The sequence below is a fragment of the Colossoma macropomum genome, unplaced genomic scaffold (genome assembly GCF_904425465.1).
Source record: "Colossoma macropomum unplaced genomic scaffold, Colossoma_macropomum, whole genome shotgun sequence".
Lineage (NCBI taxonomy): Eukaryota > Metazoa > Chordata > Actinopteri > Characiformes > Serrasalmidae > Colossoma > Colossoma macropomum.
This window is the reverse complement of record NW_023494808.1, coordinates 2384891-2456979: the sequence shown is the minus strand read 5'-3', so window position 1 is coordinate 2456979 and position 72089 is coordinate 2384891. Positions and strand designations below refer to the sequence as shown.

General features: G+C 37.9%; 3 protein-coding genes, 1 long non-coding RNA gene and 1 pseudogene across 8 annotated transcripts; 3 read left to right on the top strand and 2 right to left on the bottom strand.

The window, feature by feature from the left end:
- Positions 1-13392: 13392 nt before the first annotated feature.
- On the top strand, positions 13393-21771 carry LOC118798354 (annotated as a pseudogene).
- Positions 21772-23859: 2088 nt separating this feature from the next.
- Positions 23860-28231, top strand: LOC118798047 (microfibril-associated glycoprotein 4-like). 2 transcript variants are annotated; one of them, XM_036557363.1, is made up of 6 exons: positions 23860-23944; positions 24768-24789; positions 25083-25289; positions 25571-25667; positions 26304-26471; positions 27134-28230. In XM_036557363.1, exons 2-6 carry the CDS (start codon positions 24784-24786, stop codon positions 27397-27399), a joined length of 744 nt encoding a protein of 247 aa, XP_036413256.1. In that variant the 5' UTR covers positions 23860-23944; positions 24768-24783; the 3' UTR covers positions 27400-28230. The 2 variants fall into 2 exon arrangements, with proteins under 2 accessions (XP_036413256.1, XP_036413255.1); XM_036557362.1 differs by having other exon boundaries at positions 23883-23900; positions 27134-28231.
- Positions 28232-33032: 4801 nt separating this feature from the next.
- On the top strand, positions 33033-51180 carry LOC118798285 (microfibril-associated glycoprotein 4-like). 2 transcript variants are annotated; one of them, XM_036557699.1, is made up of 6 exons: positions 33033-33220; positions 44303-44435; positions 46955-47143; positions 47898-47994; positions 48239-48406; positions 49246-51180. In XM_036557699.1, exons 2-6 carry the CDS (start codon positions 44352-44354, stop codon positions 49506-49508), a joined length of 801 nt encoding a protein of 266 aa, XP_036413592.1. In that variant the 5' UTR covers positions 33033-33220; positions 44303-44351; the 3' UTR covers positions 49509-51180. The 2 variants fall into 2 exon arrangements, with proteins under 2 accessions (XP_036413592.1, XP_036413590.1); XM_036557697.1 differs by having other exon boundaries at positions 44276-44435.
- Positions 37857-39120, bottom strand: LOC118798286. Its single transcript, XR_005005990.1, has 3 exons — positions 38951-39120; positions 38456-38637; positions 37857-38258 (listed from the first exon to the last, which is right to left on the bottom strand). It is a non-coding gene; the product is annotated as an uncharacterized LOC118798286 (long non-coding RNA).
- Positions 51181-54045: 2865 nt separating the features above from the next.
- LOC118798289 (protein GPR108-like) lies at positions 54046-70546 on the bottom strand. 3 transcript variants are annotated; one of them, XM_036557706.1, is made up of 18 exons: positions 70343-70546; positions 68688-68810; positions 67687-67737; positions 66239-66324; positions 66017-66084; positions 65024-65172; positions 64874-64936; positions 64188-64289; positions 63609-63742; positions 62434-62509; positions 61845-61918; positions 60792-60909; positions 59506-59636; positions 58546-58583; positions 58260-58300; positions 56899-56982; positions 56378-56493; positions 54046-54311 (listed from the first exon to the last, which is right to left on the bottom strand). In XM_036557706.1, exons 2-18 carry the CDS (start codon positions 68736-68738, stop codon positions 54218-54220), a joined length of 1476 nt encoding a protein of 491 aa, XP_036413599.1. In that variant the 5' UTR covers positions 68739-68810; positions 70343-70546; the 3' UTR covers positions 54046-54217. The 3 variants fall into 3 exon arrangements, with proteins under 3 accessions (XP_036413599.1, XP_036413598.1, XP_036413597.1); XM_036557705.1 differs by having other exon boundaries at positions 54046-54319; positions 70181-70358; XM_036557704.1 differs by having other exon boundaries at positions 70181-70358.
- Between the last annotated feature and the right edge of the window lie 1543 nt (positions 70547-72089).

The window sequence follows — 72089 nt, the reverse complement described above, 5'->3', positions numbered from 1 at the left end:
TTGGAGCAGTTTGTTGTGTAGCTGTCCTGGGATGATTGTATTAAAGGCTGAGCTGAAGTCCAAGAACAGAATTCTTGTATACACTATATTGCCAAAAGTATTCGCTCATCTGTGTTCAAACGCATATGAACTTGAGTGACATCCCATTCTATTTAATGTGATGTCGGCTCACAGTCTCTTCTCTAATTCATCCCAAACGTGTTCTATCGGGTTGAGTTCAGGACTCTGTGCAGGCCAGTCAAGTTCTTCCACACCAAACTCACTCATCCATGTCTTTATGGACCTTGCTTTGTACACTGGAGTGCAGTCATGTTGGAACAGGAAGGGGCCATCCCCAAACTGTTCCCACAAAGTTGGGAGCATGAAATTGTCCAAAATCTCTTGGTCTGCTGAAGCATTAAGAGTTCCTTTCGCTGGAATTAAGGGGCCGAGCCCAATTCCTGAAACACCGTAATCCCCCCTCCACCAAACTTTACACTTGGCTGGAAGGTAAGACACACAGCTCCAGTGATTTATTAAAAAGTGTTGTAAAGACTGGTGCAAGCTAAAATGTCCAAAAAAACAGAGTGAAAAGTCAGGAACAATGCCTTGTGGCATGGACTGCCTGATGTTCAGCAGATTTTCTGCGCTGTATGTGAGTGAAACTGGTTCACATATAACAGTACAAACGAACAAAAACAAACAAAATACGACAGAGCTCCCAACCAGTGTTGCCATGTTGGAATGACTAATCAAGTGTCCAAGTGTGTCTCATTTCTTCAACACACAAAGCACAGCGTACAAGACCACACTAAACACACAAACTCACACTTTCCTGAAGACTTCACTGAAGCATGATTGACTTAAGTACGTAGGCCATAGTTTGAAGCATTGGTGACATTCTAACACACAACTTCAGAAATATAACTTTTGACAAATTTGAAATGTGTAAAGTGCATACCACAAAACCAAAACCACAAGTTTGGGCTTGGTGGCAGACAATGAGGTGGATTTATTCATTCTTTCACTTTCTTTGGTTACAGAGTTCCTCCTGCTGGTTTGGAGTATTTCTCACTGGACTGTTTCCTCTGCCATTTTCCTCAGCCAGTCACCTCACTCTTAGCTGGCTGAATCCATTAGGTAAGGGGTGGGCGTGGCACTCAGTGCACCTTCCTCTTCCTAAGTGTTCTTTGTCATCTACCTTTGAGTTCATTATTACACCGGTTGACTTCTTCCAGCTCTGTGGCCATATCCCACTTCTGATGACAGTATAGTGTCAGTGAAGAAGAATTTGTTTGTGGAAAGCATTGTGCATACATGTAAAAGCTCTTGACTGAACAGACACTTCAACAGCAAGTCTTTACAAAGACCAGAAACACCCAGCATAGCGCTGCCCCTATACAAAACACAAGGAGGGGGTAACATGACATGATATGACATATGAGGACGGTAGATGCTTTCAACATACTGTACAACCACCCTCCTCGTCACAATTAAACTAATTAACACAAGTTCTCCAATATCAGCAACAGATCAGCAATAGCAGGAACATTGTGTACTTTTTAAAGTGTCGCATCTCCTGAGAGCCACTTTACATGGCCACAGCCCCTCACAGCACTGTGATCCATGGTGGATGCCACAATGTCTTTAATTTCCTATTATGTTTCCATTTTGATTTTTTTTGTATTTTGTACTTTCTTTTGGTTGTGTTTTATAATTTTTTCTGACATTTAAGCTTTTCATAGTTTATTTTTCCTTTTGATGATTTTTCTCCTGGTCTACTTGCAGAGGTTCCAAATGAATGTCTGGAGGGGAAACCTGATCTCTTGGCTCATTTACAATAGCACTGGGTCTCACATACAGCAATGTTCCCTCAAGAAAACTATTCTTATTAGAGCCCCCCTGCCCCTTCTCCTGATGTAGGGCTATAGCAGGTCTTGAAGTACTCTCCTCTACTGGTGCCTGTAAGTTCGCTGTACCTAGCACAAGTTTCATTTCTGACCTGTGCAATGTTTTACAGGGTCCTTCATTTCCAGTAGGCCTAATCTTATACAATGTTCCTACCTTATCTAAGCACTCCACAATCTCAAAGACAGTGGAGCTCCACATGTCCTGAAACTTGCATATACTATGAAAATAGTTTCCACAGCAGACCAATGTGCCTGGAGGAAGCATAGGTGTGGGGTCATTGTGGTCTCGCCTACGATAAGCTGCTGCTACTTCCAAATGCCTTTTGCACTGACATACACATGTGAAATGTTTCCGATTTAGAGTCACCCAGTCTACGAGGTCAATACTTGCAGCGCCCTTCTCATCAGCTGCCCCAACAAACAATCCACGGGTATATATAGCGAGAGCAAGAAAGGGAGAAAGAGAGAGACCATATGTAATGCTAGTGTTAATGTAAGTATAGATACATAGCTCTAGTGTCGAGGTATATGTATATGGCAATTAATGAGTCCTTATTCTAGCTGCAGGTATATTATGTATTGAAGGGGTGGTCACAGTCTGGGCAGGACCAACTATGATTTCCAGAGGGGTTGATATTGTGACATTGGGTTATTACTTATGTAATCCATTCAAGTTACTAAATACGTCTTTACTATTATGAGTGCATAAGTATTACTTTCTGGACAAATTAATTTCATTACTTCTATGATACTCTATCAAATACTATATTATTTTGGCTGATAGTTTTGCTTGTTTCAAGCATTATTTCCTAAAACAGGCAAACTTTTCTACCAATACAGTGAGATAATTTCACTTAAACTTACTCAGGTAAAAAGGTGTGGGAGTAGGATTCTTACAATAGGTTTGAATGAAAACTACTAGATATATTGTCCAGATTTAAGACAATTTCACTTGAAAAGATAACATGTTTTGCCGTAGACAGTTGTGCCACTTGGAAGCGTAGAGTCTAAATTTCAAAATGTGCATTCAGGGGGTGCCATGCTTGCCTTTAGTTGTGTTAAACACATCATGAAGTATGTGATACAAATTTAATAATGAGATATTGAAAAAATCTGAGTTGGATATGGAATTAGTAAGATTCCAGTGTATTGGATTTGAATTAATTTCTCTGTGGACTCTGAAGTCTTAAAACCAAAATGTTTTATTTTATTAAAAGCATTAACCAATAATCATTTATTTAACTAAAACAAATATAATAAATGGAATGACACACACACACACACACACACACACACACATACATTACCTATACCGCTTATCCTCCTTGGTCGCGGGGAGTGCTGGAGCCTATCCCAGTGGTCATTGGGCACAAGACAGCAAACACCCTGGACAAGTGGAATTACAAATAATGAATAGTTAACTAGCAAATATGTGTAGCTACACTTGCTTCAGCTTTTACAGAATAATGCAGCTCAATGACAATATAAACTGATACAGTTTACAGAAACAAATTCTAATTTTTTGGAAATCCATTGTTTCAATCTTTACATATCCCATAGTTTGATGTACTGGTGATGTTAACATACTATTTCATAAATATTGGGAAAGCATGTAAATATCACAAGAACATCAGCAACTGTCCCACAAAGATACATGTCTGCATACTTACATTCTTAACAAGCACTTACACACCTCCAAACCCCACTGGATTGGGCCACAATGTGTGAGTCTGGCATAATGGTTGCTGATTGTGGTGATTCCTGGGAGGGAGGCTACCACAGGTGAGAGAGAGCATTAGGCTTAATATTCCTGGAGCCCGGTCAATATGACAGGATGAAATCTAACTGGGCAAAGAATAGTGCCCACTTAGCCTAGTGGGGGTTGAGCCGCTTGGCTTGTTGGATATATGCCAATTTTTTATGGTCATCCCCAGGCAGGGATGATTGGCTCCCTCCAGCCAGTGTCCCCACTCCTGTACAGCCAATTTAATGATCACCCACACTACAGCTACACTCCACTGGGGTGAGGCGGTGCGAGAAGAAGGAGTAGGGGTGGTGCTTCTAGTTGGGAACAGACTACTGAGATAAAACCATCCCCACACCTTCCTCTGAAGTGTCTACTTCAACCATAAAGGAGAGCTCAGGGTCTGGAAGCTGGAGAACTGGGGTCGAGGTCAAGCATCATTTAAAGTTCTTCAAACATCTCCTGGGTTTCTATGTTTCACTGAAACCTCTCTGCCCTTTTTTGGTGAGGGTGGTCAGGGGAGCAACCACAGTGCTAAAATTTCTTACAAATTGTTGAAAGAAATTGGCGAAGCCCAGGAAGCACTAGACCAAACAGAGTGATGTAGGGTGTGGCCAATGCTGCTATGGCCCAGATCTAAGCAGGATCCATGCTCAGACAATTCTGAGAAACCACAAAGCCCAGGAAGGTGACCGACCAAGCATGGAACATGTCTTCTGCAGCTTAACAAATGAATTGCTCTTCAAAAGCAATAGAAGAATCCTGCAGACATGTAGCTCATGTTCGTCCAGTCTGGCTGCAAATTAAAACATCATACAGGTAGATGGACACATAGCAAACAAGTGCCTCTTTTAGGACCTCAGTGATGTACTGCTAGGAGACTGCCAGAGTGATCATAAATCTGAAGGGCCTAAAAAGGTATTCATAATGACCCAAGAGTATTGAAGGTAGTCTTCCACTCATCACCTTCTCTAATCTAGGTAAGGTTGAAGGTGCTATGCAGGTCCAGTTTGGTAAAAACAGAAGCCTGCTGCAGTGCCAAAGGGCAGAGGTCATGAGGGTCAAGGGGTAGCTGTCCTTAAACGTAATCTTATTTAGTCACCGGCAGAGACTCGTATCTTTTTTTTCTATAAAGAAAAAATCGTGCTCCTGCCAGGGAAGTAGAGGATCAGATGAATCAAAGGGCTAGGACCTCTTGGATGTATTCATTTATGGCCTTATGCTTGGGACCAGACAGGGAGAACAGCTGGCCCCAGGGGGACTAGTACCAGGGAGGAGGTTTGTGGCAATGTCGTAAGGCCAGTGGAGGGAGGATGGGGGATCTATTGCACAAAGGTTGGGAACCAGGAGATCTGGCAGTGGGAGCTCCATGAAAGGTCTGAATGGGTACACCAATCCAGAGGGATCCAGTCCAGATTGTCACCTTTGGAGCCAGGGAAAGCAGTAATGGGAATCAAGAGGGTTGCTGTTCAAAAGCAAGCAAGCATTATAGAAGGAAGCCTTGGGACCCATGAGTAATGCTCAGGAGCAGGCAGTAATGGCTAAACTTTTCTCTTTCCTCTGAGGTTAGTGCACTGCAGCACTGGGATTTGAGGAAGATGAAGTCTCAGATACTGCAAGTGGAACAGGATGGCTTGTGTTTATTTGTGTTTATCGGAGTGAGCTGCCACTGAGAGCTCAAAGAAGTCCAATCCAAGTGCAGAGCAACTTGAGAAATAGAAAACTTAATGAGAGAAACAATGATGCCACCAGCAAGGATCAAACCCGAGACCCCAATATGCAATACTGCACCAAACCTGCAGTGATACAACTATAGCATTGAAGAAATTTTAAACAAAGAGAGAGAAGAGGGTGGGAAATAAACCAAAGGGGGGGAAGCAAAGGCCAAAGTAAGGAAATGCTAAAAGAGCATCTTTAAACAATGGAGAGATTTTCAGAAAGCGAACAACAGGAAAATGCTCAGGAACTTCCTTTTCCTTTTCTTAGGTTCAGCTTTTCCTTCTTTTTTAAGGAAGAAAGACAACTCAAGACAAAGGATATGCTCAAGAAGTGACAGAGAAAAAGAAGCTTGAGAAAAACACTCTAGAGCTTCTACCCAAAATTATTGGCCGGTCTGTTTGCCAGAACTCTGAAGCAAAAACTCAGCAACATGAGTCTCTGTCTCAGGCCTTAAGTAGCCTTATGTCCAGGTGTAGGGCGTTGAACTTGATTGCGTCCGGGAGTGGTTGGAGGTGGCCTTGCTCTGAAACTATCTTCTTCAGGAACAAAGATCTTCAGGATCAGAGTTGGTGACCACTGGGCTAGGTGGAGCCCAAATATATCACTGATCAGTGTATCACAGCCAAGTTCTAACTGGCAATATAACATTTATACATTTCCATGATACTTTTTTAACTTTAGTTTAGATCAAGCATAAGGGACAGAATGAAGTTTTCTGTGAAAATTGCTAATTTGTTGATTTTTAAAGTGAAGAGAAATTTACTTTACACTCTACACTTTAGTTAAATTCACTGCTTTGGAGGCATTGATTAGCTTCATTTCTCATCCAGATGCTTAAAAGATACCATGATTGGTGAGTGCTTGCTGCAGGGTTCGAAGGAAGATTTCTGAAACTGTTAGATAAACACACTGACATATGTAAATTCACTACTCATTGTATTAATGGTTTTCTTAACAAATAAACACTTAGTATCCAATTAAATATCTTTTTCAATGTAATGTTTCCAGAAGCCTAAAACTTTTACACAGTATTGAACATAATTTAAGCCATGTGAACCTAGTTTAGCAGTGGATGTTCTCCAGGTTTACCCAATAAGGCAAGCTAGCATTTTGTATTGTAAGTATTAGTATTAAAAGTTTCTAAAATAACTGGACCTCAGTAACAATGACCTGCAGGATTCAGGAGTGGAGCTGCTCTCTGCTGGACTGAAGAGTTCACATTTGTACTTCAGATTTACCAACATTGCATCTTAAGAAGAGATGTTTATTTTAATAGTACAGTTTGTAATGAATGTGGAAGGTCTGTACTCTGTGCATTTCTGCAAATCCAGGAATCTGAGTCAAAAAGTAAAGACAAGCAGACAGGTGTAGGCTCAAAGACAGAACAGGCAAGAAAATACTAGAAAACAAGAAACACAATCTAACTAGGAATATGAAGCTTAGAATAACATTTAAAAGCACTTGTAAGACTTTGAGAGGATAAAGAAACACATGACCAGAACTATATAAAGAGTAAATTCAGCAAAAGTGAAACATTAGGTAAAGTAGCACAAATAAGCTTAATGCTTATGTATTCCTTCTCTTAAAGACTGGCGCCCAATCAATTGTAACTGTCACAATTACCATAAGGGGGCTTATCATCCAGCATTTGATTTCCATGGTCTGGCATCATCATGACTGAAATCAGTCAGATCTGACTGAAATCAGTCCACCAAGCACATAATAGACCACTAAATTAGTTAATTCTTTATAAGTAACAATGAAACAGTATAGGTATTGTTAGAAATTGCACTTAGTTTAATTTTACTCTCTGTTTAAGAGGTTTTACATACTGTTCCAAGTGTAATGAACATGTTCACCACTTAAAGCCATTGTAGTATATTATGATCATATCATGACTACAGTGTGTTACCAAAAAAACACACTGATATATGTAAATTCACTACTCATTGTATTAATAGTATTTGTAATTATTCAGTTATGAGTGTTTTTCTAAACAAATAGACACTTAGTATCCAATTAAATGATTTAAATATCACGTCAGGGCACACGCTAGAATAAAACTTATGGATAAAGACCCCTGTACTGAAGGAGAGAGTGTCCAGACTTACTTTGCTCTGCTTTAAGCTTTAGCTCAGCTACAGCCGCGTTTCTCACATCTCCAGCAGGAAAAGAAGAATAATTTCTTGTAAAATGTTTCTTAACGATCAACTTTTTACGTGGCTGAAGTCAACTTTTTATTCACCAGGTTCTTGTTCAATTTTTCCAATCGATCTTAAATGGTGCCTGAGGTGGCAGAATGTAACTGCTACACCATTTAAGGTGGAAATTCGAACACAAATCTGACTTCAGCTTTGCGACTTTTTAGTGTCTGACAGTTTCTTGGCTGCAGATTAAACATATGAGAAAATCAGTTGGAGTGATTATAAATGCAAAAAAAGTCCATTCGTCACTAAAGTATCGATGTTCGTCTTAAATCTTTTTCTCTGCCTTTTCTTAGCTACTGGCTAGGTGAGACTTGTCTGTGTTGCTGTGTGACCAGCAGTCTGTGCGCCAATCTTCAGGGTTAGAGGGTAAATTAGTGGTTAAAGGCTACATTCATTACAGTGTTGAAGAAAATTTATTGTTAAACTGTGTTAGAACAATCAACAGAGCTTTATTTTACTGCAAAGGATGATTATTTTATTTTTAACTAAAAATCTAATTCTTCTGTGGAGCCACAACAGGGCTTATACTTGCCTGTCCGCATGCTTGAAATATAGGTTTTATTTTGTTGGACCACTGAAGAAGCTTTTCCCCTGCTTTGAAGGCATCAGTTAGCTTCATTTTCAGATTCTCATCCAGCTGCTTAGAAGAAACCATGATTGGTGAGTGCTAGCAAAAGGTTAGAAGGAAGATAGCTTTGGAAATGGTTAAATGAACACACTGATATATGTAAATTCACTACTCATTGTATAGTGGTATTTGTAATTATTCAGTTATGAGTGTTTTTCTTAACAAATAGACACTTAGTATCCAATTTTATTTTTTAAATATAATTTTCTAAAAGCCCAAAATTTTGCACAATACAGAACACAGTTGAATTTAAGCCATATGAACCTGATTAGCAGTGGATGTTCTCCAGCATTGTAGGTATATTTTAAGAAATATCTGAACGAGTAAATCCAGTGACCCAAGAAGGCAAGGTGCCATTTTGTATTGTGAGTATTAGTATTAAAAGTTTCTGAAAGAACTGGACCTCAGTAACAATGACCTGCAGGATTCAGGAGTGGAGCTGCTCTCTGCTGGACTGAAGAGTTCACACTGTAAACTGGCACACAGGTCAGCTTAATGTCAATTCATTGTGGAATAAAACTAAAAATACTGCAGGAAGATTTCATAATATATTGTATTGATCATGTATATGCAGTTTGCAGTTTGTAATGTCTGAGGGAGGTCTGTACTCTGTGCATTTCTGCAAATCCAGGAATCTGAGTCAAAATGTAAAGAAAGGACAGGCAGACAGGTGTAGTGTAAACATACTTATACTAAAAACTAACAAAAGCAGACCAGGCAAAGGGGGATTATTTTATTTTTACCTAAAAATCTAATTCTGCTGTGGAGCCACAACAGGAATTACACTTGCCTGTCCACATGTTTGAAATATAGGTTTTGTTTTGTTGGACCACTGAAGAAGCTCTTATTGGACTATATTTTTCTATTGCTTTAATATATATGGACTTTTTTCACAGAAAATAGTAACACCATGTATAGTGAAATTCATTTTATTCATGTTTAATATTGCTATTACTGGTACATTTTATTCCTAAATAAACAATGGAAAGAACTATTGTCTATCATTTTTGTACTTTCCAGATATGTTGTAAATTTAATTCCAGTACGTTTTGTATGGGTTTTAAAATGTAACTTAAAAGTAATGAAGTTTGAGATTATATTTTCCAGAAAGTAATAAGTAAAGTAATCCCATTACTATTCTATTTAAGTAATGAGTAATCGGTAATGGATTGCTTTTTTTGAGTAACTGCCCCAACACTGAATATATATTTTTATGTAATTACTTGTATTTACAGTAGTTTAGCCAGCAAGTTTGGCTCAGGTTAGCAGCCAACCTCTTTGTAGTAGCTAATAGTGGACTGTTTGGCTAGCTCAACCAAACCTTCTCCTGTCCAAACAAGCTCTAGACTTTGATCAACACTCAGCCATAATCAGTCAGCGGTTTAGCGACTGGTCAGTCCAAACTTCCATTGGAACCATGAGAGTGTGCACCGTTAGCCTCCTCAGCTAGCTAGTCAGGCCACTTTATGCTCCTCTAAGTCACCCCACCCATGTGACACAGCTGCCAGAGAATGTTGTTTTGCATGCTCATAAGAGTAAAGGGTCTATTGTTGTGTTTGGCCGCAACGCACACTAACAACGACACAGGCCTGCAACAAGGGGTTAATTGTCAGCTTAGAGTGTGTGAGTGAGACTGTGTGTGTGTGTGTGTGTGTGTGTGTGTGTGTGAGCCCACTGCACAGTTTGAGTGTAACAGAATTTGAATTTATGCAGTTTGAGTTCACTATATTTTGAGGATTGTTTATTACCAACATTTGAAAAGAATAGTTCCATCTAGGCATTGCCTTACTTTTAAAGCTATGTATCTGAGTCTAAATCCTTTAAGAGCAGGGCTGTCAATTAGTGAGAAATTACTGAAATATACACATTTTATGTAAATTCACTCTTTCATTTTCATGAAAGTCTCTATATCTTCTATTTTGGGATGTATTAAATCCAAAACCTATACATCCTACATTTGAGTATTCTAAGTTTATTGTATTTTATCCAAAGTGGGTACTAGCATAGTTACTGTCCACCTAATTTGATTGGAGGCACTGCCAGTGCATACGTCTTGCAATCATTAAGGTAGGAGTTCTCAATTTATAAGCAATAAAATTATTCAGAGCTACTAAACTTAATCTGTGGAACCCAGGGCAACCTAACGGGACTCTTAGCCAAGTTCATACATTTATCATATACTACACACATACTGTTAAAATCATGCATAATGTTGTTACTTTAATCTATGTTAACTCCTTAAACTTTGCAAGTGAGAAAGTGCTGTAAATGCAAAATATTAACACAATTTTTTTCTTACTTAATTATCATGACCTTACTTCTATGTTTGTCCTGTATGTATGCTGCTGGCACACTCTAATTTCCCTTTGGGGATTAATAATGTCTTATCTGATCTGATCTTGTTGTAAGCAAATACAAGTCAGGGCACACTTACAAAAGACATTCTATTGTAAGTCAGGAAAACACGTGACCAGACATGTGTAACCCAGTTTAATAAAATATAGGAAACTAGCTGCTAGAGAATTATTCTACAGGGCCCGGGATCACTACCAGTTAATTAGGTGATGTCCTGTGTTTAGATTCATAGAAAGAAACTAAATTAATGACAAAAAGTACCTTCTTTAGCTCTTATCTTTCTTTTCACTGCTAAGGGACTAATCTTAATTTGCACAACCTCGGTAAAGTTCAAATTGAACCTGACAAACCTCCCTACTGTATTACAGTAACTCTTCTGTAACATAATGCTTATTTGCACAACTATGTAAATGTTAACTTTACAATTGTTTGTATCATTCTTTAATACTCTGTATATAATAGTTATTATATTATATGCCTCCTCAGACCTGTATACACATAGATATTCATATCTGCTTATGTACAGATATTCACACATCTTTTTAAGCTCCCCTCACATTGGTTCCTTAATATTCGTTCTCAGGAAGGCTGCCAGTCCAAGTGTAATGTTCCTGAGGTCCATGCAACATTGCAGAGACATGTCAGCCATGACAGCCTCACAACATCCCCAGCCTTAAGCATTTCTCGGTGAATCTCATCCAACCCCAGTGCTTTGCCACTGAGGAGCTTGCCAAATACCTCAGTGACCACCACCAGGGAAATGGTGTCTGACACATCAGAAGCCTCTTGCCCTGACTCCTGTGAAGAAAGCATGTCTCTCAGGTTTAGGAGTCCTCCTTCCACCAACCAAAAATATCTTCATTTGAAGTCAGAGTTCCTTCAACCCTGCTGAGTACAGCTTGAGTGAAGCCACCTGACCGCTCCTGAGTCGTCGGACAGTTGTCCAGAACCTCCTTGAAGCCAACAGAAAGTCTTTTACCATGGGCTCATCGAACTCCTCCCACACTTTGGATTTTACTTTAGCCATTGCCGCCACTGCTGTCTTTTTTTCCTGTTGGTACCTATTGGCTGACATGGGAGTCTTCATGGACATCCAGTCACCACTGGTGTCCACCAGGGATTTCTTGGGTTGCCACCCTGACAGGCACCAACAAGCTTCTGGCCACAACTATGCCTGGCGGCTTCCACAACGGAGATTTTCAACAGGTCAATGACCTCATTCTGAATCTGAGAAAAGTTTTAACAGAGGTGAGAGTTAATATCATTCCAAACAGGATCCTCTGCCAGTCATTCCCAGCACACCCTCACTATTGGCTTGGGTCTAGCAGGTTTGACCAGTCTTTCCTGCCATCTGATCCAACTCACCACCAGACGGTGATCAGTTGACAGCTCAGCACCTCTCTTCACCCAAGTGTCCAGAACACATGGTCCCAAATCAGACAAACTGACAACAAAGTTGATCATTGACCTTTGATCCAAGGAGCTCTGGTACCAAGGACACTTATTAACATCCTTGTGTTCCAACTTGTTGTTCATTATGGACAATCGTTGACTAGAGCAAAAGTCCAACAACAATTCACCACTCAAGTTTAGATCAGGCAGGCCGTTCTTCTCAATCACCTCCCTCCAGTTTTCCTACTCATTGCCAAAATGATTATTGAAATCTCCCAGCAAGGTCTGTAGGCAGGGCCCTTTCCAGAACCCCACTCACTCACTCCAAGAAGGCTGAATACTCCGAACTATTTTTTGGTGCATAAGCCCACACAACAGTCAGAGTTTTCCTCTTTGTGATTTTGATTTGTGTTGAGCCTCTTGTCCACGAGGACAAACCCCAAATGCACGGCAGCCAGCTGGGGACTTGTGAGTATCCCCACACCTGTCCAGCGCCTCTCACCCTGTGCAACTTCTAAATAGGAGAGTGGTTCAAGGAGTTTGGTTCCAGAGCTGACTCTGTGGGTGGAGGTCAGCCCAATTATATGGAGTTGGTACCTCTCAACCTCCTGCACAAGCTCCAGGTCCTCCTCCCCAGTGAGGTTACATTCCATGTGCCAAAGGCCAGTTTCCCACCATATCCCACTGTCTATACGGCTCCCATGCTGGACCTAGCGGGATACATTTTCTTTATCTAATTAAATCTGGAGAAATATCTGTGCTTGCTGTGAATTCACAAATGATGTTGTAATGAGAAATCGAAAGCATGTTCTACTTGAACCAGTTCAATCACATAAAATATCTGTGTTATATTTTACCCTGTGTTTAGCTGAACCCCAAGCTCCCCTAGTTTCATTTATAAGGGCTTCGGGAATTTCCAGTTCATTTTAACTGTTTGAACATAAATATTGCATTGCACTGCATAATTATTAATATTACTGTTTGTGGCCAGCATAAACATCTGATAACCAAAATTAAATAATACATTCTTATAACTGGCACTGCCCAATGTAATGTCTTAATACTGTGGTTTTCAGTGGTCAGTTTATCAGATAAGTCATTCACTCCTGATTCTGTCATTGCGCTTCATTATCCAGACTTTTGCAATGTTGCAATCACAGAGCATATATTCAGCAAGAGCAAAAGTATAAAAAAATTGCTTTCAGTTTCTGTTGCAAGAGCTGACCAAATGTCAAGGTCAATCCACACAGGAAATTTAATGTTTTGGCCTGAATTAATATCCCAGTACATACTATAATAATGAGCTGACAATACTGAATATTTCTGTGTCAGCAGCCGAACATCATTGACGCGTTCATATCTAACCATAAATCAAATGAACCACCATCCCCAGGGGATCATTTGAATTTCCTTTGAATGTCCAGGAATTTTCAGGCTGACTCACATGAGCTCTAGTTACGAGGGGTTTGATGGTCCAGCAGAGTTTGAAAGCATGCAAGTATGAACACTTGGGACTGTTTAAGACAAACCTTACAGGTAAGTCACCTATGATGTCTTTAATTGACTCATCTCTGCTGTTCTGTGTGGTTCTGAAGATGGCTATTGACCCAAATGCCTTTCTTTTAGAGAAAGAGGACACACAGGCAGCCTCATTTACTTTAGAATAGTGTTTCCAGTGGTTTTATAGCCACCTTGGTAACCCTTCACTTTGTCATAAACATGTTATGGCAGATGTCATATGCTGTCATAAGTTGTCATGTTCAGTAATCTAACAGTATTGACAGACTATGTTCTTTAATATAACAATATTGACAAACTACGATCAGTAATATAACAGTAGCGACAGACTATGTTGAGTAATATAACAGTAGCGACAGACTATGTTGAGTAATATAACAGTACTGACAGACTATGTTGAGTAATATAACAGTACTGACAGACTATGCTCAGTGATGTAACAGTATTGACAGAAAATGCTCAGTAATATAACAATATTGACTGATTGTGTTCAGAAATATAACAGTATTGACAAATTAGCTGTTAACTCATCCAACGTAATGACATCTGTCACAATAATTATTAGTAATGGTAACATGACACTCATATTACTGAACAAAATCTCTCTTTATAACTCATGACAGGATTAGACTACATCTACTATGACATGTTGATGGCATTACTATGTTGATGTGACTGTGGTGGACAAAATGAAAACAAAATGTAACAAGTCCACATGTTAACTTCACGGTGAATTGACACTGAAGTTTGCATAAAATTATAATTTAATTTGACTTCTGTCCAGGTCCAGACCTAATCTCTGCTTCAGAATTAAGCTGTAAGTTTTTAGTTGTTGGAAGAGCTTCTAGAAACAACAATGACAGTAAGTCATAGTCTTCTCTCATATTGCTTAGTCATCCTGTTATTGTAATGTGACTATTTGAAATGAGGATTTATCTCACATGGCCACTTCATTACAACAACCTCATTGTTTCTACACTTGTTGTCCATTTTTCTGCTCCACATATTATAGTTTCACTTTGTAGTTCTACAGTTACAGACTGTAGTCCATCTGTTTCTCTGCATATTTTGTTACCCTGTTCTTCAAAGGTCAGGACCCCCACAGAGCAGGTACTATTTGGGTGGTGGGTCATTCTCAGCACTGCAGTAACACTGATGTGGTGGTGGTGTGTTAGGGTGTGTTGAACTGGTCTGAGTGGATCAGACACAGCAGTGCTGCTGGAGTTTTTAAACACCGTGTCCACTCACTGTCCACTCTATTAGACACTCCTACCTTGTCAGTCCACCTTGTAGATGTGAAGTCAGAGACGATAGCTCATCTGCTGCTGCACAGTTTGTGTCGGTCATCCTCTAGTCCTTCATCACAGGACGCTGCCCACAGGACGCTATTGGCTGGATATTTTTGGTTCTCAGTCCAGCAGCGACACTGAGGGGTTTAAAAACTCCACCCAAACAGTACCTGCTCTGTGAGCAGGAAAAGAACACTCCTATGTGGTCAGTGGAGCTATAAAATGGACAATGAGTGTAGATACAAGGAGGTGGTTTTAATTAATTGGCCGGTCGGTGTATATCAGTGTTCATTTCGTAACTGCAATTTTTTTCAGCCAGATGTGAAAAAATGTAACAATATTTTACTGTTTATTGTACTTATGCAGTTTTATTGTGTATCTCAGTCACTCTGTCTTCCCTCCAGGTCAGAGTATTTCTAGCTCTATTGCTCCCCCTGCTGATTGGGAGCACTTCAGTTTCTCAGGAACTATTCCCGACAGACTGCTCTGACGTCTACACTAACGGACAAACACTGAGTGGAGTTTACACCATCTACCCTGCAGGTGTGACACCTGTACAGGTGTACTGTGACATGGGCAATAATGGACAAACAAAAGATGGAAACTGGACGGTATGTTAAATTGTAAATCTCTAATAGACTAACTAAAGTATTGAGGTCAATTCACATCTGTTGGAAATATTCATTATTACTGACAATCAGCAACAGCATCAGTATAAATAAACTAGTGAGTGATCAGTAGTAGTGGACTAGTGAACTGCATGCAGTCATACGTATGAAAAAGTCCCAAATGTGTAATCTGTAGAATTTAAATGTCACCCATAAAGAGATGCTTATTAAACATCAGTGGTGAAAAAGTACAAATAATCAATTATTGCTTAAATTTAATAAATAACCATTTTTTTGCAGCTGTAGTTTAAGCAAATATTTCATTTTTTTGATACTTTTAATTTGTATTGTATTACTCTCTGTATTACTCTCTGCAATACTGTGAAATAAAAGCTACATTTTCCATAATGTATGATAGAACATAATGCATTTTAACAAACAAATCAAACCAATCATAGCGCACCTTTCACTAAACCTGCCCCTGGATATCAAATGTCCAAACATTTCTTATTTTTTAACAAGATAGCTGAAATCCCAGGGAGTCATTTTTTAAAAAGGCACAAAAGGAGAGATGTTGGAATAGCTCACAATACTTTTAATACTGAAATACATTTAAAAGCAAGTGTTTCAGTACTTTAACTTATTTTTTTATTTACTCATTTTTTACTTGAAAAAAATATAATAATAATTATAATAATTTGCTTTTGTAGTATAACTACTTTTAATCAAGTACTGTATTTGTATACCCAACACTGTTAAATGTAAATAAAAAGAAAATTAAGGAAATAATAAAGATATAAAATCCATCTGCTGCAAAATTTTAGGATTTTAATTTAATTCAGTGTGAAGTTCTATAAGAAGTCTTTATACTACTTTAAAGCATGTACGACTGTCTTAATTCCACTACAGTAATGAATGTTCTCTTTCCACCAGGTGATTCAGAGGAGAATGGATGGCAGTGTGAACTTCTACAGACCATGGGAGCAGTACAAGAAAGGATTTGGGAACAAAACTGGAGAATACTGGCTGGGTGAGAATTAATTATCTATCAGAAACACAGTGAAGAGACCAATTTTATCACAAATGAAAAACATGGAGGCAAATGTTGTAAGCAATCATATTTTTTAAAGTGTACATTAACTCCATTAAAATAATTTGATTAAAATAACAATAATCAGAAATAGTTTTCTTTTGTACATAAATATTAGTCAGGCATGGTCTTTGCACCAGGCAACAACTTATTCTGAACTGCATACATGCACACACACACACACAAATATACCGCTGTCGTTGGAAGAAAATCTCGTATCTCCAAAATGATAACTTTACAGGAGAAGGAAAAAAACCTACGTTACCTTTAATGCAAGTCAACAGAACCAGACTTTTTTCCAGGGGGTTTTGGGTCATTTATTTTGGTCTATTCTTCAGACTTACTTACAAGCAATGTAAAGGACAACAGACAAAAATGAAAATACAAGTTTTTCTTCCTACAGCAGCAATGTGTGTATATATGTTAGCAGTGTACGTTATTCCAAAACAGCAGTTCATTCAATTTATTAATTACTTATCTTCAACTGTTATGATTATGTAATTATTATTTTCTGGAAAAAGTCATCTCATCACGTCTACATTAGTCTGTACCAAATTATTCCACTATACTGGCAGAGAGCCTTGCGTCTTTCAGGCATTATTTCTAAAACAAGCTAAAATACAGTGAGATAATTTCACTTAATAAATGTGCTGAAGTAAGAAATCGTAACAACCGTATAATGTTCTTACAACAGTCTCAGACTGAGGATTATTAGACATATTAACTAGATTTAAGATGAAAGATAAAAGGTTTTGCTGCGTAGATGGTTGTATCACTCTGTAGTGCAGAGCCGAATCAAACGATCCATCCCTGGTATTAGTCACCTGTTTGGTGTCATCTCATGGAGTGTTACCAAAACAAGTTTCATGATCAACAGTTTTTTCCTTTTTTTTTTGGCAAATTAGAATTCTGGTAAACACATCATGAAGTATCATATTTGCTAATTTGAGATATTAAAATATCTATGAGTTACATAGTCAGATTTCAGTGTGAAATTTGTTTTGGACCTGAATTAATTTAGGTCATAACAGCATTTAATAATATACTAAAACAAACACAGAACCAAGTGGATTTAAATCACATAAGCATGTGCTATTGTGCTATCAGTTGGCCACAGTGAGTTATAGGATTTATTTCAGTTTTCCTCACAAGGGTATTTAAAAAATGCTCCGAAACTTAGAACCAAGACTGAATATTCAGTTTTAGGACAGCAAAATAAAAAAAAAAACTTTGGAAAATGAAGACTTCTTCATATCATAAATAAGCCATGAATGCTGTCTCTTATGAAATGTAGTAAGATTTTGGAACTGAATCTTCATGAATAACCTTTATGGCTGATTTTGCCTTTGTATCAACAGGATTAGAGAACCTCTACCAGCTCACCAGCAAGAGAAAGTATGAGCTGAGAGTGGACCTGGAGGACTTTGAGGGAGGGAAGGTTTATGCTCAGTACTCTAATTTCTCTGTGGACTCTGAAGTCGACGGCTACAGACTCCATGTTGGTGGATTCATTGATGGAGGAGCAGGTGATAAAGAATTAATGATATAGAAATAATTAAAGAAAACAATAGTGATGGATACAGACAAGACCATTGTCATGATCTTCCCTCGCAAATTTTATATTTATGCTGAATAACCCATTTAGAGCCATAACTTTAGGTTACATATAGTGAATTATGTAGAAAGTAAAAAGACCTTATAGCCTGTAGAAATGTAGTAGGTGGTAAATCAGTAGAATGAATAATAATCCTGTGCCTTTATGCAACTATATCAGTATATGGGCTTTCAATTGGCCTTTCAATGTGCCTGTACCATTTTCTTGGACCAAAAGCAAACAGGTGAGGCAAATAAGACAAGCATGTATGACCTCTGAAGACTGGCTAAAGCACTACTGGCTGGAGCACTACTACTTGTTGTTCTTTGATTATGTTACTGATGCTATAGTTCCACCAAAAAAGATGGTTTTGTTTTTTGGTGGTAGGTTTTTTTGCTCAACACTGGCGAGAACTGCCTACTTCAGTTCAATACACAGTCCCCTCAAAGGTTTTGGAACTGCACTGCCAGTTATTTTCTTTTTGTTATACACTGAAGACATTTGGGTTTGAGATCAAAAGATGAATATGAGATGATACCATAGAAATTCAGCATTGATTTGCTGATATTAACATCTAGAACAACCCAGAACATGACACCATTGTTGGCAGACCACCCTGTTTTTTCAGGTGGGCAAATATATACAAACATATAGTGTTAAAGTAACTGAAACAATATTCAATATTTGGTTGCATCCCTCGCTTGCAACAATTGTATCAAGCCGCCGACCCACTCATATCACCAAACTGTTGCATTCTTCATTTTTGATGCTTTTAGTTGTTGTTTGTTTTGGGAGTTTTCTATCTTCAGTCTCCTCTTTAGGAGGTGAAATGCTGCTCCATGAGTTAAGGTCTGGTGATTGCCTTGGCCAGTCTAAAACCTTTCACTGTTTTCTTCTGATAAAGCCCTTTATTGTGGTACCAGTGTGTTTTGGATCATTGTCTTGCTGCATGATGATGTTCCTCTTGATTAGATTGGATCCATTTCTCTGTAAATTGGCAGACAGAATGTTTCTGTAGATTGAATTCATTCTGCTACTGCCATCATTAGCTACATCATCAATATAGAGGAGTAAGCCTGTTCCAGAGGCAGCCATGCAAGCCCAAGTCATGACACTACCTCCACCGTGCTTGACCGATGAGCTCATATGTTTTGGCTCATGAGCAGATCCTTTCTTTCTCCACACTTTGGACTTTACATCACTTTGGCAGGAGTTAGTCTTGGTCTCATTAGTCCAAAAATTTCTATTCCCGAACTTCTGTGGTTCATCTCTGTATTTCTTCATGAGTTTCAACCTGGTCGTCCAATTCTTACTGCTGATGACTGGTTTGCATCTTGTGGTATAGCCTCTATTTTTCTGAAGTGAACTGTGATCGCTTGACCCCTGCCCTGTGGAGGCTTTTGGTGTTGTCGCTGACGGCTCTCTGGTCTTCATGTTGTTTTATCCTTTTTAACAGCAAATGTAGTCATCAGACATTCAGAGCTAATTGTTCAAAAAAATTAATCTAACAGGGCACATCTGGGCAACAAGAAACACTGGTCAACCATAGGTTTTAATATTTTTGCTTACTTGAAAAATGAGTTCAAACCAAAGATGTCACATTGTAAGTTAACACCTCAAGCTGTAAATATCAGGCAATAAAAGCTAAAGCTATAATCTATTGTTTTATATTCATCACTTGGATGATTGTGATGTAATTTGTTGATTCCTAAACTCTCAGTTGTTAAAGCCCACGAAAATCAACATTGTTAGAATTTTAAAATGCATTCATTTCATGCAAAAACTAAGTGTGAATTGATTGTTTTAGTTACTAATAATGATCATTTACATATATAAACATTTTGCTCCTATTGTTAAAAAATAAAAGTCATATCATATATGATTTGAAAAAGTGAAACCCACTTTACTGCTCATGAGAGTCTTTTCATGCTTCATTGCTCTTCTGTTCCATGTTAGTTAGAATATTAGTTAACACTAATTTGAGCTAATTTCTGCCAGTAAAAAAGCAAAATGAATTCTACAGATTTGACTTAATTAAAAAATGTGAGCTGTTGCATCAATCATGTGATATACACTATATTGCCAAAAGTATTTGCTTATTTGCCTTCAAGTGACATCCCATTCTTAATCCATAGGGTTTAATATGATGTCGGCCCACCCTTTGCAGCTATAACAATTTCAAATCTTCTGGGAAGGCTTTCCACAAGGTTAAGGAAGTGTGTTTATGGGAATTTTTGACCATCCCAAACTGTTCCCACAAAGTTGGGAGCATGAAATTGTCCAAAATCTCTTTGTCTGCTGAAGCATTAAGAGTTCCTTTCACTAGAACTAAGGGGCCGAGCCCAACTCCTGAAAAACAACCCCACACCATAATCCCCCCTCCACCAAACTTTACACTTGGCACAATGCAGTCAGATAAGTACCGTCTCCTGGCATCCGCCAAACCCAGACTCGTCCATCGGATTGCCAGACGGGGGAGCGTGATTCGTCACTCCAGAGAACACGTCTCCACTGCTCTAGAGTCCAGTGGCGGCGCTAACCCATTCCATGAAGCTCTCTACGCACTGTTCTTGAGCCAATCTGAAGGCCACATGAAGTTTGGAGGTCTGTAGCGATTGACTCTGCAGAAAGTTGGCAACCTCTGCGCACTATGCGCCTCAGCATCCGCTGAGCCCGCTCTGTCATTTTACGTAGCCGACCACTTCGTGGCTGAGTTGCTGTCGTTCCCAATCACTTCCACTTTGTTATAATACCACTGACAGTTGACTGTGGAATAATTAGTAGTGAGGAAATTTCATGACTGGACTTGTTGCACAGGTGGTATCCTATCACAGTACCCCACTGGAATTCACTGAGCTCCTGAGAGCGACCCATTCTTTCACTAATGTTTGTAGAAGCAGTCTGCATGCCTGGGTGCTTGGTTTTATACACCTGTGGCCATGGAAATGATTGGAACACCTGAATTCAATGATTTGGGTGGGTGACTGAATACTTTTGGAAAATTATGTATTCAACATTCAGAAAAGCCAATTTTGACAAAGTGTGACAAGTTTGTCTGTTTTTTAAATGTAATCCTTATCCTTTTTTGCTTTTTTCTGATTATGCAACGCTGTTACGTGTTGCATAACTACATCACCCAGCATGGCCGTCTGAATAGTCAGTGAGAACAGTGTTTATATAAAATAGAAAGTCATTTAAAAAAAAATCTACATTAAATATGTAATAAAGTTGTAGTTTATTATGTTTTGTGATATGACAGCATGTCTGTAGTGACAAATCCTTCTGTCTGCAGGTGACTCATTGGGATACAACAACGGACAAAAGTTCTCCACCTTTGATAATGACCAGGATTCTCAACAGGATCGAAACTGTGCTAAAACCTTCCTTGGAGCGTTTTGGTACAATACTTGCCACGCTACTAACCCCAACGGTATTTATCTGTGGGGAAAGGGATGGCACAATTTATGCTGTTGGAAATGTGTGGTACAACTGGAAAGGCTTTGATTATGGTCTGAAGTCCATCAGTATGAAGATCAGGCCTGTGTCTTAGACCCATATGACGGGTTTCTCTTGCTTAAAATGAGAGATGCAGAATCTGAGAAGATAGATTTTTATTTGTTTTTTTTCTTTTTAGCATGTAATCATTACAGACAGACACAAAGTTGAAATATTTTATTAGAAGAAAGCTGTCTATTATTCAAATCTGTGCATGCATTATTCAACACGTCAATTGTAATAAAAGTTGCTGTAGTACAGGAAATAAATTTTGCCTTATTTCTTAAAACCAAAGTGGTTTTTATCAAAAGCATTAATCAATAAGCATTTACTAAACTAAGATGTGATGATGATGATAAATGGAGTTACAAATAGTAAACAGTTAACTAGCCAGTTTGCTAGTATCTCAGAACCTGTGTTTCACAGCCTATATCTCAAAGATTTTGAGTAAGGGACCATTGCTGAATCCAAATTGATGTAGTCCTCACTAAAGGAGGCAGTAGGGGTGCATAGAAGGCACTTGTGAGCACCCGCTTGAATCCCAAAGTTAGAAATGAGAAAGCTGAGGGCTTTTTGATCCTCACAAGCAAACACAAATGAGGACAATGTTACAAATGTGACAGTTTAGCTTACTCATTTGTCCCTAAGTTCACTCTTTTGGTTTTCTATACCAGTGTGCAGGTTCATGCGCTTTCTGGCAAGTGTCCAAGTGTGTCACATTTCCCAAACATGCTAAACACAGTGTGCAAAACCACTTTAAACTCACACTTTCCCAAAGACCTCATCAAAGTGCTATCGAGTTAACTTATGCTCCAGGGTATATTTTGGTTTGTCTATCTGAATTTACCTGACCAAATCTTAAGGCAAACTATTCTGTAACTGCATGAAATAAATGCAAATTTTCATTTTATTTATTTATTTTTTGTAAAAGCTCCCCTCAAATGAACAGAACATGTGTTTTATGATCACACATATTGCTATATGCTTATAATTTACTGCTGAAAGCCAAAAATCTTTGACGCTCTTTGTATTATTTTATAAAAATAATTTTTATAGAGCAGATCACTGAAAAGACGCCATCTGTTTATAGTTTCTAGCCCAGATTTGTGGAAAAATGGTTCGACTTTCAGTAGACAAAAAAACTGTGAGTTCAGCTTCTTTTATTATATGGGTTTAAAATTACATCACCCATCTATTTGACTGGAAAGAAGACAGTTACAGCTCTCAAACGACACCCACCAAGACGAAGAGCGTTTTGGAACAACCGGTGGTAACAAGGAGTTTAAGAGGCTATGTTTGTATCTCATAGTTTGATGTATTGATGGTGTTCTAACATACTATTTCATAAATATCAGGTAAGAATACAAACATCACAAGAACATCAGTGACTGTCTGACAAAGATACTATGCATATCTTAACAAGAGTGTTACATAAGATCTGATTTTCAATATTTCAATATCTCAGGCAAAGAACTACAACGTGCTTAGCTATATTCTTAATTTTAGACCCCTGTTAGCAATGGGTGTGGCTGAAACACCCAATCTCAATAATTAGTATTTTTGGCCATGTTGCAGAAATAGTTTATCTTTTTTAACATTTTCTTGTCAGAAAGTGGACAGTGAACACATTCATGTGTGACAACAAGAGCAGCCTTGGACACACCCACAGGAGAAAAACTTAAGGCAAAATTGTCTCTCATATTGTGAACTTATAGTAAATCTGCTAAATATTAAATGCCAGATGCCACTACATTAAATCATTTGAGTTTAAATTTACATAAATCCAAACTAAAACAGTTACTCTAAGTACAAACTATAGTATATTTATAATGTTTGTACAAGTTTAGAGGTGAATTTGCACTTGGCACTCTTTGACACCAATGAATAATTTGTATCTTTTGTCCAGAGAATTGCATTTAAATGTAAAAGACTAGCAGGGATGTTAAAGAAATTCCATACAAAATAACTGAATTAGTTTTTTGTGTGCACATTACATGATTGTAACATCTGTTGTGTGTGTGTAGATGTTAAATCCAACGCCGGGCAATGTAATGACTTAATTCTGGTCAGTTTATCTGCAGATAAGTCCTTCCCTCCTGATTCTGTCACTGTGCTTCATTGTCCAGACCTGCTGCGATGTTGCAATCACTGAGCAGATATTTAGCAAGAGTGGAGAAGTTCCAAGTTTCTGGTAAATGAGCAAGTGTGTTTAGTTAAGGCTGTAAAGATCCTGAAGATCACACAATTCTAAGCATAAATCAAATAAACCCCAACCTTGCAGCATTTCGGAAATTCCTTTAAGGAATTTTCATGCTGAGTCATGAGTGTTCTGGTTAGGAGGGATTTGAGGGTCCAGCAGGGTTTAAAAGCATGTGAGTATGAGCACTTGTTTACTGAGAAAAGAGTAACCTTACAAGTAAGTCCCATTTTATGTCTTGTACTGACCCTTTTCTGCTGTTCTGTCATTCTAAAGGTGGTTCTAGACCTAAATGTGCCTCTCACAGAGTAACAGGACTTACAGACAGCCTCATTTACCTTTGAAAAGTATTTCTTGTGAGAGATATGTACTCTTTCGTACCACAAATGCATTTAAGAGCATGGTGGACAAAATGAAAATAACAGGTCTAAGTGTTATCTTTAGTGATGCAACGAAAATTCGCAGAAAAACAAAAAAGGAAGACCAAAAATAAAAGCAGTTTTCATAAAAATAATGTTGAAATGATTACAGTATGTAGCTTTAATATGTGCCATGACATCCAGCAACCTTGACAGCAGAGAACGGTTAGTTTAAAAAATGAATTCATTCAGTTTTTAGTTATTCTTTGCACTTTAAATCACAGGTCTGATATTCCTCATAAAAACAGTTAGAATAGAAACAGCTACATTCTGCTGATGTTTTTACTGTTAATCTGAATGGCACAAGAGAGCAAAGAAAGAAACAGCATTTTTATCAATATTTCTCATTTTCATTACCATTAATATTAATTTGTGAAGTCTTAGATTTTTACACCTCACTGTAGTCTTATTTAATATTTGCTTTTTTCTTTTTCTTTTTGTAAATATTTGTCCTTTTTTCACTTTTAGCCAAAAATACAATTTGTTACCATTTTCAGCTGGTGTATTTCTAGCAATGTTGAAGTTGAATGGACAATCACATTTGTATAAAATGACTGTTTGACTGCTGTCTAATATCTAATCTCTGCTTCAGAATCAAGCTGTGTTTTTTTTTTTTTTGAAAGGCTGGTGGACACAAAAATGACAGTAAGTGTTATTGTGGTATCATCTTGAATGTTGTGTATTCTAATCTATACATTCTAAACTTGAAGTGAGTTTAAGTTTTCTGTGTTTGTAAACTGTCATTTGTTTATTGTAGGTGCTCTTGTGTACTGAAACATGCTTAAAACTAATATCTCTAAAATCTACAACTGTCTACTTTAGTCTTTAATCAAAAAACGCTTGTTTCAGTTTTTTGCTCGTTAACTGTACCATATTTTCTTTTATGTATACATTAGTTTTTCATAGTTTTTACTTTATTTTGTCTGTCTGCTCTCCAGGTCGGAGTGTTTCTGGCTCTAGTGCTCCCCCTGCTGGTTGGGAGCACCTCAGTTTCTCAGGAACTGTTCCCGACAGACTGCTCTGATGTCTACACTAACGGACAAACACTGAGTGGAGTTTACACCATCTACCCTGCAGGTGACACACCTGTACAGGTGTACTGTGACATGGGCTGTGAGGGACAAACAGAGGATGGAAAGTGGACGGTATGTTAGACTGTATTTCTCTATTAAACAGTATTGAGGTCAATTTACATCTGTAGGAAATATTGATTATTAGCAACATTAGTATTAGTGAACTAGTGAACGGCATGTGGTTATGTCCATGAAAAAGATAGCTGAATATAAAAAATACATCCACTATGTACATAATTCTTTACATTTAAAATAAAAATCTTAATAAGTTCTGTAAGAAGTCTTCAGTCTACTTTACAGTGCGTATGACTGCCTTTATTCCAAAAAATAAATGGATGTTGTATTTACACCAGGTGATTCAGAGGAGAATGGATGGCAGTGTGAACTTCTACAGACCATGGGAGCAGTACAAGAAAGGATTTGGGAACAAAAATGGAGAATACTGGCTGGGTGAGAATTCATTACCTATCACAAACACAGTGTAGTAAAACTGTAGTGAAAAAAGTAAAATGTGGCAGTGTAATTACAAGTAAGAAAAAGTGTGAAGCATGAATAAATTGTTGTAGTTTAACTCATTAATACTCATATTTGAATGCTCTTGAATTAATGAATTAGATAAAAAAGTAGTTTTTTTCATAACTTAAGAAAGGTGTAGGCAATCCAAATTATTATCCTTAATTATGAGTAAAAGTATGAAAATTACATTATATCAAAACAGTCAATTAAAATTCTGTAAGATTTTTAAAGTATAACAATTCACCAGACCACTCAGATTCAGAGGACATTCTGTGGCTTTTCTCCTGATTATACTAAGCTTTGTTTGCGTAAGCTAAGCTGTCTTTTAGTTTCTTACTGATTAAAATAATAGAACTGAATAAGGTTTTTATGGAAATAAATATTAGAGTGCAAGTTTACAATCTCATAGGTTGCAGGGAAAAAAAAGTTTTTTATAGCATCAAATTAGAGGTTTGTTAAATGTTGCATGTTTCATTTGGCACTTTAGACACAGGAAACACTGTATCAGTTAAAAGTCATCTGTTTTTTATTTATACTGAAAACAACTGTATGAACACATTGCGCCTCCAGGATTGGAGAACCTCTACCAGCTCACCCGCAAGAGGAAGTATGAGCTGAAAGTTGACCTGCAGGACTTTGAAGGAGTGAAGGTTTACGCCCAGTACTCTACTTTCTCTGTGGAATCTGAAGTTGACGGCTACAAACTCCATGTTGGTGGATTCATTAATGGAGGAGCAGGTGAGAAAAAACAAAAAATAAAAAATAAAAACTAAATGTATTATTTATATTGCTGGTGGCAAATAAAGTAATTATGAACAGTAAAATACAATAAAATAAGTTAATCTCTAAGTTGTTGATGTTTAAGTAGTTGGAAAGGAGGGTCAAATGAAATTATAGACTAACATATGTTCTAGAACTCTTTTGAGATGATTTAGCCATAATTAACAAAACTGATCCACAAATATCAATGATGTAAACGATTGGCAAACATAAAACAAGGGTTAACAAAATCTTTCAAATTTTGGCTCAACTGATACGTAAAACTGAGTATCATCAGCATAAAAATAAAAGGTAGCATTGTATTTATGGATTATGTATCTTAAAGGCTATGAATAAAATGAAGCAGAGTAAAGGCCCTAAAACAGAGCCTTGTGGGTCACCATATTGCAATCTTCTATGTTCAGAAACTGCCTATTTGATACCTATAAAAGCAGGTATGTTTTTACTTTAAGTCAAGTAAAAATACAGATAGAACATATTTACTTCTACTCAGTATTTCAGTAAGAGTATCTCTACTTTCACGCAAGTACAGAAGTTGTGTACCTTGTCCATCACTGGTCAAAAATATGTCGTAAAGTCGTTGTTCGCAATGTAGTACTGATATATTCTCCTGTCTCTAGGTGACTCTTTGGAGACAAACAATGGACAGAAGTTCTCCACCTTTGACAAAGACCAGGATGCTAATAAGGATGGTAACTGTGCTAAATCCTACCTCGGAGGGTTTTGGTACAGTGCTTGCCACCACGCTAACCCCAACGGTATCTATCTGTGGGGAAAGGATGGTACCTTTTATGCTATTGGAAATGTGTGGTATCACTGGAAAGGCTATGATTATGGTCTCAAGTTCATCAGTATGAAGATCAGGCCTGTGCCTGAGACTCAGTGACAGGTTATTCTTGCTTCAAGTAGAAGAGATCTGTCAGTCTGAAAGTAGGAATGATGATACATTGAGCCATCCTTTGTTGTTTTGTTTTGCTTTTTAAAAATTTTATATTTGTACATACACACAAAATGTTTAATTACTGTGCATTTCATATTAGGTATATAAAGTTGTTGTACAATAAATAAATAGTTGACATTATTAAAAGGTTAGATGAAAATATATGTATATGCTTTACATGACGACTTCAATTCTAAAACCCTCATAGTGAAAGATGACTAAGATCTGAAAGTATTTTTTGATGCAGAATTCTCAAGAAACTGGTTTGTCAAGTAAACTCAAATTTATTTATATAGTGCTTTTCACAACAGGTGTTGTCACAAAGTATCTTTACAGAAAATCTGGGTTTGAGCCCCCATGAGCGCCGCCAATGGCAACAGCGACAGGAAAAAGTCCCTAAGAGCAAGAGGAAGAAACTTTGAGAAGAGCCAAGACTCAAAAGGGGAACCCATTCTCCTCTGGATACCAAATAGCATAACAATAACACAAGAACAAAATGAACAGAAGATATGTTTTTTACAATTAATATATTAAATATATTAATTATATTAATATAATTAATTTTGACAAATAATTATATTAATATAAATCTAAATGTTGAATATAAAGAAAAGAAAAGAAAAAAGAAACCAGCATTGGACAGAACTATTTAGATTAACAAATTATAGCCAAAGACTGCAGTTCATGCTTGTAACTCACACGCTCACTTATGTTTACTCACTCATACCAGTTGAAGGTTCTCCAGAAGGGGGCACTAACACTTGAATTGTTTTAGGTACTTCAAGGGAGTATTGCTCCACATCAGTGACCCTGTGTCCTTTTTAAATGCTTTTTAAATGGCACACAAAAAATGAAAATTATTATTTAGTACAGCAGTAAAAGTCATAATAATGTTGGATCAGGAATAGAAAAATATCTTGATTTATTTTGTTAAAAGATTTAAACAAACATGTTGAACATTATAATAAATCAAATTATTAGATCTTATAAATAATGTTTTAAAACCCAAGAGGCCAACTTGCATGCCTGCCTTTTGATGGAAGACCCAAGCCTCCTGTTTTTTTCCCCTGGATTGCATTTTTTTGTTTTATGTAATTGACAAAAAAAGGATGACTAATGTTGTCACTACTTGAACAATGACTCACATTCAACATAGCATTCTTTACCACTGAGATAAATGGCTATTCATCAGTTTGACATACTTTTAATGACAAAATCACATCTTGTTCTAAGCAATTTATCAGTTCTGAATTAATGACTCACTAGCCTGACACACTAGCATGTGTATACAAGCCAAGTTTTAACTGACAATGAAATATTTATACATTTCCACAATACTTTCCTAACTTTAGTTTGGATCAAGCAGAATGACAGAATGCATCTTTTTGTGAAAATTAATAATCTGTTGATTTTTAAATTGAAAAGAAGTAATCCTCTGCAGCAAACTATTAAAAAAATTATTATGGCATGTGCATGGGCTTGTTTGGACACCTTTTCAGGAACTTCAGAAATTAGGTTGTTAGGCCTTATTTGATTCTGTCTCATCCACAATCACTACTAAGTCACTAAGGGCAAAGTTTCTTTGTATCCGTTGCCACTTTCACCTGCATTAGTAGAAGGGATTTCTTTACCTAATGCTTCCAGAAAAGATCAACAATATAATGAACTTTTGAAATTTTTTGCATGAGTGTGAAACTTTTTCATGGAATAAACCAGGAGCCATGTCTGGCTGGCCTTTCATCAAGAGTAGATAGTTCGGTGTAAGTAGTTGAAATGGCTGGGAGTCATTAGATACTGTTGAAAGTAGTCAGTCATTCATGACTGATTCCACTTCGCACATGAAGGTTTGGAGTCCTTTCTTTAGTTACTTAGTGCAGTAGCAGTTGTACAGTAGCCCCAGTACCAAGTTTATTGTTTGTGTAAACCTCATGTGCGTCAATTCAATGTAAGTTACTTTCCTTAATGAGAGGCTTTCTGTAATCTACATCATCAGTTGTCACGCATTCCTCCAGCAAGTATTTCAATTCCCAGAACCCCTCAGATGATCACATGACCCTGTCTCCTCACCGCACAACTTATCCAAGATCAGCCTCACCTGATTACTGAGTATTTTCACCTGTTCTGTGTATCATGTGGTTTGTTTAGTTAGCCTTTTAAGTCCGGGCTTTAGCTTAGACATTTTGCAAGGTATTGCTTCTGTCCTTGGACATGCTGAGTGTTTCCTTCTGATCACCGTGGGTTTAACTTTTGGCTTGTTTATTCTGAATCAGTCTTCTTGCCTGATCCTGTGGACTTATGACTGTGATCTTCTGGTTTTGCATTGCTTTGGATGTGACCTTGGACTGTTGTGACAACAATTTCAGAGCTCCCTCAAACTAGTAAAGCCTCATCAGTTTTTTTTAAAACCGCACGCGTCTGTCTCATTCTGTCATGTTACATAATTGTCTGTTTACTAGTGACCAGCATTGCATACGTCTAAGTTAACAAACAGTGCTTGTATAAAGCAGCATTTTTACTTATTGTTCAACTGTTTGTGCAAATTTATTCACCTGTATAATTTGGTTGCCCTTACCTTTCTTAGTATCTTCTGCAGAATGTGCAGACCTTGATAATATATTTCTTGCCATAGAATTTGTGCAAGCTAGCCAGTAACATTCTCTCAGCTTAGAAAGCATGTAGTTTCTTCCAGAAGATCTAATACTGTGCATAGCTAATTCAGTATTTAGCTCTTTCAAAATCTTTAACAGCCAAAGTCTTTGTTGAGCTCCTTTGCTTCATGGATGTTATGATAGCAGGATCTTTCCTATTGCGTTTGGTCAATGGAATATCATTGAATGTTAACATCCAAGCTGCAGCTCTTTTCAGTTTGTTCCAATCAGTGTAGTGCTCCATTAGTCTGTGTAAAGGGTCTTGTTCTTTGGTTTTGACTGTGTAGGCATGGACAACTTTCAACCAAGTGTGAAGAAATGCAGAATATAGGCCAAAACTTTTCTTCTTTCCACAGATTCATTGAGATCCACTGTTCATTGAGAGAACCATTGTTTATTGGAATTCCACTGGAGTTCTTTAGGTTCTTAATATTTAGACCTCCTGTATATAACGTTTGCTGAGTTCTTTTTTGAACTGACATCTCCGTTGTGAGGATACTGTTGTGTTGTAGATGACCGAATCTCTGTTGGCCACATAGATTTTTAATCTGCTTGTGCCATTGTTGATGCATCTTAGTACTGTGACCCTGTCTGTCCACAGTGCTGATTCATCCAATTTCATTTGTAGTTCATCTTTAAGCATTCTATCTATGTGTGATGCGAGTGTGGTAGCTGCATATGAAAACCTAGAAAGAAGCAGTGTTAGAGATGGATTCACAGTCCTACTGTCATTCCTGGAAAAACAAGCAAAAATTTATTCCAGACATTTTGTGGTTAGGCAGGTGATGAATACAGCGGTGAACTGGATTAACTAACTATCCAAAATCAACACAGTCATAAAGTTGATTAAATGACTATCCAGGGATGAACACAGTCATAAACTAAATTAATTGACTATCCAGTACCAATACAGACCTGACATGAACTAGATTAACTAAGCATTCAGGGATCAATACAGTCATGAACTGGATTAATTCACTATCCAGGGATAAACAAAATCATGAACTAGATTCATTGACTATCCAGGGTTAATACAGTAATAAACGTAATTAACTGACTATCCAGGGTCAATATAATCATGGACTGGATTAACTATTGAGGATTAACACAGTCATGAACTTCATTAAAAGTGACAATCCAGGGATAAACACAGTCATGAACTGGATTAACTGCCTATCCAGGATCAATACAGTCATTAACTGGATTAAGTGATTATCCAGGGATCAATACAGTCAATAAGAGGATTAACAGGCTATCCAAGATCAAAACAGTTAGTTCAGTTATGAACTAGATTTATTGACTATATTATTATTGATTTATTGACAGGATCAGTACAGTAAGAAACTGGATCTACTGACTATCCAGGATCAATGCAGTCATGAACTGTATTAAATGACTATACACGATCAATACAGTCATTAACTGGATTACCTAACTCTCCAGGATCAATTCTGTCAGTAGTAGGATTAACTGGCTATCAAGGATTAATACAGTGGATAATATGATTAATTAATCTAAATATTGGATTAGCATAGTCATTAAAAGTATTACATTCAGGTTCCAGAAGAAATACAGCCATAAACAATGTAAAGTTGACTATCCAGGATCAGCAGGTACTGGCTATGATTGTGTTGTACAGAGTACTACTAAGTTTGCCAACATGCTATCTACATAAGCTTTAGTTAGCTCATAAGTCGATCAGTTAGGTATTTGTTAATGTTTTTAAACATACAACACTTTTCTTAGTTTTATCGTTTGATAAACATAACCTGACTAGCCAGATAGCCAGTAAGCAATGCTACTTGGTAAGATAACTGACTAGCCCATATGAGAGACTCAACATCATCTACCCACACACATCTGTCGAAGGATGAAATGTCCTTAGTAAAATTTTGTACCCATTTGTTTTATCCTAATTCATCTCAGTATGAAAGAAGCTCATAGACAGATTTCAAATAAAATTTAAGTTACTGAAGAAAAAACCTGCATTGGGTCCTCCAAAACAGGCGGGAACTCAATTTGTGGAAAGGATTTAAATGACTTACATCTTCAGACATTTGTTAAGTGCACTTTTTTCACTAAGGATTTCTGTAATGTGACTCTTGTTCCTTGCGATCAGTAGAAGTATTCAAACAGGTCATGTAGGCATTTTCAGTCCACTGAAAGAGAAATTTCCTCCCACTGGGAAATACCCGAGTTCAATTTCATCTCATTGGTGGGACGTATTTGCACATCCGACCAATCATTTTGGTCTGCACAGCGTACCGAGTTTCCCCATACAAATGTATTCTGGTGTCAATCAACTCGGGCCGAATTCTAAACATGACATCACTTCACTAGCCTTTAAAAAAGGCCAGTTACTACAAGGCACAACCAGATCACAGAGCAGTCGCACCCACATCACCAGAATCCGCTAGGAATAAACTGAACAGGAAGGTTTTATATATACACACACAGATACATAAATACATGTATAAATACATGTATTTCTTAAAATATTTATATACTTAATTATTAATGTTGAAAACACATTAATGCTGTGTTACTGATTTTATTTAATAAATCATTTCGACTATTTATTGTATTCTACTGAACAGAACAAGAAATCATTGTTCTCTTTACGATGGTGAGCAGCTCTATATTCTTTATATTGTGTACTGTATTACATACTGTTATTAGTTTTAACGCTACAGACCTGTTCTTGTTCTTTAGCAATAAGAACAAGCAAATAAGGTCAGCTTAGAGCTGCACTATGTACTTTTTTGGGTTAAAACTAAAGAATGTTCCCTCCTCTTGCAATTGTTATGGGTTTCCCTGTACTCTCCTGTGTGTGTGTATTTCTCTGTCCTCCCTTTCTCTAGGTGGAGCTCTATCCAGGCTGGAGGCTTCAGTGCTGTGGGAGAAGTACTTCCTGGGGAAAACCATAAAAGAAGTGGGAAAATGAAGAGAAGGGGAACCCACCTGGCTGTTGTTATTTTGTGCCCTGTGTGTGTTCTGAGTCTGTGGACTCCTTGGCTAACGTGCTGTGAATAATGTAAAGTGATTATAGAAAGACAACTACACAATGCTTGAAGGTGCTAGTGGGTTTGTTTCTTTTGTGTCACCACTGCTGGAAAGGGGTAAGCGCCATTTTGTTTTTAGACTTCTTTTTTTCTCCTGGTTTTAGGCTAGTTAGAGAGTCAGGGAAGTTAACTGTGTTTTCTTTGTTTTGGTTGAGGTTTAGGTAAGCCTTGCCCCCAGATTCATTATACCCTAGACCAACACGTAACAACTGGGGGCTCATCCTAACTTTTTTGCTCTTCTTGCCTTTTTCTGTGGGGAGTAGTGTGGTAATCATGGAGTTTAATTTAGAGAAGTTTGTCTTGTCTTTTCCATCAGTGGAGGCGTTGGGTAAATGTAGGAAGGCTGATTTGTTGATGGTAGCAGAGTTTTACAATGTGTCAGTGTCTCGCTCTACTGGGAAGGCTGAGATGAGAGATATTTTAATTAACAGATTACGTGAAGACCGGCGGTTGCCAGTGTCCCCTGATACAGGGAGTGCTGCTGTAGCAGAGGCTGCTGTGTTACATGGGGTGAGGGATGTTGGTGTTGCCACAGGTGGCCCTGGTGTTTCCTCAGGGGTGGAGGCTGCTGAGCATTCCCCAGGAACATCAGGCATAGATCCAGTTACTCCTCCACCTATTGAGAGCCATCTCATTCATTTGAGTGTGGCAATAAAGCTGAAGAAATTAAATCTTACCATTAAGCAGCAGGAGCGAGAGACACAGGAACTGCGGCTTTGTGCTCTGCAATTGGAGGCAGATCGAAGTTCCTCCACTGTACTCTGAGCATATGAGTTAGTGCCTGAGGCCTACCGGCAGCGGTATCGCTCTCACCAGAGGTTGAGGGACCAAACGTTTGTTGAGTTTGCTCAGGAAAAAACAGCCTTGTTTTAAAAATGGTGCACTGCTTATAAAGTAATTACTTTTACCCTGTTAAAAGAAATGATATTATTAGAAGATTTCAAAAACTGTTCCTGAAGTTATAGTTGGTTATTTGAATGAGAAGAAAGTGTCTGTCTTGAAAGATGAGTTTGTCCTGACACACAAAATTGTTTTCCCTTCTGTGAATACCTCTTCATCTCCTGTGGTTACTGTTAAGGACAGAAGAAGTCAGGGTGATTGGTCTCATGCATCTCGTACAGTTGAGAGATCACAGAGACAAGAAAAGTCCCCTTCCAGACCTGCTGCTGGGTCTTCCTCAAGCATTTCCAAGAAGGATGTATGTTTTTATTGTAGACATCCAGGACATCTGATTGCAGACTGTGCTGCCTGGAACAAGAAAAAAGACAAGCCTAAAAGCGTAGCTTGTATATGTGCCACCTCTGTTGGTGTTGCTGAGGCTGTACCAATACAGGAAAAGTATGATGTCTCATTCCAATCCTTTATATTGGATGGACATGTTTCCTTGTCCGAGACAGATGTTATGTGCCTGTTAAGATCCTGCATGATACAGGAACAGCACAATCTCTTTTCTTTCTAGTAAAGTGCTCGCTTTGGGTGAATCAACTTTATGTGGCTCCTATATGGTTGTGTGTGGGACTGATTTGACTCCTGTGAGTGTACCATTGTATTACATTCATTTGAGTTCTGAGTTGGTCAGGGGGAGGGTGCGAATAGCTCTACGAACTGAGTTACCTGTTGAAGGTGTGGACGTTATACTGGGTAATGACCTTGCTGGTGGTAAAGTATTCCCCATCCCTGAGGTTGTGTCTGACCCTGCTTTGAATGAGCCAGATGAACAACAGGAATTCCCTGCTGTTTTCCTTGGGTGTGTTACTACTCAATCCCGTGGGTCAAAGAAGGACGAACTAATTAACATAACAGACTTGTTTGTTACTGTTCCTAGCAAAGACACAGAGACCTCTGTTACTCCTGTTGACAGCTCTGGGTGTGAGGTGGGTCAGATTCCTACTGCCTGTTATGAGTTATCCCTTCCTGTAAGTCAGGCAGAATTAGCGGCTGTCCGGGAATCTGATCCTTCTCTCTCTAAATGCCGGTCTGCCGTGGTAGACCCAGCATAAGTTCATGCATCTCTTGTTGCTTACTATTTGCATGACAGTGTATGAGAAAATGAGAAATGAGAAAATGGCCACCATCTACAGGGTCAGCAGATTGGCAGTGTTTTTCGAGTTGTGGTACCAGAGCAGTACAGGCCTTATGTGTTATCTCTAACACATGATAATGTAATGGCCAGAACTTAAGGCTGATATGGTGAAAAACTGCAACTCCTGTCATGCATGCCAGCTTGCTGGAAAACCCAATCAGGGCATTCCACCTGCTCACCTACATCCAGTTCCTGCTATAGTTGAGCCTTTTGAACATTTGTTGTTGGACTGTGTTGGTAACCAGTATTTGCTTACTATTATGTGCATGTCTACTCGTATTCCTGATGGTTCCACTGCGAACCATCACTGTTAAATCTGCTGCTTGGACACTTATACGTTTCTGTTTTATTTTTGGGTTGCCTAAAACTATTTAAACCAATCAGGGAACCAACTTTACTGCCAAGCTATTTGCCCAAGTGCTACCACAACTGAATGTTGAGCATTGGACATCCTCAGCCTTTCACCCAGAATCTCAAGGAGCTCTTGAACGCTCCCACCAGACTTTAAAGACTCAGTTGCGCACCTTCTGTCTTGACACTGGGAAGGAGTGGGATAAAAATAGTAATAAATAAATCATTATTATAAATAGTAATAAATAAATCATTATTATAAATCACTAGGGTAGTTCACTATTAACAAAGCAACTACTGAATCTCACAGAGAATCACTTAGTAACTATGGTTTCTTAGAATAACTACTCATAAATTACCAATCAATTCAACGTTAATTGCTCAATAGCTGACTCTGACGAGGTTCCTACTGAACTACTAACTGATGTAGTGTATTCCAACACTTCTAACAGTAGTGAAGTACACTACACAGTGTGCAGTCTCTACAATATAATGGATTATATCATCCATTTCTAGTCACAGAAACAGGTATCCTCAGAGAAGCCTGGGGGCATCACACCACACTGTACTGACTGGTGTTCCTCATGTGTTTGTTTTGATTAGAAACCTTAAAAGGCTAATGCACACCTTCATATTTGGCAGTGTGAACCAATTTGCACATCAGGCTACAAATGGGACAACAGCTAAAACTACAGTATTCAGTCCTCTTGAGGGCAGGGTCAGTTGAAGAGAGGGCTCACAGAAATATCTGACTGTGTATGTGTCCTGCCTTCACATTCACTGGGTTCTACATATTACCAAGTGATTATGTATTTACTGTCTGTTAGATAATGAATGAGGTGTTGCTGTTCTTCATTTGGAGCTAATAATGATCAGCAACAATATAAAATGAAACAATGGCAAATCACTACATACCCAGCCATCACCATGTCTTGAGATGTCTTAAGACATGTCTAAAGACACGTTTTGAGGACGTCTTAGGACATCTTGAGGCATGTCTTAAGACATGAAGACATGTCTTTAAGACGTGTCTATAGACACGGATCTTAAGATGTCTTGGCAATAATAACATCTCAAGACGTCTCAAGATGTAGGATGTATAATATGTATTTTTAAATTTTACCTACATTTTTTTAAATAAATCTTTTACTTTTAAATAAGGGAATTTTAAAATGTAACATTATTTATAGCTAAAATTATAGTAATTTTTTTTTTGTCATTTTTTTGTTCTATGTAGGATGCATAATGGTATCATTTATTTTAATATATTGCATATCATTTTATAAACATACAAACATTACATACATTAGTACATACTACATTTATACATTTCAGAACAAATTTAACAACAAAAGTAATAATAATAATAATAGGCACATGGTTCCCAGTCTGTAGCTTTCTCTACAATAAGCCATTTTATATGAAACCACTAAATGATTTTGTTTACATCGCAATGACAGAATTATGCCAAGTTTAGAAAAATGTGGAATTCTCCTTTAAATGTTTCTGTTGCATTATAAAAGTTTATGGAATCAGTGATATGATGAAAGTTTATTTGTGAGTTCATACCTTGCCTTCAACATGGTGGTAGTATGAGGGAAGACTCTTATGCAACTATTTTGTAATACAGCATTGCAGCAAAATTTAAAAATTTAATTCAGTGCTTTTAAATACCTTTTTATAGTAATTAACACTTAATGTTTTAAAAATGTGGTAAAATGTGTTAAATAAATTTTTTTCAGACTATTTTACAGTTGCTTCATTTTTTAATGAAGGTATCATTTTATCAACTTTTAAAATAATAATAATAATAAGGAGAACAAGAACAATAATAAGTATGCATAAATTACGGTAAAGTAATTTAAAGGGGTATGGAAAATCACTATTTCACAGTTTTGTATTTCCTTGTTAATCTGTTAAAAGTTCAGAATACTTCTACATTCAAATAATTTACTCTGCAATCCAAAGCATAGCCCATGAAAAAGCACCCACATAGCTTTCAAAAAATATAATTACAGTTATTGTTTATTGTTTTTACAACTGTGTATATGCACAGTACAATAGCGTCATCACACTTGATATGTTCTACAGACAGAGAAAAACATGTTAACTGACTTTGTGTAGAAATTTGAAATATACTGCAATAAATACACAGTTCCGACCAATGAATCTGATTTTAAGGTCTGCTGTTATTCCGTATATAAGTTATGCTGAGGTTATTAATAATATAGTACTATGAACAATTATAAATGATAGGAAACAATTTTAAGACAAATTAATATGGACTAAAAAGAAAAACTGACCAACAGAGTTATACAGAGGTCTGAACCCCAGCAGTACTCATAACATACCTGAGCCAGATAATGATCAGCTGTCAAACAATTAATATCAGACTCAGATGTGCTGGTAGCTGGAATAGAGTCAAGCTGTGGACATATGTGGACACAGGAAACAGGACACAGATAACTCAGTGTGCATATGTCCATGCCGTAATGCCTGAACACTAACATTACTGATATCGCACTGCTAATGTTACTGATCTCTCCTTTCAGAGTTAAATCCGTGAAGAGTGAGAGAACTGTCAGATTCACAGCCCATCGCTTCTTCCTCTGTTTTTTCTCAGTGTTGGTCTTCTTTGTCAGAGATATGAGGAAAATGCATCTGTTAAAAAATCAATTTTAAGACAAATTTGAAATTACTTTTGGATCTGCATACACAAGCAGGCTGAATTTAAAGGGGACCTGTTATGCTAATTTCCAGTGTTCATAAATTTATTTTTGGGGTCGACTATAATATATTTACATGCTTCAGTGTTCCAGAAACACATTATTTTTGTCATACTGTAATTGTTTACTCACCCTCTGTCTGAAACGCTCTGTTAGAGCTCCAGTGTCTTTAAGCCTCTCCTTCCTGATGAGCCCAGTATGCTCAGATTAGTTAGCTCGCTCACTTGGCTCTGACTGATCAAGCACCAGAGCGGTTCCGCCAATACACGGCCTCCGGTAGATGCGTTGCGTTGTGTGAGGGCGTGCAAAGCTCGCTGGTAGGTGGGCAATAAGGATTGTGTTATGGGATTACATCATCTTGTAACAAAGGAAAAGGGCTGGGGAACTCCAGCCCTCAGGCAGCTGAGAAAAGTGGTTTCTGTGGGAAAGAGTTTCTCCCTCTGGTAGATACTTTCAGCTTTGTATCTTACATGTACAAAAAGCTACATAACACAGTAAATAAAAGGGAAAGCATTATATATTCCCTTTATAAGTAGAATATAATGTACAGTATACATAATTTTACTCATCTAAAATCAACTCAGGCATTTAGTACACAAAGAAATGTGACAAGGCTTTAAATAATACCTATGCATGAACTCCAGTGTGGCACCCAGCTCACACACATAGCTGATGTTCAGACAATGATGTTCAGTGTAATGAAAGAAGCATCAGGATGAGGCCACTTGTGTAAGAGCACAGTTGAGTGTTGAGAATGATATGGACTGCCACCATACTGGATGAGGCCCAAAGAGAGAATGTTCCTTGGAAAGGATTGAAAACAACAAAGTTGATTAGATAATTCACAATTCTATTGTTTTCATCCTCTAACATGCCTCAGTCAACACGTGACAGAAATGATCATTTGCTGTTGAGGCAGGTGTGAGCTTAGTACTGATATCTGTATCTGTTAAAAGCTGTGTTAAAGGAGAATTACATGATTTTTAAGCACAATTTCATCATTAAGATGCAAAAAAATAGTTTGATACAAAATGTTCCACTGTGGAAAACTTACAGAGTCAGAGTTGTTCACAGTGGCAGTGACAAGAACCAGGCGTTTGAAGAGTTCAATGCCTCTAATCTCTCTCACAGAGAATTATTACATGAAATGATTATTAATAAGAGCTAAACTCTATTAGAGCATGTTTACCACATGCTTTATGCTATAAATTGTAGGGCTCTGAGACTTGCAGTATTACACGTTAAAGCACTGTGAAGAAGTAAATTCATAAATATTGACACAGTGTTGGTGATATTGCCATATTAATATTTTGAACACAGCTGTAATGGCAAATAACATATTAATAAATTGAATGAACAAAGCGCAGATATTTGAATACTGTAACCCAGCTTTACCTAAACATTCTGCTCTTCTGTATTACCATAAATACTTCATGAATTATATTTGTTTGAAATACCCACAAAATCTAAACATCTGTCTGACATTCTTATAGTTTCATTTAAAAAATTAAAACTTGAGTCTCACCAGTTGCTCAGCTTCAGATGATTTCTGATGAGAAACATCTAAAACAAAACAGACACATGAGGTAAATGCAGCAAAACAACAACAGTAAGGCATAACAATGAAAAACACAAAACAAACTGGTCATTATATATTACTAATAAATGTAGCCGAGTAAAACATAGATTATTAATCTAAAGCACAGATAATACATTTTAAAAATACTCTAGAAAGTACAAATCCACCGAGACGTTACTAGAGTAAATGTAACTGAGCAAATTAAAATTATTACTACCCTCTCTGAACCACACAGACTGACGGACTATGTTCAGTTTCATTGTTGTATTGTTCAGTGTGCTGACCCTGCTGCGCTGTGATCAGTGCGCTGACCCTGCTGCGCTGCGATCAGTGCGCTGACCCTGCTGCACTGTGTTCAGTCTTAGGTTTATTTCTGAGGCAGTCTTTCATTTGGAGCGCGTGCTAAGCGAGATCTGACGCAGCCGCGCCGCTTAGCCGCTAGCTAGCTAACTACATACGCTAACCTACCGCTGGTGTCTTCACTCGGCAGATCAACCCAGAAATACAGAAACAAAAGTTTACTCCAGCTGACTGTCAGTGAGGCTGCTCATCTCATTTTGTCACCACTCACCTTTTAAAAGCAGACTCTGACCGCTGCGGTCGGGACTCCGCTGCGGTCGGGACTCCAGTCGTAAAACCAGTCTCCACTCCACTCGGTCCAGTCAGTAGTTATCGTTAGTCAGCTACGCAGCTGAAACTCCTCGTTTCTGGGAGCTGAAAGCGTCACCCGGCAGGCGGCGCTGTCTTAGTAAGGAGTGTAAGAGAGTCTTATCAGGTTTAACACTCGCTAAACAAACTCGATAAACTGCCCGCGGTAGCGACCTGAGAGACCCGCTCACTGTAAACGGCTGTAACGGCCGCGTTTGGCTTTAAACGGAGGAACGGCGGAGAGCGCTCGCGCTTCAAAACCGAACGTCCAAGAGGCGGAGTCCCGCGCTCTGATTGGTCTAAACTCCCGCCAGTCTTTTGTTTGTCCTCCCATAGATCTTTTTTTTTCTCGTTCGCACGGCTCTGCTGTACTGAATGAACTGTGCTGCTTTATTTTTGTTTGTTTGTTTGTTTTAATCTAGACACAGAACAGAAAACTGCAAACCCTTCAAATACATGACAGCTGTACAGGATTAACATACAGCATCACTGGAGGCCATGTCTTAATATATTAAAGTCAAAGTATGAAGTTGGACATTTAAACAAAAATCTGTTTATTATGTAATTTTACGTGGTGAAACAATACAGGTCTTTATATTACTACTCAAATACATTTGTTTATTATTGTTCGTGTTTTCCAAATACTGGAGATAATAATTTTGAAAGTTATACAAATTAAAAGTCTAACTTTGGGCAGCCCTGATCTGCTTAAGAAAATAAACAGAAGTGTAGATGTTGAAGAGAGTGAACCAAGGGCTTTTTTTGCATTAAGTTTTGGTGGTATGAGATCTCTAAAGTACTCAGGTTAGCTGTTAAGTACATTTACTTCCTATTAGCTCAAAGTTGTTTTATCTTGGTTCCTAGCTTGTTGTCTCTGGTTACAGTTGTACATTTGAAAATAGATCAATGTTGTTTTAATCATAGCATGTTTTCTGCAAATGAGCAAAAGGCTGTGACTGACTGTGATTATCTCCTTTGGTAAATGTTACAAATTAAAAGTTATTCTACCATGAACTTCAATGATATAAGGAAATGAGTTTAAACATTTTAAGGTAAGGTAAATGGTTTAGGAATTGATTTTTTCTTTTGCTATTTTGCCACTGTAAACACATTTCTGCAACAATCAAAAAACAAAACATACAAAAAAAAAAAAGAATCACAAAAGTACAGCAAGTAAAACCTTTAGTGAATGTTCTTTTAGTAATATCACACAAAAAACATAAGATTACAGCGCTGTTTCTTGAGGACATACTTATATTCTCTCTTATATAGTTATATTCTCATTATATTGTACATTAGGCAGTGCTGTGGTAATCCTCAGTAGTAATTTTCAGTTTGGCAGTATCACAGGAATACCACACTCATACCACAGGACCTTTTGTAATGGACCACTCTTTGGTCTCAACTGATCTTTCTTAAGACACAACATCTCTATGTCTTAAGACAAAGTGATGTCTTAAGTCATGCCTCGTCTTCAAGACACACAAAATAAATACTTCTTTGTCTTAAGACGTTAACTTTCATGTCTCAAGACAAAGACAGTGTCTTCACTCATACGTCTTAATACGTTCTTGAGACGTCTTGGCATAAAAAAATGTCTCAAGACATCTTATAAATACTGTCAAGACATCTTAAGACATCTTAAGACACAGTGACAGCTGAGTATGTATTAATGAACTGGGAGTTAATGATGATCTGGAACAGTATTATAAACCCCTAAAAAGATCCACTGTAGTACAAAAAAAATGAATAAAGATATTTTGAAAAAAGTAAGAGTAAATACGCTGTTTATTGAGTACTTTTTTTTTTATTTGTGAACAGTCCAAATGTGTCCAAATAGTTAGCTAGCTCTATCATTGAAAATAACACATGCAAACAAGATGAAGTCAAAATCTGTCATTACTACTGAAGGAGAAAGTCTGAGAGCTGAGACTGATCACAGTATGTTTACACTGAACATAAATTAACGTTGTCATACTGATAATAAGGTAATTAAATATGGAAACTTTTAAAATAAAACCTACCACGGCAATAAAACATGAATGTTGACTTTATTTGCTGAAAAAACAAAAAGGTTACCGCTGAACTCTTCGCTTACTAACAGGAATTGGCTTAATGGTTACCATTAGAGACCATTAGGAAACGAACAAATGTATGTGGAATCAGTCCCAAAACACCGGATTAAACGATCAGAATTCTTTACACTGTGATATCAACCCATCAGGAAAACACAGAATACCATTAAGACTTGCTAATATGCACTGACCAAGATGCACTTAAATGAGTGCATATTTTAAGTACTTGGATAAAAAATGTAGAACATTTTTTACCTACTTTTTTTTTCTACCAGGCCTTTGTGGAGAAGACCACCTGGCACTTGGCCTACAGACAAGTTAACTTTAGGACCCTTTTATTTTATATTTGATTTCAAATAAAATCTAACTGATCTTTCCATGATGGCTTAAATGGGCAGATCAGAATGTTTTTATTTAATAATAAAAATAGATGTATGTTGTTTGGTTTATATTTAGTTGATCTTAGGTAGTGATTACAAATAGATTTTAGAGAAGAAGGGACAGGTAATAATATACCATCAAAGATATAATTTACAAGATATTTTATAAATATGATATTCATCTATATATAATGTATAATGACTGATGAGGAACTAATTTAGTGGTTTTTCTCTTCTCTCTTTTTTTTAAATTCTGAAAAATCTTGTCTCAGTCTCAATCTTGTCTTGGTCTCACCACTCTTGTTGATGTTGCTGTTGTTGTTGTTTGTTTTTTTTTGTTTTTGTTTTTGTAGTAGGAATATGTATAAAGTCTGATATTTAGAATAATAAACACTTTAGAGTTCTGTTGAATTAAACAAACTTACATTTAACAGTAGAGATGCACAGGATTTATTATGATAGCTTTGGTGTTTCTGTTGAGTGCCCATGAGGTTTTTGCAAGTGCTGGTAAAGGAGAGCAGTTAATCTTCCATTCTCAGTGGATTAGTTTGATATTTCATATTTAATTCTGACTCGCTGTATCTCCTGATGTATGATAAGAGAATCAGACTAATGACAGACCCCAAATGGCCGCAAATGTGAGATTTTTGATTCAGATTCAAGGTTTTATTCAGACTACAGCACTAATGAAGAGACACAGATAGCTGACTCACTAACCAATCTGAGCTAAGTAGATTCGGTCTTCTTGTACAATGTCTGTTTTATTGTGCTGTTTCAGAATTCTAAGCACATGTTAGTGCTTTATTAAACCTAAAGCTGCTGCTGGTGTTCTGTTCCGAGTGCATGCTAGCTAGCTAGTTCATTTAGCTAATGTGAGCTAGGCTAAAAGGCAGTGAAACTTTGTGCCTCAGATATGAAACAGAAATATGTGTAATGAATGTACTAGCAGAACATACTGTGATCAGTCTCAGCTCTCAGATTTTCTCCTTCAGTAGTAATGACAGATTTTGATTTCATTTTGTTTGGGTGTGTTATTTTCATATTTCATATTCCAATATTTCATATTCATATATTTCTTTAGGGGTTTTATTTCTAATGTATTTCACTGTAACATGTTTCACTTTATAATACTCTTCCAAGTCATCATTAACTCCCAGTTCATTAATAGTGAGTTACCATGTGTTTCACTTTATAATACTGTTCCTGATCATCGTTAATTCCTAGTTCATTAATAGTGAATCACCATATGTTTCACTTTATAATGCTGGAGAACCTCTACCTTCTGACACACATGAAGAACTATCAGCTGAGAGTGGACCTGGAAGACTTTGACGGGTTAAAGGCTTATGCACTCTACACCTCTTTCTCTGTGGACTCTGAAGCTAATGGCTATGCACTCCATGTTAGTGGCTTCGTCGATGGAGGAGCAGGTGAGACAGATTTGTTCTAAACTTTTGCAGTGTTCATATTCATGGTATTTGTAAGATTCTGAGGATTGAAATTGTGTATGTACAACTCCATTTCCAAAAAAGTTGGGACGCTGTGAAAAATATAAATAAAAACAAAATGCAATCATGTGCAAATCATTTAAACCCCATATTTTATTGAAAATGGTATAAAGACAACAAATCAAATGTTGAAACTGAGAAATTTTATTGTTTTTTGAAAAAAAATTGCCCATTTGCAATTTGTTTGAGTTTGTTTCTCAACATAAAATAGCAAAGAACTTTTGCTTTTCATCATCTATGGTACATAACAGCATTACAAGATTCAGAGAATCTGGAGAAATCTATGCAAGGGACAAGGCCAAAAACCAGTATTTTCTGGTCATGATCAAGCCCTCAGGTGGCGCTGCATTTAAAAACAATCATGATTCTGTAGTGGAAATCACTGCATGGACTCAGGAACACTTCTGAAAACCACTGTCTGTGAAAACAGTTCATCGCTGCATCCACAAATGCTAATTAAAACTTTTAAACACAAAGAAGAAATCATACATAAACAGAATCCAGGAATGCTACCACCTTCTCTGGGCCGGAGCTCATTTAAAATGGACTGAGGTGAAGTGGAAAATTGTCCTGTCTGCCATACTTTGTCTGCAATTGGTAATGTGTGGCAGCCATGGAAAGTCTATGATTTTAAAAATCCCAATGTGATGTTTTGTCAACCGGAAAGGATTCTCAACAGGATTTTGAGCAGATTATTAATACCACCTGACCAAAGTCCAGCACACCATACAGTTTTTTTTTTTATTTTTTTATTTTTTTGGATTTTTACCCAATTATCTCCCCAATTTAGTCGTTTTCAATTCCACCCGCTAGTTAGGACTCCCCCAATCACATGATGCCATCAACGCTAGGAGGGTGAAGGCTAACACAGGCTTCCTCCGAGACCTGTGAAGCCAACCACCGCTTCTTTTTTCGAACTGCCGCTCACGCAACGTCACTGGACAGCCGAACGCGCTCGGAGGAAAGCGCCAACCGCCAGATCTGCTACGTCAGCTAACAGACGCCTGCGCTGACTAGCATCGCGCTGAGTGATGGGGGGGAGAAGGAGGGGCCATCCTACCCACCCAGAGAGAGCGAGGCCAATTGTGCTCTCTTGGACTCCCGGCTACGGACGGCTGTAGCATCACCAGGGATCGAACTCGCGATCTCCTGATGATAGGGCCAACGCTTAGACGGTTGCGCCACTCGGGAGCCCCACACCATACAGTTTAAATGTACAACAGTATTTTTGTTGTTTATATGTACAACTAAAAAAGTACAAAAATGTGTAAACAATAGCTATTGTGTATGTCCTTTGAATGAGTTTACTTTGGTTAAGAAGTGTTTTGGGAAACACTTGCTAATTAATGAACATTCTTACCGTTAGGAAGCTTAAATGCACTGAATCAATAATGAGTGACAAATCTTCCAAACATGTCATTAAAATATGATTTTGGTTCAGTTTCCATGAAAGGGTCATCCATGGTATGAAGCATGAACAATGAGAGACTTCCTTCTTTCACATACACTCAACACTGTTTCTCATGCTCTCCTTCCTTCATTACACCTGTTTAAACTCACTACGTCACCACGTTGCCCTTGATTTAGCTAAATCAGATGTGTTCAAATAGCCTGAACAAGACTCGGAGTCTGAAGATCCAAGAAGTAATTTAGGCTAATAAAATTCCATCCACAGCTCTTTCGCTGAGCCGCTTTATGTCTATCGATAACTTCACACCTATTACGGTACTTATTCAGCAGTTTTCATTCCATGGACATTCTTCTGTCGTGGCCAAGCAATGTTACCCTGCGTGCAAAACAAACACAGCTCCAGCATGTTTAATGGAGGAGGACTCTTATGTTAACTTTAGGCGTTCGCGGTAAAACACACGGTCACATAGCTTGACCAATGGCATGCAGCTAGCGCTTTAGTCCCGCCCACACCTACCAATCAAAATAATGAACTGTGTGTTTGTTTTGCACACATGAAGGAGAAGAAGGAGACTTCAGGCTGAAGTCTTACTTCTGTCGTCTACGGTATAAATGAATAACAAGCTGTTCTTTGTTTTCCCATTTTTGATTCAGTGAGTCAACCTATTAAAATGTAGACTTAGGACACACCCATAAGGTGATTTTCACTCTCACACTGAAAGGACAAAACTAAAGAGACTGTTTTTTTTTTTTTTTCTCGTTTTTCATTTTCTGATTATAATCGGAACCTGTTTGGCTGTTACATACATGGACTCCAAAAGCTAAAGTTATTATTTTGCTTGGTCGAAAAGCCAAAATTCTATAAATGCTAAGTTTTGGTCGATCATTTTCTTTTAAATGAAAAACATGACAACAGTATCAAATGATCATATTCCTTAATTAGATGAGCACATTAAAAAGCATTTGTTGCCGCTTAATAAGTTCATATGTAACTTGGGTTAATGTAATGTTAATGTAATGTGGGTGAACAGGCATTTGCTGCCCTGCTGTTCCTGCTCCCTGTTGCCGTCCACTCTCAGCTTTCGCTGCCGCTGGACTGTGCAGACATCCAAAACCATGACAACAGACAGCCCAGCGGGGTGTACACCATCTTCCCGATCGGGTCCACATCAGCTGTTCGGGTGTACTGTGACATGGACACAGACGGAGGGGGTTGGACTGTAAGTACTGATCCAAATCATCCACTTTCCCTGTCCAGGCTCCGCCCACAAATGTGTTCTTTCATAGCCACTGTTGTGAGGTTGGACAAGCTTTACAGAGCAATACCTACATTTAGAGTCAGTAATTCATTCAGCCTAATGGGAAACTGTAGAACAGACTCAGTTTATATCACAATACCTACATTTAGAGTCGGTTATTCATTCAACCTAATGAGAAACTGTAGAACAGACTCAGTTTATATCACAATACCTACATTTAGAGTCGGTTATTCATTCAGCCTAATGAGAAACTGTAGAACGGACTCGGTTTATATCACAATACCTACATTTAGAGTCGGTTATTCATTCAACCTCATGAGAAACTGTAGAACAGACTCAGTTTATATCACAATACCTACATTTAGAGTCAGTTATTCATTCAGCCTAATGAGAAACCGTAGAACAGACTCAGTTTATATCACAATACCTACATTTAGAGTCAGTTATTCATTCAGCCTAATGAGAAACCGTAGAACAGACTCAGTTTATATCACAATACCTACATTTAGAGTCAGTTATTCATTCAGCCTAATGAGAAACCATAGAACAGACTCAGTTTATATCACAATACCTACATTTAGAGTCAGTTATTCATTCAGCCTAATGAGAAACCGTAGAACAGACTCAGTTTATATCACAATACCTACATTTAGAGCCAGTTATTCATTCAGCCTAATGAGAAACTGTAGAATAGACTTCTCAATCTCTCTATTAGGTCTTTCAGAGGAGACTGGATGGCAGTGTGAATTTCTACAGAGGCTGGGATCAGTATAAGGCAGGATTTGGGTTTGCAGATGGAGAATATTGGCTGGGTGAGCTCTGAATGATTTGTGTTTATCTGTTGGACTGGTTTGTAATTTTTCTCAGTGTTATTTAGCTGCAGTTCAGTCAGGACAATGTGCATTTTTTGCCTGCAAATCTGTAAGTAACACATTTCTGTTCACAACCAAAATGTGAGTAAAAGAATCATAATTTATTATAAAAATTGTAAAAATATTGTTTATTATTGCTATAAATGCTGGGCTGATCCTAGTATACTTGTATGCTGGTGTTCAGGGCTGGAGAGCCTCTTCCACCTGACGCTGAGGAAGAAATATGAGCTGAGGGTGGATATGGAGGACTGGGAAGGAGGGAGGGTGTTTGCTCACTACTCCTCTTTCTCTGTGGATCCAGAGAGCTTTGGCTACACTCTGTATGTGAGCGGCTTCAGTGACGGAGGAGCAGGTCAGTGCTGAATAATTCATAGTAGATACTGAATAATTAATCATACACACTAAAAATGAATAGTAGAACTAAATCATTTGAAGTAGTTACTTAATTATTCATGGTAGATACTGAATAATTAACAGTACGTTGAGTAATTAATAGTAGATACTGAATAATTAATAATAAATACTAAAATGAGTAGTAGTTTGATAAATATTTGATAGCAGATAATAAATAATTAGTAGTAGTTACTAAATTGCTAGGAAATACTGAATTAGTAATATATGTTAAATAATTAAAGATATCTACTGAATAATTCATAGCAGTTAGTTAATATTTCATGAGAGATACTGAATTAATAAGTTGACTGATAGACAAGACAAGACTACTTTATTGATCCCAGGTGAGAAATATAGGTGTTAACAGCAACATGACATGCAAAACAGTGTAAGTAGACATTGTAAATAGAGAAATATGAACATCAAATAGTCGGTCAGAATAAGTAAGAGTATAAATAGCTATAAAAATACATAACCACAGAAAAATTTAGATGTACATATCTACAAAGAGTGCAAAATAATAATAGTAATGAATATTAATTCATAGTAGCTACTGTATAATTCATAGTAGTTACAGAGCATTAAGTCTTAAGATGAATAACTGAATAATAAGGGTTTAAATAAGGGATTAAACCCTGTTCTCCATGTGGAGGGCGTAAGAAGGACGAGGTTGGTTACTATCATTAATAAATGGAATGCACCATTGATGTGAAGATTTCCCAGAATCCTCGCTGATCTGATGTAGAGCTGGTACATTATCAGTGAGTCTCAAAGTGCTGAAAGTCCATCTTCCTGCAGGTGACTCTCTGAGTGGACACAGTGGACAGAAGTTCTCCACGTTTGATAAAGATCAGGATTCTTCTGAGAATAACTGTGCAAAACTCCATCGTGGAGCATTTTGGTACAGCGATTGCCACGCTGCAAATCCCAATGGTTTGTACCTGTGGGGAAGTGATAAAACTCATCATGCTACTGGAGTTGAGTGGAGGTACTGGAAGGGTAATGATTACTCTCTCAAGACCATCGGCATGAAGATCAGACCTGTTTCCTCAGCTATTTAACCACAACTGTTCTCATAAACAGTTAAAGGAATAGTTTGGTGAAAAATGTAAATGATTAAAGACATTTTTTGTCCAAGTTTTCCTTCTTTAGTTTAGCTCTGTAGCTGCTAGGCTAATGTTGCTAACGAACACTGGAAGTCAGTAGTTACTCAAAGTGTTTCCACAAATACCTGCCAAAATCATTTATTTGCTTCAAATTCTGTTATATAAATTTGTTTAGAAAAACGGAATCTGGTAGAGTGGCGTTCACAGGCCTCAATAAGACATTTAAGCTAAAATTGGAACTACTTTATCATCCGCAATACATTCCAGCTTTCCGGTATGATTCTACCTTCAAACTCTGAGAAGCTGGAGAGCAGGGTTAGCCAGCCAGCCTGCAGATGCAATGCTAGCATTAGACGGACCGCTGTCTTTCTCTGGAACTCAGTTGTTTTGTGTTGCATACTGATAGACTCAGGCCTGGGCCCACCTGTAGCCCCAGGGCCCACAAGAAGGTGAAAGCGACTGTGGGTATGTTACCAATCAGGGCCGTCATGCCCATTCAAGCTGTTTGGTATCTGTATTTTCACGATTTTATTTTAATACTATTATTTTTTATAGTATTAGTTATGTTCATTTTATGTTATGAGTGCAGTGTATTCTTCTAATTATGTCAGATCTTACCCCCAAAAGTCGCGCCCCCCTATCCTTATGATATTGGTTTCTTCCAAAAGTTGCAGATGAAATCGGGTCTCGGCGGCAGGTCCAGACAGACATAGCAGTCTGTGCTCATCAGTGCTGTATGGCTGATGAACGATGTGTTGCCAAAGTCTGCACATCAATGCCTTTTGCAAATGTGTGAAAATGAAATCAATCAATCAACCTTTTGTTTAAACTCGGAATACACTGAGGGAGACCCTCATTTACAATGTAGCAGAGTAATACAGGAATCAGGGATTGAGAAGTTGTACAGTAAAAAAAACATAAATCAAATGTTACAATTAAATAATAAAAATCATAAAAGTAAATTTTAATATTTAACAATAATAATGATAAGAAGAAGAAGGTGGAATAATAAGAAATGCAATTAGTTTTACACACATTCGAGTGCATTTGGGAAATATATGCATAGTGACATTGTGCACCGTGATAGCTTAGCATCCTATGTAATGTCTGTGAAGCTGAGCTGTGTGACCCGTATAGCACTGAGCATCATCTGTTCTCATGCCGCTTTCTCTGCACTGTGTCTGTAAATAGAGCTGTTATCATGCTGGCAGGTTTCTTTCATCTGTGGCTTTATTGTCTATGTTCTCTTAACTAATTTGGATTGTAGATGTGGACTTTTTTCTGAATTTGCCCCTTAATTTAAGCTGCTTTTTAAATGAAGCAGGCAAGATGTAGCTCTTTTTCAAGAAAAGCAGCAGCAGTGTAAGCTCGTGTAGAAGTGAGTGAATAAGTGAGTCATTTTCAACAGAACAGCACAAATAATTGATATGAAAACCTCTAAATTAATATACAGTATTTACCCTGATATAAAGTGGGAGATTGCTGAGGTACGAAAACTGAAGTTTTAAAATAATCGCCTCAAAGTCAATATGCAGAAAATCATTATTTTCTCTTATTTATTTATTTTTCTGGGGAAGGACCCCCATGCCCCCCACTCTTATTGAATCAATAACCGGTGCTTTACTAAAATGTGCTTTACTTTTTACTCAATAAAATAAAACTGAATGGTTTGATGAAGAGGGTTGATTACTTTTTTTTAATGTTCATTTATTCAGTCTGGACTGCACAGAATCTGTCATTCATTCTGGGATCAACAGAATCATAACTGCAGAAATGAGAGAATGTTGTTGGGAAAAACATGCAGTTCTTATAATAGCTTATTTGGGACTTTACTTAGGAAACTAGTTGCATTTATCCATTTTCACAAATATTTAACATCTATTACTGGGCATAAAATCAAGATTTATCATCAAATTTTACGATCATATATGCACTGTAAAAATTAATTCTGTAACAGGGTGTCTGACATAACCTGTTCATTAAGTAGTGAAACTGTTGAATTACATTAAAAGACTTTTCTAAGAAGTTAAAAAACTGTAATTCAGCTGCTTCAATAGTTCAGCAACTGACATACAGTATTTAATAATAACAGTAACACCCATTAAAATAAAAGCAAATGTCTGTGATAAAGACAATTAGGTGAGCATTTCTTTTTGTGAATTTACATTCTATTTTGGTCAATTTTCTGTAGTTATTAAATATATTAAATGTATGGTTTATTCACATGCATTTAACCTTTTTGTCAAACCTTTTTATTGCTACTAATAAATTTAACAGTATTTTGACGTAAGAGAAGAAATTGGACTGATTTTCTTCTTTGAAAAGATAAAAAAAATGCAATTGAAAGCTAAATTTAAGAAATATGTTTCTTAAAAGTGAGCTTAACTGTCTAATGAAAGGAGGTATTGAGATCCACAGTTTTGAAGTAGAAAAACAGAAAGACGTCTTGATCTCAGCCGGGTGCTTTAGGGTCATCGTTTCTTAACAATCGAACGTTTTCCAGGTGGTTCTGAACGACTGTACTTCCTAATGTCTTAACTCAAAAACATACACCAACTCCGGATGTTGTTATACATCCCTAAACTTGCTGTCATTTATATAGATCTCAAATGTAGACTCATCAGTCCATAAAACCTTCCTCCTCATCTCAGATGTCCAGTTTCAGTGTTCAGTTTTGGTGTCTACCAGGTCTTCCAGGTGGTTGTTAAGAGCCACATTTTCTCTTCAGCTTTTAATCAGCTTGTTGAGCTCCAGTTTTTCATTTATTTTCCTTTGACCTTTTCCTTCCTTATGCAAGTAGATGATTTTACATGTAATAGAAATATCTTCTGAAAAACAAATAACTTGTATGTAACTAGGTAACGGCCATTTTCAGTGTAAATTCAACAATATGAAGGGTGGTCTCTGAATTATGCACAGCACTGTACACATACTCCAGTATGTGGATTGGGTCAGTTTGTCTGAAGTGGGAAAGTGGGTTCTGTACATTTCCATACAGTATGTGCATGTGCAGCCTCATAATAAATGACATACATATTTGGCTTATAAAAGGACACAATAACCAAAACTACACCCACACTCTTCATTAGACAACACCAAAAGGTAATAAGTAATATGTTTTTTCTTATTGAATACTTGTGTGTATAGGTGTAGGTATGAGTCAGGTCGTGTGTATATAAAGCTATACTGCTTACAGCTAGATAAAGCATAGCTATCACAGGACCATTCACAAAGCCAGTATGATCCAGACAAACAGGTGTTCAAAGATACACTGTTAAAAATAAGAGCTCAGTTCAACTCAAAATGATATAGTAACTGATGACATGGCTTTTCTTGAGGTGACTCAACTTGAAGACACCAGCTCAGACGTCTTAGTTGAGTCAAACGTTCTTTTCATTTTTAGTTCTGTATCTCAGTGAGGTAAATAAAATGAGCCTATTTTTTATACTCAACTTCCCCACTAGCCAGGACTCTCTCCATCACACAATCCTGCTAGACATTTTTCCTCTTGGGTTCACACTTACGGATGGCTGTGGCATCACTGGGGCTCAAACTCACAACCTCCTGCTGGGGGTGATGGCTTAGTCCACTGTACCACTCAGGAACACATGGAACAGCCCAGATTTTGTGCCTACAAATGTTTCAAACACTGGAGAAAATATCTGTTGTTTTGACTTTAAAGCAGGGTGTCGTCTCATGTGGTGCAACTGTCTAATAATTCTTTCCAACAGTTTGAATCCCAGCAATGCCACAGCTGTCCATATCCGGAAGCCCAAGAGGAAAATAAGGCAAATGGGACTGTGTGATGGAAGGAGCACCAGCTGGTGGAGAAACTGAGTAAAATAAACATAAATTCAGTTTTGTTTATCTAACTGAGATGCAGAGCTAGAAACAGTAGCTGGGAGAACTTTTGACTCAACTAAGAAGTTTGAGCTGTCTGAACTCTGGAGTCCTCAAGTTGGGTCAACTCAAGAAAAGCCATATAATCATTTACTATATCATTTCAAGCTGACCTCTCATTTTTTACAGTGAAGAAGAGTCATAAAGTGAGCAAGACTACAACATTAGCACAAAGTACAGTGTCTGCATGGCTAAAGCAGCCAACAGGATTCAAGATAACAGGCTAACAATTTCTACAAAGCTAAGAAGCTAATAAACAACTCAAAGCTTCGCAAAACAATGGAGAGCACATACTGAGTGAAAAACACTGTTCCAAGTTTCAAAACATACCACAGCCTGTAGAGTCCATGTGGAAACTAAGCTGTGAAAAAGCCCATTTTGAGTTCACTGTCTTTGTGATCAAAGAAAAAAAAAAAGCAAAGCATTTGCATATATCCTCCCACAGGAGTTTAGCTCCACCCACTCACACTGAAGTTACACAGTGTTTCAACCCGGACTGTTTTTCGATTGAGGCACATTACAGGACAGCCAATCAGAACAAAGCTCATTTACATAAATCAGTTTTGAGGATCACACAAAAAAATGATATGGGTAAAAAAAAAATGTAGTTTAATAATCTTAGTTTTCTTACAACAGTCTTACTATGAGATATATCGACTACATGTAGATGATTTCACTTCATTTTTGGCAATTTGCAATACGTATCGTAGGCGGAATGGCGGGAAAACTGGGGGAGTTAAAACAGTCCAGGCTCTGCCCCCCCATTATGAAGTCACAGTCACAAGGCGGGGTCTCTCTGTCTCTCTCAGCCGTTCGACGTCTTCTTCACCTTCGAGATTCCCTCCAACGTCCCGGACTCTGTTACACTAGAGAGAGAATAGAGAGAGAATAGAGAGAGAGAGAGAGAGAGAGAGAGAGAGAGAGAGAGACAGACAGACAGAGAATAGAGAGAGAATAGAGAGAGAGAGAAGAGAGAGAGAGACAGAGAGAATAGAGAGAGAATAGAGAGAGAGAGAGAGAGAATAGAGATAGAGAGAGAGAGAGAGAGAGAGAGAGAATAGAGATAGAGAGAGAGAGAGAGAGAGAGAGAGAGAGAGACAGAGAAGAGAGAGGGAGAGACAGAGAATAGAGATAGAGAGAGAGAGAGAGACAGAGAAGAGAGAGAGAGAGAGAGAGAGAGAGACAGAGGAGAGAGAGACAGAGAAGAGAGAGAGAGAGAGAGAGAGAGAGAGAGAGAGAGAGAGAATAGAGAGAATATCACATTTAAGCTGAGCTCCTCTTGTTCTGAGACGTTGTTCTCAGTTAACTAGCTGTCACACTGGTTTGTACTGTAGTGAGTGAACGGCTAGACTTTTTCTAGAGTAGTAGAGTAGAAATTTCAGAGCTAGAAAACTCGAACTGTGCTTTTTTCATTGCTGATCGGTTCCAGTTTTATGGTTTTTGGTACCTGTTCAAGATCAGTACCTACAGAACCAAATGGCACTTGATGTTCTAATCTGTCTTTGGTAACACTTGCAGCTGAAGCTAACAACAATTTAGTGAATTATTTACTCTTCTGGGTGACAACTAGCACTACAACTTCACCAGCAAAGCACCAGAATGTACATCAGAATGATGTATGTTGATGTGTCGACTGATATTTTTTAGAATTATTACTTTGTCAACAGTTTGCAAAGGTAAGCTTCTTAGGAAACAAAAATAACATTTGTGCTAACCTCTAAAGAACGAGTGTTTTTGCTCAAATTTTCACCCTCGACAAAGAAAAATAGAAGCTTTGTTTGATTCTGCACATGATTCTGTGCAAATGTAGACTGTAGATGGTAGAATGTAGATTACAAATGTAAATTTGTGTGTATGTGCAGAAAAGCACACTATATTATTTTACATTAGCACAGCAACAGCTGAGTTAGCTAAGATAACTAGCAAACAAAGTAGGTAGTTAGCTGAATCAGATGTTTTAGAGGCACATTAAACAACCACAAATACAATTAAATCGTTAATTGCAGTTAATAAGGTGGTCTCTCAAGCAGACAGAAAATGAACTAGAGCTGAAAACCATCATGTTCTACTGGTTCTCGTTTGGGTCAGTTCTTGTTTTTGATGCGGTGGGAAAACATCTCTTGTGTATCAAAGCAGCAAAGTTTAAAGCCTATTTACTGGGTTTTGCTGGTGGTGTGGTGGTGGTGGTGTGTTAGTGTGTGTTGCGCTGGTATGAGTGGATCAGACACAGCAGTGCTGCTGGAGTTTTTAAACACTGTGTCCACTCACTGTCCACTCTATTAGACACTCCTACCTTGTCGGTCCACCCTGTAGATGTAAAGTCAGAGACGATAGCTCATCTGCTGCTGCACAGTTTGTGTTGGTCATCCTCTAGTCCTTCATCAGTGGTCACAGGACGCTGCCCACAGGACGCTGTTGGCTGGATATTTTTGGTTGGTGGACTGTTCTCAGTCCAGCAGCGACACTGAGGTGTTTAAAAACTCCAGCAGCACTGCTGTGTCTGATCCACTCAGACCAGCGCAACACACACTAACACACCACCACCACGTCAGTGTTACTGCAGTGCTGAGAATGACCCACCACCCAAATAGTACCTGCTCTGTGAGGGTCCATGGGGGTCCTGACCACTGAAGAACAGGGTAAAAGGGGGCTAACAAAGTATCAGAGAAACAGATGGACTACAGTCTGTAACTGTAGAACTACAAAGTGCACCTATATAGTAAGTGGAGCTGATAAAATGGACAATGAGTGTAGAAACAAGGAGGTGCTCATAATGTTATGCCTGTTCGGTGTAGATGCAATTATTTTTATTCAAAGTGCCTCATATCTACATTATTAATATGGAAAATGTGCCTCATTTTAATAGGCATTTTCATTATTTTCAAGGCCTGAAGTGAACATATTTTAATCAGAATGCATTTTACACTTTGTCCAGGTTCTCCTCGTCCTGAGGGAGCTGCAGGTAGGGGTCACTGGAGGCCGGCCGGAACTTAAAACCCGTCAATACGAAAAACACCAGAGTGGACACCTCGATCAGAAACTACAGGGAGAGAGAGAGAGAGAGAGAGAGGATAATGATCAATAATGTGCCTGGGATATAATGACGTTCAAAGGCACATGTCCGGTTTCCCGGAAATGGGTGCAATGTCACCGTGGAAATGGATGTGGCATAACCATGCAAACATTTATAGTCCACTGACCGATATAATCAGAGTAGCTGTTACTTCTGAAGGATTTTTTCAATAAGCCCCATGTTATAATTCCACTATTTGGATTATGAAAGTGGGGCAGTGACAGCAGATCTGCACTGTTTACAGATTTCACCCACAACCTCTACATCACTGTGAAAGTGTGGGAGGAAACAAACTGGACTTCGAACACTGGAATCTACATGTATGATAACATCGATGAAAATGACAGTATAAATGTGGTCTGATTGTCTCACCTCTTGGCACCACTGCCACCGGAAGGGTACAGTGACCTTCAGCAGGATGGCCATGATCCTCGTAAAGTAGATATAACACACGATCTGCACACAGACAAAAGGAGAGAAAGAAAAGACCGAAGAAAGAGAAACATTAGACAACTCACTGTGCTGAAATTTATATTTACATTTTGTATTGCTATGGAAAGCAATTTGTGTCGTGCAATAACTACAGTGGACAAACGTGAAATACAGTGCACACGATATTACTTTTATAAATAAAGATTACAGTACAGTACAGGATGAAAAAAAAACATAACTGTACTGTTTTCACGTTGTTTGAGCTGAAAACAATGCATGAGGATTTGCATTTAGAAAACAAAATGCTGAATTCACGTCAAAATTCAATACAATCCGCCTTGGAATGCAATGAGGGCACGACTAAATTGCTTTTCAGTGTGCAGCACTTTAAACAGGTTTTCCTCATTGAAATGCAATCAGAACAGTGAAAACATTAAAATGCAATGCACACGTGACATTACTTTTCCACAGGTGGCATGCAGAATACTCACCAAAATGAAAAGCAAAACCTCTACTACGCTGTTTTCATGTCACTTTACCTTTTTTTTCTACTTCAAACATATTTGCCTCATTGAAACTGAACCAAAACAAATGCAATGCAGACACAAGATTGCATTTAAACAGCAACGTGCAAAAAATGCTCCAAAATGAAAAGTAAAAGTTCCATTACATTGATTTAATGTTGTTAAAAGGTGGAAAGCAAAAACTGTGCCTTCAGTAAATTTCAAAATGGATTGTATCTAATTCTGACTTTATCTCAGCATTTCTTCTTCTAAAAGCAAATCTGAACAAAAACACAGTGGAGATCAAGCGATGCGAAAACAATGTAATAGAGGTACGTATTGTCTGTACTGACTGTAGTGACTGTTTCTGGCACAAATCCTTCTCCCAGTTTCGGAGATTTTTAAATTGTATGTGTGCTGCAGATGTAGGTGAGTGCAGTGTTGGGAGCCTAGCCTAAGCGCCCAGACCCTAATCCATGGGTGTGTTAGTGTATGTTGCGCACACTAACACACCACCACCACGTCAGTGTTACTGCAGTGCTGAGAATGACCCACCACCCAAATAGTACCTGCTCTGTGAGGGTCCATGGGGGTCCTGACCACTGAAGAACAGGGTAAAAGGGGGCTAACAAAGTATCAGAGAAACAGATGGACTACAGTCTGTAACTGTAGAACTACAAAGTGCACCTATATAGTAAGTGGAGCTGATAAAATGGACAATGAGCACAGAAACAAGGAGGTGGTCATAATGTGATGCCTGCTCAGTGTATATTGTCAGACATATTTGTTTTTACTCACCATCACACAGTAATGCCTGAGCAGCTTCAGATTCACCGCAGCTGCAACATACACACACAACTGTTTACGCATATATAGAAAACTTCATTTATAGTATTAATTTCTTACAGTCTCTAGTCATGAAATAACACTGAATGAAATATTTTTCACTGCATATTAATCTTTTCTTAATCTTAATTTTGGGAAATCTTATAAAATAAACACTGAAACACTGAAAATGTATTTCAGCCTCGTCCTGGTCCAACATCCCATCAGTAACTTAGGACAGTGACCAGTGCGCACACACCTTTTCTGTCTGTGGTGGTCTGCAGGTGTCGAATGGACCTGCAATAAACATAAACAAATACTGTTTACATGGCTAAAGTTGAGTGATCTGATCTGAAATGTAGATCACAATATTTCATTATTAGACAATATCATTATACTATGTATGCAAAAGTTTGCACACCTCTGGTCAAATGATGTTTTGGTGATTTTCTAAGTGTGAATAAGTAAACGCATCCTCTACAGAGACACACTTCAATATGGCAGTTTTCAGCAGATTTTCATGCACAAATCCCATTTATTTACTGAGCTGATTATATTATGTGATATATGGTATTTTTCCTCCACTTGTTAAATTCCGTAAATAAACAGTAAATGTGTATTAAAATGTTCAGAAGTGTGTTCTCTGTAGAGGATGTGGTCTCTTATTTACATTTACAAAATCAACAAAACATGGCATTTGAATGGGAGTCCAAAATTTTGCACACAACTGTACATTAAAAATAAATAACAACAACAACAACAAATAAACAAGTAAACACAATTTTATAAGCCGTTAAAAATTACAGGTATCATTTTATTACAATTTTATAGCATTTTTATAACATTTTATTGTGTTATAAATCCAAACATGACGAAACTTAAAACGAAAACCTTTTTATTTTTTGTTGTGTTGATGTGAACTGTAACAATCTTTAAGTAAAAAAATAAAAAACAACCTGCCTGCGCTGAATCAAAGCCATTTACACTTCATGTATTTTAACTGATTTGACTTCTCATTAAAACGACGTGTTCATTTTAATTGTTTTCACCTGATTCTAATCTCTGGTTCTTGGTAACTGGACTGAAATTATAAAAGCACAATGAAAATGAACACTGGATTTTTTGCTTCTGTACTGAAAACATATTTTATCGCTGTGCAAAAAGCACAAAAAAAATTTCCTGAGTTTGGTGTTTTGTTGAAGCCCAGAGCCAAACTCACCAGACGACGGGGAAGAGGATCGCTCCACAGCAGACCAGATCCACCAGGAAGAGGACCTCCCTCCACAGAGCGTACTCACTGGAGGCCTCCTCCGTCTCCTCAATGATGATATACACCACGTTAGCTAGAACCTGAATAATAAAAAACACAAAATCAGTCTACCAATCAATCCTTAATCTGTATCCTTGATACCAAATAAGCTAGAACCTGAAACATAAAACACACTAATCAATCCTTTCATTCTCCTCAATGATTATATGTGAGTCACTAGCTAGAACTTCAAAAAATTAAACAAAATCAACCATCCATCTAAATCATGATAAATCCCATGTTAGCTAGAACCTGAAGAGCAAAATTAAGAAATCAGTCAAATAAATCAATGAATCATCTGGCTAAAGAATGAGCTAAATTAGCTAGAACATGAAGAGCAAAACCAACCCATGAATCGGTCAAATCTGTCTCCTCAATAATGATACGCCACACTAGCTAGAACCTGATTAGCCAAAAAGAAAGAACAATATCAGTCCATCTCCTTAGTGATGAATATATATGGCACATTAGCTAGAACATGTAAAATAAAACATCTCAATCAATCAGTCTACTCAATGATACATGCCACATTATCTAGAACCTGAGCAATAAAACATGCTGTGAATAAACCGAAAAATTTGCCTCCCCAATGATGCAATGTTAGCTAGAACCTGAATTAACAAGGAAAAAACACGATCAATCCGACTGCCCACATGCCACATTAGTAAGAATCTGAACAATAAAGCACCAATTAATTAATTAATAAAGCATCAATTAATCAGTTAATCTACTCCTTCAAAAATAATGCCACGCTAGCTAGAACTGAAGAGCAAATCAATCTGTGCCTTTGAAAAAACTGCTGAACAGAAAGGAAACGTGATGAAGTTGTAATGATTCACTGATCGAATGTCTGAAGAATCAAATAATCAAATCGCTGTAAAGTTGTTGATTCACAGCCCTACTTCTGTTAGCATGTTACCGATAGCTAGTAATTAATCAATTAATCCATCTCCTCAATGATAAATGCCAAAAGCTGTACAATAAACACACTAATCAGTCCGTTAAACTGTGCATTTATTATACATGCCACCTAGTCAAATCAAAGTGCTAATTAATCAATCATTCAATCAATCAATCAAATTATCTCTGTTAATCATGTCAAAAAGAACCTGTATTGCAAATCAAGTTACAAATCAACCAATCAATCAATCATTCAATGAATAAGTCAGCTCATGGATTAAGCGGAGAACCCGTACCTGTAGAGGGATGACGATCACAAAGATGATGATCTCTTTGTTAGACAGGATGTATTTGACAAAGGTAAAACCTGTTCCTATCAGAGCCAGAGTGATGAAAAACAGCACCCCCTTCAGTCTGTCCAGAGAAACAAACACAGAAATATTAGCAGCTATTAAAACTCTACAAACCTTTATATACACAGCAAACCCACCGAAGCTCCTGATCTTTTTTGGAAACTGAAACAGAGGAGAGTAAAGCATAAATGGTTTGACAGGTGAGAAGCCTTTTACTGAGTTGTGACATATTGGCTTTTGAAAGAGAGCCAGTTACCTACAACATAAAGATCATTAGTTAAGTTCTACTTAAAACTGCCATTCAGTTCAAGCTCTTTCTGAAGAGAAGTCCCCAGCCGGGAGTCCAGGGTCCTCTCTGTGTGGTGTTTTCATGTTCTCCCCATGTCTGCGTGGGCTGTATGTTTTGCGTGGGGTGTGTGTATTTCTGAGGAGAAAAAAGTTTCCAAAACTTGAGCTCAACTGTGCTTCCTAACAACCACCTGAAACACCTCCCCCAAAACTGCCCCCATCAGATAAACAGCACTTAAAGCTTTCATCTTTGAGAGAGAGGAGAAAATCAAGCTGCTTCAGATCTGAAAACATCCACAGGTGTTTCTGTCCATCCTTCCACTGTGAGAAGACGACTCAGCGCTGTGGGTCTGAAAGGATGTGTAGCTGATCAAGAAGAACCTCACTGAGAAAAGGAGACGGACACATCAAACAAAGAAGCTGAACGATGGACTGACCACCCCAGAGTCCAGACCTCAACACCACTGAATGTGTTTGATTACTTCAGAAAATGATCAACCAGCTTCTAAGACTGAACTCTGGAGGTGTGTCTGCAGATTCTTTGAGGAGCTGAAAGTGAGTCTCCTGAAAAGAATGGAAGCTGGAATAAAGGTGAAAGAGTGACTCACTGACTGAACACAGCTGTGAGTAGATTCAGTTGCTGAGGCATCTGAAAAATTAATAACTCGTACTTAAAGACTGTTTTGTTCGGAAAATAAACACACTTACAGGTAAGTGATGTAGTACATCACCGCCCAGCCTTCAATAGGATGTCCCTCCGTGTTGATGAAGTGATAGTTGATCTAAAATTAAGAGAGAGTATTTCAGGAACGCAGTGACTAACTACATTTAGGATTTACATACATAATTTACTACATTCTTCTTGTATCTAATTTTTCCTTGTGCTCTTCATTTTACCAAAAACAGTCATAATTCATGTGTTTACATGACCATTTTCAGACACACTAACAGATGTACTGACACAAAATATAGTTTTATTTTTCCCCACTTCCCTTTTTTAATATATGTACATTACTGACACTGATATTATGTCAATGTCGTACCCCTTTTTATTTTTATCTTTTTAAGTGGGAAAAAAAAAATATTTTTTGTAAAAGCTGGTGACGCTGAGCTGCTCCCAGACTGAGGCAGCAAAATGACAAATTTCCCTTGTAGCACCAATAAAGTAATAACTAATCTCATTTTAGCATAAGGCAAATGTAATAAATCACGACACAAATGAATGTGATGAACTGTGTTTAGTCTGAATGACTCGACGGCTCTGGTGCTCGTGGTATGTGATGTAACAGGCACTCACACTGTGGAACACCAGAGACACAGCTTTAATGTAGGCCAGAGACGCCATCAGCCAGTGGATTTTAAACACGCTGTACCTACAAAACAAAAACACACACAGTTCAGCCAAACACAGCGCAGCACCTTCAGGAGGTTCACACTGTGTACATGAGGTTTATTCAGCTCTGCTGTTTCTACTGTAACTACAATCTACTGCAGCGTTAAACACAACCAGAAATAAAAAGATCTGAACTTGTTTACATGTTTGGTCATATTAACTAGGCATATTTGTGAGTACTTTGATCCTGGAACGTACTGAATACCCCAACAGTGATAGCGTATTCAGATACTTTCAGCTTCAATGGGAAACAAAGACAGAGAAATTATACAGACCAAAAATACAATGAAACAACAATTTTATGTTTCCTCAAATTTGAGTGTGAGTGTATTATATCACACTTTACTACTGCCAGTGCCTGCTGCTAATCATGTGCTTTGTAAAGGGAAATTACACTGATTTTTCTAAATTTCTGCAAAAAAATAAATGGCTGAGATGTAAAGAGTTATTCAGAGTGGGGGTGATAGGAACCAGGGGTCACCATGACTACAACACCAATATAGACATTTTATTTACTATCCAGAACCACCAGTGAACCTACACGAGTCTTCTGAGTTTATATGGAAAGTTGATGATGGAAAATAGTGGAAAATCTGAAATAATAAGTTTTCTTTGGGGACTATTTGCCACATAATGTCCTGCATGTATCCCTCCACCATGAATGGATCATGAAAAAGTACGTTTTAGGCCACCCTCAGTGAAATTACATGATTTTGTTGAAAGAAAATAACACATTCTCTATAGAGAACATGCTTGTGCACATTTTAATGCACAATTAGTTTATTTACTGAATTTAACAGACTGCGGGGAAAAAAACAAAGGGTAAAATACAAACTGTGCTACAACTTTTGCACAGGCCGCGTTTTATGTTTGATTTTTTTTTCAATGTGTTAAATTCAGTAAATAAACAGTAATTGTGTATTAAATTTTGCAGAAGTTTGTCTCTGTACAGGATGTGTAACTTATTTACAGAAAATTAATAGCACGGAATTTGACCAGGTGCGCCCAAACTTTTGCATAGAATTGTACATCACTGTAGGGGAGGATGTCTGTGTGTGCGTGTGTGTAGGTGTGTGTACCGGTGTTTGAGGAGAGTGTATGTCCACACTATGGCTGCGGTCAGAAACATTGCCGCCATGCAGATGTAGAGACGCGGCAGAGGAATCTCAGCAGCCGAGAGGAAACCAGCCGGATTCTTCTCTGTAATGTGAACCTGCACAACACACCACCATCATCATCATCATCATCATCACCACCATTACACATAACTATCAATCACGAAACATCATTCAATTTCCTTTCACAGCATCAAAGTTTCAACAAGTAACTCTGAGGAACACAGCTCTTCAAGTTTACTGCAGATAAATGCTATAAAATTATTATTATATGATGCTGCACTTCTACAACTTCCAAGATATCAAATAAATATTAAGTAGCTGTAAAAAAATGATGAAATGTTAGATGAATCCAGAACATGCAGAATTAAGTTCTAATACAATTCAAAGTTCCCAAAATGATATAAATATTAAATAAAACAACAAAAAGGCTTTTAATATCTAGTTTACTATTAAATAAAATGCCACAATGATCTGAAAAAAAACTCCAAACTTTTATTTTGTTGTTTACATGTAAAGATGTTTATATATGATTGTGCTTACGCTGAGTGAGTATGGGCTGAAAGTGCCCGGCTTCATACTGTAGCAGTTATGGAAGTTCAGAGTGTACAGGCCCTGATCTTCAGCTCCCATAGTGATATGAAACTGAGAGAGAGAGAGAGAGACAAAGAGAGAGAGAGAGAGAGAGAGATAGATAGAGAAAACTGTAAAACAATTTACACTCCATCACACCTACATTACATATAAAATGGACCTATTATATTTGATATACACACACATGCCTGGACACCTCAGTTCAATTCTATATTAAAAATGGAGTCACTGTTGACCGTTATGTTGCTTGGACACACTGCTTTTTAAAATCATTAAAGTTTGTGATAAATTATTTGTTGAACATCGGTGTATTTATTTATATTGCATTTAGTGTCTGATTTATAAAAGCAATAATTCAGTCTGAACAGCGGGGAAAATCACTGTAATGTGTGGCCTGCAGTGGATTAGCGCTTTAATATACACCTCAGAATGAATCTCAGGAAATCACATCAGAAAAAGGTTTCTGTGTATTAATGTTGTAAAATTACAGATCAGACGCGTCATTTAGAGCCTGCAGGTCAACTACAACGGCTACAAACGTCTTCAGTAATGTGGCAAGTATTATTGCGGAGGGGGTGAGGTTTTAATTTTTCTGGTATGGTTTTAATCAGCCCGAGTTGTGATGAAAGACTCACTGTGAAGTTGTAGGAGTCCTTGAACTTGAAGAGGGTCAACTTCATTCCGTTTATGTTCTTCCCCTGATCGGGACCCAGGATAGAAAAATTAAAACCACCAATAAGTGATTAATCACAAACACACAAATGCAAACTGACTCTCGCACACACCTTCTTAGTAAGAGACTCAGTAACTATGCTCTCCTTGAGCTCCTCTTTCTTCTGTTGTTCCACAGCAGAGTCCTTTGTTTTGTCGTCATTCGTCGTCTCCACTTTGTTGACTTTGTCTTCGTTCTCACCAGCCTTGGCTTTTGTCTGATCTGAAGCCAAATTTAATTTATCTTCTCATTTCTTCCGGGTTTCTGAAAAACGTGAGCTTAGTGCATACACTGAACCCTAAGTGTGATTAAGTGAAGCGTAGTATTAAGTGTGAAAGTCACCTGTGCGAATTTAAAACTGTTGTGAAAGTGTAGAAAACGAAAATGGAGGATGAGAGTGAATCTGGGTCTGTTGTTGAAGGTGGACTCAATGTAAGCTGCGAACACTAAGAGGACTGAGTGGGATGAGTTTAAACATGGTTTTAGAGTGAACCTAGTTCTACTGTGAAAGTGAAATGAATGTAAATTGGGGTTTAGAGTGAACATGGATCTGTATTGAAAGTGAACTGAGTGTAAACAGCACTTTAGACCGAATCTGTATCTGTTGTGAAAGTAAAATGAGTGTAAACTGAACACTCAGGATTGAGTGTTCAAAGTGAATATGGATCTGAAGCAGAAGTGAACTAAGTATAGACATGGGTTTAGAGTGAATCTGTTTTGGTTGTGAAAGTGAACTGAATGTAAACAGAGCTTTAGACTGAATCTGGATTTGTGTAAATGGGTGTTAAGTGAATATGGATCTGAAGCAAAAGTGAATTAAGTGTAGACGTGGGTTTAGAGTGAATCTGGATCTTTTATGAAAGTGAACCGAATGTAAACAGAGCTTTAGACTGAATCCGGATCTGTTGTGAAAGTGAACTGAGTGTAAACGGGGTATTTAGAGTGAATATGCATCTGTTGTGAAAGTGAAATGAGTGTAAACGGGCAGTTTAGAGTGAGTATGGATGTTGTGACAGTGAACTAAGGGAAACTGGAGGTATAGAGAGAATCTGGATGTGAAACTCACCCTTCACTTCTTTTTTCTGGCCAGCCATTAAGATGCTGTCCTCCTCACCAAAGGATTTTACCTGGACACTGAAAACACACAATCAAAACAGTTTAAAGCCTGTGTCAGTTCAGGTTGCTGGGGTGAAGAGAATGGACACTTAATCTGAAACAGACAAACACACCCAACTCTACACATACGTACTCAATGTAGCGCATGGATACACTCATGCACTCATCCTACCTGAGTGTTAGTGGGTCGATGATGAAGAGAATGAGTGTATCATCACTTCTGGTTTTTAATAGAGTGCACTTCTCAGGGTCCTCGGCCTGTGAAACAAAAAAAAAAAACACTGTAATAAGATCTGCTGTATTAATTCTTAATATACAATTAAAACTTAAAATAAAGGTTCATTGATTGAAAACTTATATCTTTTATTAACTCTGAAAGAATTAATAAAAAAGTTAACATATTACCACAACCAATACTACTATTGATAATAATAACAATAATAATTATTATTGTTTTTTCTTCTTATAATTATGATTATTATTATTATTATTGTTACGGCATATCACAGGGATGCATCGATACTGATACTGGTATCGGGTATGGGGCTGATACTGCGCTCATTTACTTGTGCTCAAAAATTCACTGATACCAACATCCGATACCAGTTGATACCAAGTGACGTAAGATGAGTCTACACTGCTGCGCTAATGAACAGTTGACTCAAGCTGGCAGTGAAGGAGGCTCTGCTCACACAGAGAAGCGTTAGAATGCAGCAGCGGCAGCTGGACGCAAAGTCGTTGATCACTTTAAATGTTCTGCTTTGACAGATTCCCGACAGGAATACACTGTGTGATTTTAATCCGTTTTTAAACACATACAAACACAATCATAACCACTTCCCCAACACAGGTGGAGACAAGTAGGCTAACAAAACGGAGGTGAAAAAGTTGACATTTCCTACCAAAGTCCTTATATGCCGACTTTACTCTGTTTGACTGAACAGAATAGTGAGCTATAACACTAATTTCCTTAACAGTCTTTGTAAAACAGGCTGTAGAGAGACTATACTGTCCTACTGTGTATGTCTCAGTGCAGTTTGGTTAGCCGAGCTGCTGTAGCTCAGCTTCTCAGTGTGTTTGCTCAGTACTCGGTGCGCAGCATGTTGTTTTGAATGAAACAACTTTATTGGAAATTGTTCATAGATCCGTCTGTAGAGGCTGTGTTTCACATAGCATGGACCGAGCGTTTTCGCACAGTGTGAGTATATAAATCGTAGGCTTTTTCTGTACTCAACGGAATATTCAAACTTCTAACATCACATAGTGTCTGTCTGGCTTTAGAGGACATTCAGTTACATCTCAACCAGCCAATCAAAATACTTCAGAAGTAAAACCCCACAAATGAGCTTCTTGGGTATGTTAGCTTTGGATGTGATTCCTGCTGTTGCTGTTAGCACTATGCTAATTGGTGTACATTAGCTTTTATTACTTGTTAGCTACATTTGCCTCGTAGCTCCAACACTAAAATTAACGAAGCAAACTTTAGTCACCAAACACATCTTGACTGATCCACTACATTTGAGGTAAGCAAGGAAAATTAGTGAATTATTATCGCTTTAAGGAGATTACACACTTGGACAGTGCTGTAGAAGCAAATTAAAATCACCCGCTTTTACTTACTGTGTAAGAAAGAACTCCATTCACATGAGACCGAGCCAGACTGAAGCCCACCTGCACAGAACACACAACCACAGTATTAACTTAGACAGTACACACACATACATTCAGTTGTATGCAAAAGTCTGAGCACCCCCTGTCTAATGACATGTGTTGTCACATCCTCTACAGGGACACACTTTTAAATTCTTATTTATATTTGCTTTATGTAAGTTTGTTGTTGATTAAAACTGAAAGAAGTAGCATAACTGAGTGTGGAGAATAAAAATAAGGTAAAATATGGTGAGCATGTGCTGCTGCCAGTCGCCCCATAATAACCATTTAAAAGTCAGAGGCGTCGAGTTTTTTGCACCACGTCGTGCATCTTTATGTATTAACATCACAGGCACAGGCTCAAAAAGAAGGTGCAGCTCAATGTTTAGGTCTCAAATGATCTTAAAATCAACATCATACTGATGAAGATGTGATGACAATAGTAGGTAATTCACCCACATCCTCAGAAGACGCTCCTTCACCAAGTTTAGACTGAGTTCTCTTTAAATTTTCTTTCACTCATCAGATTCATCCGCTCGAGGAAAGGGGCTGAAGCACAACCCACGTTACAAAACGTTCTTCCACATGTTGCATGCAATTACACATTTCCACCAGAGAGGTCTCCAAATCCCTGAATATTACATAGTGTAGCTTTAATTTAACATATTGGTGAAAAAACTAAATTACAAAATATTACATAAATTCTGCACGTGCCACATTTTATATTTGAGTTTTTTCTCCAATGAATTGCAATAATTCAGCAAATAAACAGTAACTGAGCATTAAAATGTGCATAAAATGTGTTTTTTGTCAACAAAACGTCACTTAAGCAGGATGCACAAACGTTTGCACAATGTTCTATTTATTTAATGTTGCATTAATCATAAAATTAATTAAAGACTCTTTTCTGAAAACATTTCAAAAACATTATGCTGCACACAATCATGTATAGAGTCAAGGTTACAACTCACAGCATTGGTGGCAAAGTTGGTCTTGCTGGTTTGGGGAAGATAGAGGGACATCAGGTTGACCTCCAGAGTTCCATTGGCGAAGTAACCAAAGGTGTTCAGGTGAACGACAGAACGGGTTTCATTCTGAGAGAGAAAGTGATAGAAAAGGTGAATATTTGGAGACAGAGATCAGCATCAGCTGTAAAACTGACATCCTTCACCCACTGGTTAGAAGACTCTCAAAACACAAGACTGTGAGGGACCTTTACTATGTTCATATAAGAAGCCTTCACATTAGTGGATAAATCAACCAAGCAGGTCCACGAAAAGGTCAAAGTAGCACTGACCCTCCCATCTAGACCACAAATCAGTACCATCACAGGCAACTACAGGCCTTTAGAACACCAGCATTTCTTCTGAATACATATATATATATATATATTCAGTTTGATGGAGAATGTGTTGTACATGTTTCTATATAGCACCTTTTTGAAAAGGGTTCAATAGCAGAACCATATTGGTGCTACAGATTCCATATAGAACCATATACAACACATTGTCTATCAAACTGAAGAACCGTTTCACCATGCAAAGAACCATTTAAGCATGAAATGGTTCTATGTATAACTTATGGTTCTAAACAGAATAATTGCCTTTAATAAAGAACCCTTGAAGAACCATCTTTTTGAAGAGTGTAAAGACGGACGAAAGCGGCCCAGCCCCTCTCTACCTAATGGCAATGGTCAAACCTTGAACTGTACCTCGAGCCCTCCGAGCTGCAAGTACAGCTCGGCTCGATTTGCCATCCTTCAAGACGCGTGGAAGACAAGCAGCAAGACTCTTCTCTGTCCTGGAGTCCAGGTGGTGGAATGAGTCTCTCGCGGTCTCCAAACGCAGACTGAAGTCTCTTTATACAGCACTTAAGTGAGCACTGATTTTAGTATTTACTGTAATGTATTGTGCTGCACTTATTAAAATGTATTGCACTGCGCTGTGTTTGACTCTGTTTCTTTTTCTCTCTGTATCAACATGGGCTTTTGTTCCTAGCAGTATCTGAGCTCAGGCTTTCTCTCTAACCTAACTAACAAAGATACTTTCTCTAGACAGACAAAGCACTTTATGTAAGTCGCTCTGGATAAAAGCGTTTGCTAAATGTTGTAAATGTAAAGAAATATGTAGGATATAGGCCCTTTATGGACATATGTATGGACATTTAACAGGTTTAAAAGATCTGCTTGAAGTCAGGAAGAGTGCCTTTATGCGCACAAGGATAGAGCATTTTTACCTTAATGGCCTGTAGAAACGTTTGAGGTGTGAAAAACGTGAAAAAACATGAAGTTTCACACGAAATAAGTGAAGTTTGGAGCCACTTCAGTACAGAAACGAAGCTCAGACACGGAGAAAAGCAGCAGGGGGAGAATTAAAGCATCTCCAGATGTAAATAAATCACACTTCGCTCATGTTATTACATTGTTATGACTGTTACGGCTGTTATTAATGTTGTGTGCACTTACGCTGAGGGACAGTCGATGTATTCTCGCCTCGTTTAAAGTCAGGAGAAGCGGCAGCAGCAGCAGAGTTAAACAGGCCATATCGGAGGAGGTACGGCTGGAAAACCTGCTGCCTCAGCGGCGGATTAATAAAGCTGTTATTAAATTATTAATATTAATATTCACCTCCCGCTCTGCTGTCACTCTGCCTGTCTTTGCAACTCACTCACTTCCTGATCCGCTGACTGTTTACACAGCTTTTACTGCTCCCCGGTGGTCGGAGGGGGGGAAATACACCCTGTTACAAGGTCAAAGTACAATTCATTTATACAGCACTGTTTACAGCATGCATTGTCGCAAAGCAGCTTTACAGAAATATCGAGGTCCGACCCCCCATGAGCGAGACAAGGCCGACAGTGCCAAGAAAAACTTGCTAAGAGCAAGAGGAAGAAACCTTGAGAACCTCAAAAGGGGAACCTCAAAAGGGGAACCCATCCTCCTCTGTTTGACAGTGGACAGCAAAACAATAACAAGAGAAATATGAACAGAGAATAATTAATATATTAGTTGCCTTAATTACATTAAGTGGAACACTGAATATAGAGAAAAGAAAAAAACAAACCAGCCTGTTACAGGACAGAGCTATTTAGAATAACCAATAATAACAGATGACTGTTCGAGGCTTAACAGAGTAATAAAGAACAGATAAATGAACATCAGTCACTGTTACCAGACATTTAACTAAAGGACAATTAAAATATAACTACAATAAAGAGAATAGAAAAGACTAATGTGAAAGGAGTTAAAGGGAAGTGTGAATTATACATTATTATACATAATTATTATAGTTTACTACAGGACACTTCACGTGTATTATAGATTACTATAAGAGCATGACAGGAATATTATACAGAGGAGAAAATACTATACATTATTATAGATAATTACTATAGTTTACTACAGGACGCTGAACCAGTATTATAGATTACTATGAGAGCTCTACAGGAATATTATACAGAGAAAATGTTATACATTATTATAGATAATTACTATAGTTTACTACAGGACACTACAGATCAAATCAAATCAAATCAAATTTATTTGTGTAGCACTTTTTACAACTGATGTTGTCACAAAGCAGCTTCACAGAAATCCGTTTAGAACAAAGTTTCAACATGAACTGTAAATCCTCCAGGTGAGCAAGCCAGGAAAAACTCCCTCAGAGCTGAGGAAGAAACCTTGGGAGGAACCAAGGCTCACATGGGGGGACCCATCCTCCTCTGGTCAAACTACGTACAAAATTATTATTCTACTAATATTAATAGTAGTAGTAGTAATAGTTAGGAGGTAGTAATAGTTAGAGAACTGAGACTTCAGTGTCGGGTGGGCAGCCAGTCCAAGGCAGGTGGTGGTGACTGGGTTGTGGGTAACTGGTCTGAAGCGGGTAGCCGGAGAGCTCTACAAACAATCATCCAGCAGTGTCCGGCCGGACAGGTGGGCAGTCGTTTTCTCGGAAGAAAGGTAGGGAAATGGAGTTAGTTTAGTTCTGTATGGGTGTATGTATAGTAGTATGTAAAACATTTCCAGAGTGTGGCTCACGACTCCGGCAGATCTGACTATAACAGCTTAACTAAAAGGAGAGAACCAAAAGGACACACAGACACGGGAGCACCCTGAAACAATCTGGCATCCCTCCACAGAACCTCTGTTTTGTTACTGTTTAGGAGGAGGAAGTTGCGCGACATCCAACCTTTCACATCTTTTACACAGTCCTCTATTTTCTTTAGCCTGTATTTGTCATCAGGCTTGGCTGATATGTATAATTGCGTATCGTCTGCGTAACAGTGAAAGTTAATGCCATGGCTACTTATAACTGTGCCTAACGGTAACATGTATAATGTAAATAATAATGGTCCTAAAATAGAGCCTTGCG

Bases quoted from the DNA above. Each gene is read 5' to 3' on its own strand.
- LOC118798047 (XM_036557362.1), top strand. The intron at 25,290-25,570 runs GTATGTTAGACT...TATTTACACCAG, and splicing joins CAGAGGATGGAAAGTGGACG to GTGATTCAGAGGAGAATGGA. The intron at 25,668-26,303 runs GTGAGAATTCAT...TTGCGCCTCCAG, and splicing joins AAATGGAGAATACTGGCTGG to GATTGGAGAACCTCTACCAG.
- LOC118798289 (XM_036557704.1), bottom strand. From the start codon at position 70,258: ATGGCCTGTTTAACTCTGCTGCTGCTGCCGCTTCTCCTGACTTTAAAC. The intron at 66,085-66,238 runs GTAGGATGAGTG...GTGTGTTTTCAG, and splicing joins ATCGACCCACTAACACTCAG to TGTCCAGGTAAAATCCTTTG. The intron at 58,584-59,505 runs GTGAGTTTGGCT...TGTTTATTGCAG, and splicing joins ATCCTCTTCCCCGTCGTCTG to GTCCATTCGACACCTGCAGA.
- LOC118798285 (XM_036557699.1), top strand. From the start codon at position 44,352: ATGCACTCTACACCTCTTTCTCTGTGGACTCTGAAGCTAATGGCTATG. The intron at 44,436-46,954 runs GTGAGACAGATT...GTGGGTGAACAG, and splicing joins CTTCGTCGATGGAGGAGCAG to GCATTTGCTGCCCTGCTGTT. The intron at 48,407-49,245 runs GTCAGTGCTGAA...ATCTTCCTGCAG, and splicing joins CTTCAGTGACGGAGGAGCAG to GTGACTCTCTGAGTGGACAC.